The sequence below is a fragment of the Saimiri boliviensis genome, chromosome 9, assembly GCF_048565385.1.
Source record: "Saimiri boliviensis isolate mSaiBol1 chromosome 9, mSaiBol1.pri, whole genome shotgun sequence".
NCBI classification, from domain to species: Eukaryota; Metazoa; Chordata; class Mammalia; order Primates; family Cebidae; genus Saimiri; species Saimiri boliviensis.
Window position 1 is genome coordinate 94,725,803 of NC_133457.1, and position 72,089 is coordinate 94,797,891.

The window sequence follows — 72,089 nt, forward strand, 5'->3', positions numbered from 1 at the left end:
GTCTTATTGGAAATGTACAGAAGTAGACAAATTTAGGTGAAAAAGAATACAAACTGCTCCATCGATTCTAATTTTCCTCCTGTGAAGAGAGGCATAGATCATTAATAAAATGTTATTAGCGACAGTAGAAAGGCCACAGGAGAAGCTGAGTTCCAAAGAGTGAGGCGCGTGGAACTTGCTATCTATTTTCTAACTACATACAAACAACTACTGACCATCTGGTAAAGGAACACCATGTCCACTGTGAGCACAATACATTCTTGGAGTTTCGGTCTCAAGAGACTCATGACTTCACAATGGAGGCTGACAGATGCTCATGACTGAGTAGATGAGTGCAGTGAAAAACATAGCTAACTCAAGAATTGGGGAAGAGACAAGCCAAGGTGAAGGTGTGATGTGGGGGCTGTTGGTACATCATAGAAGTGGTCCGAGTTGGTCTATGGTACTTCAGCACCAAAAGACGATTTAGAACCAGATCGTTATTCTACTTGTGATTCACTGGATGAACAAAGAAATTTCAAACCAAACCAAAGTGATGATGTGAATCTCATTAGATCTGAAAAGGTCACGGGAACTTCCCTAGAGACAGAACCTGCCCTGTATCACATCCTGCCTAGAACCATTCCCAAAAGTCGAACCAACTCCTCTGCAGCTCACCAGCCATCTTCATCCCAAGGAGGTGATTATCAAAGCCATAGACTGCTCCCTAAGGGGGACTGACTCTGGTCTCTGCCTTGTAGGTCAAAATTCTCCTTTTTTAAAAAATGGAAGAGAAAAGCACGATGAGGTACCACTTCGTACTAACCAGGATGGCCATAAGCATGAAGAATAACAAGTGTTGGTGAGGATGTAGAGACACTGAAACCCTTATAAATTACCAGTGGAAATGTAAAATGGTACAGCTGCCATGGAAAACAGCCTGGCAATTTCTCACAAAGTAGAATATAGAGCTACCATGTGAACCACCAATTCCACTCCTTGGTATATATACCCAAATGAACTGAAAACATCTGAAACTCCAACAACTGAAAACTCAAAAACTGGTACACAGATCTTCTTAGCAGCATTATTCATAATCGCCTTTTTGTAGAAACAACCCAACTGTCCATCAACTGACAGAAGGATAAGGAAAACGTGATATATCCATACCATGGACACATGCCACAGCATGAATGAATCTTGAAAACATCACAGGAAATTAAAGAAGCCAGACACAAAAGGCCATATATTGAGTGATCCCATTTATAAGAACTGTCCAGAAAAAAAAAAAAAGTCTTTAGAGGTAGATGTTAGTGGTTGCCTGGGGCTGAGGGCAAGGGAATAGGAGTCATGCTAATGAGTTTGTGGTTTGTTTTTGAGGTGGTGAAAATGTTCAGGAATTAGAAATGGTGATAGATGTACAACACTGTGAACATACTAAACCCTCTGAATTGCATACTTTAAAAGGGTAAACCTTATGGGTATATGAATTATATCTCAATAAAGCTGTTATTAAAAAAAAGGAAGAACAGGTCACTTAGTGCTGATGTTTATTATTAAGGCTCCAATCTTTTGGGTTCTACAAAATATACACCTGAACATTCCACTTTGCTGCTTGATGATTACTCATGAGTGGAAGGAGGGAAGTGGCCCAGGCCAAAATCAGCACCATCAGCTTGACCAGGAAGTTCCTAAAGGCTCCATTTGCTTCCTCCCATAGAACACCTAAGACAATGACTGCGTTTCTCAGTGTCCTTGATGCAAGGAAACTCACACACAAAAATGGCTGATTCTGCAGATGAATCACAATTTTCTGTTTTCAGAAAACAGAATTTTGTATATGACTATCTTTTTGACCTTTGCTACTAAAAAATCTAAGTGGCAAATTTATTGTTTAAATTTCACCTTTTCCTCACATCAAGGACCTAAAAGTTATTTACCTTCCCTGCTTCTGTCTGATGGTCTCTAGTCTGATGTTCTTTTAAATACTTCTTTTTATAATAAAAGATATTTTCATGAGCAAACTGCTCTAAGTCCTTTTGGTTACAAGTATGGTCCAATTCCAAAACAAAAACTAACATTCCTCCCGTTTGTCAGCTCTCAAAGAAGGTTATAAGTAATGATTGAATCTGCATCTCCACTTGATCTCTGGGTCTTTCTCCAAAGCACAGATGTTCTAAAGGTTTCAAGGTGGTTGGCTTCCCTGTCTCTGGGATCTTTTACTAAATCACTGCTTGCCATGAGGACTGACAGAAATACCCAGGGAGCTGCTCAAGCTAGCCTCCCACCCAGGCCCAGTTTCCACCTGAGACTGACCCTGGGCCTAGGCATCAGTTTAGTTTTCTTCTACCTGTTCTCAGGCTAAGCAGAAAGGCAATCTTAGGCTACAGAAAACAGCCTAGCAGATACCTCAGAAAAGGTACAGTAGCCTGCTTACCTACAGGTAAGTAATAGGTCCTAATTTAGGGCAAGGAATCCAAGGAGCTGAGAAGTGAAAGGACCCCACATATGGTTGAAATGCTAGCTGCAGAGCGGAAGTGACTACCACCTTGATCTTGTGTCTCTTAGCCTGGTGCTCTATCGTGCTCTTTCCATTCCAGAACAGGGCTCATCACTGCCCTCGTCTGTCGGGCCTCGGGCTGAAAAGGATCCGGAGAACACCAAAGGTCAGGTGGGCCATGTCACAAGGCACAGGGCTCCCTGCTCCTCCCACAGTTCAACACCACACTCAGATGTAGCCCATGCTCCTGTGCTCTGTCTGGCCCCCGTGGGGTCCAGAAAACACAGAGTTAGGCAAGAACCAGACAAGGTTCAAGGCAGCTCTGTCTGGGCCCCGCAGGGTCCAAAAACCAGAGTTAGGCAAGAACTATACAAGGTTCAAGGCAAGTACCACCTTGAACTGTCATTCGTTGCCTCTGCCCCAGTTTCTAGGGTTACCAAACACAGAATGAGACATCAAAATGCTTTAGAGCAGGAAAGCCACCTCCAATTTCATAGGCTTGGCACAAGGCCCAAGAGGAGAAGGGACTCGCTTAGGGTCATTCACTAAGTTAGTGGCAAACAATAAGATTAGCCTTCAGGTCTGTTCTGTTTATTCCTCAGCTTTTTGACTACTGCTGCCCATGCACAGATGGACCTACAAAACTGGCCCAGACAGGAATAGCTGGAGGATTCTGCCTCATCAGAATGATTCAGTCTTTCCACAATGTTCCTGCCCTTGTGAAAGTCATTCTTGTGGCCTATGGGATTTCCAGTCACTCATTTCCATCCATGCAGCCAGATGGGGACCCATCTTGGTGATGTCAGGAGCAAAGGCAATTAATGAAAGGAAGGCGCCTGAATTAAGCAAGAATGGGCACAGGGTAGGAAAAAGGGTCATTCAGCCCTACAGAAACTCAGACTCTAAAGTCTCGTAAATGGAAGGAGCTATGCGTTAACGTAAAAAGAAAAGTGGGAAACCGGCAACATGAATTCTGTATTGACATTTGGTTCTTAATAATAACATCCAAAATGCGTTCTGTTCTTATAGCGCTGCAACTGGGACTGCATCTGGTCAAGGATATATGTCGCTGGAGGTTGCCGGAGTCTCCCTTGGGAAGTGGGGAGGAACTGGTGGTCAAAGGGGAGGAGCTGGTGGTGAAAGACACACAGATTTCTCTTTGGGACCTATCTGCAGCCAGGTGGAGAGGTGCAGCAGGTGCCTTGGCTCTGATAAGGGGTGGGGAGGCTATCCCAGCTGGCTTGCAAACACATGGGCAGAATCCCTTGCCCCCAGCCCGGAAGAACACAGTTGCTGATGGGGACAGCAGTGGCAGCTCCAGGAGAGTGGAGGGAAGCCTGGGATGCTACATTCTTGAGGCCTTCACAGGTACATGTCATCGAAGCCCGGCGGGGGGAGATGGTCTGGGTTAGGTCTGGAATGGAAAGAGGGGCTGATGAGTTGGAGTGATGGAGAGACCAGGGTGCAGACATGACCCTGCACTGAGGGAGGCTGCCCTTCACAATGATGTGGTGTGAGGAATTTAAAAACATGCACTCAAGAGCCAGACAGCCTGGGTTTGAATCCTGACTCCCTCAGTTGGTATAAGTTACCTAATCCTTCAGGGTCTCATTTTCTACATCTATAAAATGTAGATAGCACCATCTACCCAAGACTACTGAAGAAAGGATCCACTGGGTTTCTGACATACAAACGTTCAAGAATTGTTAGTTCCTCCTCCTACTTTGAGTCCTCCCCAGAGGGGAGCTGGGGGAAGAGAGGCACTGAGGGATAGGGAGCTCCTAGAAGGCTCCAGGGAGGCATCAGGCAGAGCCCTGGAGGAGACTCCACTCTCCTGGAAGCAACAGGCGGAGGCAGCAGTAACTCTGTGCCTGGGGCTAGAAACCTTTGTTGCTGCCACACTGAGCCAAGCTGCCATCAAGTCCTACTTCTCGGCATACCTGAGTGACTACCTACCCAGATGGGCTGGTCCCAATGGGTCCAAAGGGGTCAAAGCGAGCTCCTGGGGGCACAGCGCCTGGAGGAAGCCGGTTCGGGAGGCCTGACGATGGGTCAATAAGCGCTCTTGGGAAGCCAGATCTCAGGGGATCCACAATCATGCCACCTCTCCGACGCCTGAGGCAAGAAGAAAAGTTGGGTAAGTAGATGTGGCAAGGACTGTCCTTGGAGAAAAGGCGAGGGAGGTGAGAATGGACCAAGAATGGCAGGGATATTTACTCTGGATGGCCCAAGCAGACATGTGGATGGCTGCCTGAGAGCCAGCAGGAAGTGGGCAAGGGCAAGAACACAAAGCCTACACGAAGAGCAGACCTCACAGCTGAGTGAGTACTTTCGGCTCTGCAGGGGTTGGTTCTTCTGCACAGTGCTTTTGGTTCTACAGGGCTCCTCAAAATTGAGATCCCTGCCATATCCAAGAGGGACAACTTGATCAAGAGGGACAACTTGATCAAGACCAAGAGCCAGAACTTGCCAAGGTCAACTACAGTGCCCTCTCAACGTTCTGCAGGGTGAAGCTTCAGGTTTAAGGACTAATAATAGCATAGAGATAATTCGTGATGTTGGCTTTTTTTGCTCTTTTTTCTTTAAGGGCCTCAGGGCAATTTCTCACTGCCTGTGGGTTGCCTAAGTCTGGCTCCTGAAAGCATCTGTCCCTTATGGAACTCCATGGACCTGACCTCATGTGCTCAAACTAGGATGAATGAGCTGATGGTTCCCCAAATTTTGAAGTCATAGCTTAAGCTACACTGCAGACCTAAGTGATCTCCCCTCTGTCTAAAAATGAGATGCTGAAGTTGGGGTCACTTTGCAGCAGAGCTTAAAATCTAGTCTGAATCATTTAGAGAAGAGAGTGGATAGCTGAGGCTGTAGTAACTTTTTTGGATGCATGATAAGAACCATCCAGAGTCTAATGGGGTTCAGAGACTCCCTTTATCAAGTGGGGTAACCTCTGAATAGCCCTGAGCTGCCCTAAGGCCCACCATGTGCTCTTCACTCTACATCTGATAAACTAAGGTGGGCAGGGGGGTCGGGAAATGGCAGAAGAGCTGCCTTCTGGGCTTGCTCAGCTCCCTGCCGACACTCAGCGCTCTCCTGCATTGCACTAGGTATGGAGGAGCAGCGTATGTGGCAGTGCTTTCTCAGCCACTCAGCAACAACTGCCTCCTCCTCCCCGAAGAAAGAGACTGACCAAAAACTCTAAAATTAGAAGATGAGCTGGGGCTGAAAAGCCACAAGAGCGAGTTGTGTTGCTGCCACCTCCCCAGCAGTACTCACCCAAAAGGGTCTAAGTCTTCTCCCCCGACAGCAAATGGGCCCAGGGGATCACACCTGAAACAAACAAGAGACAATTATTTCAGGTCCCAGAGCAGCCAGGTACCTGATGCATGTGGGATTGCAAACACTCCCAGGTATGGGGGACAGGGGAAACCCTTGCATGAGACCATAACACAAGGCATATTTCAGGATGGTCCTTGGCTCAGATGAACATTGATAATCTTACAACGGCGATTAAATGAGAAGAGTGAAACACAAACCTAAAAACATGGATTAAGACAAAAAAAACAAACAAAAACCAAGGATTAAAATAGTAAATGTTAATATTAATTGGTAACCTTTTATTGGTAACCTCCAGATAAATTTTATTCACATCTTTCTCAATTTTCTTAACTTTATATAATGAATCAAGAAGTTTTACATCAGAAAAATATTATTCTTAAACCCAAAATCCAAAATCCCAAAGCTAAGATTTAAAAGCTTCGAAAGCAGATGTGTGGAGTCACATACAGTTAGAACAGTGCTTCTCAACTTTTTTGTCAATATCCCCTGTATACAGTTTTAGTACTACAGAGGTACTGTGTATCTGTTTATACACTGTGCCTGCAGGAGGGCCACAAACTATTGTAATCTCCAGGACTGCCCCCGATCCCAATAACCAATTTCTGCCTTCATGGAGAATGCATGAACTAGAAAGCTCAAAAATGACTGCATGCTTTCTGGAGAGTAATTCTGTATCATCTCTGTAACATATATAGATATACACAAAAAAATACATAATCCTTCACAAGTCTTATATGTCTTTTTTTTTTATGGCAGTACTTTTATTTTTTCTTATACAATGATGCGCTGCTGGGGCCTAATGTTCTCACATAACAGTAGAAAACCAAAATTTGTTGTAATCTCTTAAAGATTGAAGAATTGCCTACCAAAAAACCTTACATAAATGAAAAGGATGAATAAATTTACAGGTGTAAATGCAAACCGCTTCCAACTCAAGGCAAGTAACAGCCCACGGTGTTCTGGCAGGAAAACATCAGCTAAGAAAGGAAACTGGGTCCTATAGGCAAGACAGACACGACAACTGGTTCAGGAGCTCTTGCCAGCCACTAGAGAAATCCCAGAACACTCAGCCCTGACACATTAATACCCTGCACCAGTGGGAGACTGCTGGCCACACAGCCCCACCAAGCCTTGGACTTGTCTTCCACAAGCATGTCCTCACCTCAGCCATGAAGTGACTGAATCACATGTACTAAGGGTTGAAATAAAAGATATGTACAAACTATTAAACAAATACCGAGATAACAGTTAGCTTGAATACGAGGTCAAAATCAGCAACAAGTTCTATAACGCAGTGCTGATATCAGACACAAGCTTCAAGGACAAATTTTTTTCCAAAGGCTTATTCCAGTTTGGTGAGGCTAGCATGAGGTATACACATTTGTCAGGGGCAAATTTATACACCTGAATTAACCTATGCAGCAAATGCTACCCATCTGCTTGTAGTCCATTTAGAAGCATTTGCAGTGGACATGGAGGGGCCCAACTTGTCATACTCCTGTTTGCTAATCCACATCTGCTGGAAGGTGGACAGTGAGGCCAGGATGGACCTGCCAATCCACACTGAGTCCTTGTGCTCAGTAGGGGCAATTATCTTGATCTTCCTTGTGCTGGGCGCCAGGACAGTGATTTCCTTCTGCTTCCTGTCAGGGATGCCTGGGTGATTCCATGCCCAGAAAGGAGGGCTGGAACAATGCCTCCAGACACTGAAACCACACATTGCCAATGGCGATCACCTGGCTGTCAGGCAGCTTGTAGCTTTTCTTCAGGGAGGAGGATGATGCGACGGCGGCCATCTCCTGCTCAACGTCCAGGGTGAAGTGGCACTGCTTCTCCTTGATGTCACACATGACCTCCTGCTCGGCTGTGGTAGTGAAGCTGTAGCCATACTCTGTGAGAATCTTCATGAGGCAGTCAGTTAGGTCCTGGCCAGCAAGGTCCAGACACAGAATGGCATGGGGCGAGTACAGCCCTCGTAGATGGGTACTGTGTGGGTGACCCCCGTCTTCAGAGTCCATGACTATGCCAGTGGTGCGCCCAGAGGCACAGAAGGACAGTATGGCTTGGGCTGCCACATACATGTCCAGGGTGTTGAAGATCTCAAATATGATCTGAGTCATCTTCTCTCTGTTGGCCTTGGGGTTCAGGGAGCCCTCAGTCAGCAGCACTGGATGCTCCTCCAGGAATACATGGAGCTCGTTGTAGAAGGTGTGGTACCAGATCTTCTCCATGGTATTCCCAGCTGGTGATGACGCTGTGCTCGATGGGTTATTCAGTGTTAGGATGCTGCGCTTGCTCTGGACCTTGTTGCCCATGTAGAAGTCTTTCTAGTCCATGCCTACCATCATGCCCTGGTGTTGGGGGCACTTGACAGTGAAGGGAAACACGGTTCGAGGGGCGTCGTTCCCAGCAAAACCAGCTTTGCATATGCTGGAGCCATTATCAATGACAAGCTTCCATTGTGATCAGTGGAGGAACAGGGCAGAGCGGTGGGAAGACGTGGCGCACAGACCGGCAGTAGTGAGTTGAGACCCTCTTATATATCTCTATATTCTTTGATCTGATAACTTCGTATCTAGGTATTCATTTAAATAAAGAATACAGAATTTAAATTAAAATATACTCACAAAGACATTAATCAAGGAAACTGGAATCAGCCTAAATGGAGACCAGTTAGGAACATCATGGCAGATCCCTAAATGTAGCCATGAAAACAATAAAAACCATGTTCTTAGAATGTTTTAAAAATGATGTGGAAAAACATTCATGCTCTAGTGTTAAGTATCGAGGGGAAAGGGGGTTATTAATAGCCCAGGGAAATCAACTGTGAAAAATGTGTGCAGGTGTATATGCAGGGTGGTGGTGGTGGTACGTATATTAAAAGTAGAAAAAGCGCACTAGGCCAGGTACAATGGCTCATACCTGTAATCGCAGCACTTTGGGAGGCTGAGGCAGGCGGATCATGAAGTCAGAAGTTCACAACCAGCCTGATCAACATGGTGAAACCCCGTCTCTACTAAAAATACAAAAAAATTAGCTGGGTGTGGTGATGCACACCTGTAATCCCAGCTACTCAGGAGGCTGAGGCAGGAGAATCGCTTGAACCCAGGAGGCCACTGCATTCCAGTCTGGGCAACAAGAGCGAAATTCTGTCTCAAAAAAGTGTACTGAGAGTGTAAACAATGACAGTTACTCCTGGGTGGTGAGATCTTTATACTTTCCTGTTTTTTCTGCACAGGATATGGATATGGATATGGATATGGATATAATACAACAAAAATATTTAGTATTTTGAAAGATGCGCTTTGGAATCTTCACAGAGCCCTGGCAAACAGTACAAACCTGACAGTTCTGGGGCACTGGCAGTTTCCTGCCAGACCTTGGGAAAGCCTTATAAACAGCAGCTAATTTAAGCTTACAGGTAAGAAGCCATTAATTAGAGATCTGGGAAAAAATCCAAAAGTAGGTTCTCCTCCAGTCAGTTCCATCCAATGGGCTGGAACTGTAGAATACTGTGATTTAAATGGACAAGGCCAGGTTTCCTAGGGAAGGAATTTTTCCTGACCTAGATTACTGCTCCCAAGCCACAGTTGATGGAGCTAGCAGTCAGTTTTTGGTGGCCTCCAACATCCTTCCTAACTGGAGGCAGACCAGGTGGTGCCAGAAGGAAGTGAGCATCTTACCTGACTCCATGAAGTGCCCCGCCACACAGAGTGGCAAACATAGGGGACTTCTAGTGGATGTTAAAATGCTTGGGAATGGCGTCTTGATTACTTTGAAATATGCAACCATCTCTATTTTTCTCTCCGGATCACAGAACTGGGGGAGGAGAGAAGAAACAGAACAACGAAGGCCAGAAAGGCAGTTGCAGGATGGGCACAGTGGTGCATGCCTGTAATCCCAGAACTTTGGGAGGCCGAGATGGGCAAATCACTCAAGGCCAGGAGTTCGAGACCAGCCTGGCCAACATGGCAAAACCATGTCTCTACTAAAAATCGAAAAAAAAAAAAAGGCCAAGTTCAGTGGTTCACACCTGTAATCTAAGCACTTTGGGAGGCTGAGGTGGGAGAACTGCTTGAGTCCAGGAGTTCGAGACTAGCCTGAGCAACATAGTGAGACCCTACCTCTATCATTAAGGAAGAATATAAAGATTTTCTTAAAAAGCAGTTGCAAAGCTTGCCCAATAATTTGTGTACTAGAAATTGTAACAACATATTCAGTAGGCTCACATTCAACACAGACTCACTGCAACACATGAACACTTCTGTGACCTCATTACGTACACACTTAGAACCCATTTATTTACTTTTCTTCTTTTCTTTTCGTTTCTTTTTTTTTTTTTTTGAGACTGAGTCTCACTCTGTTGCCCAGGCTGGAGTACAGTGGCACAATCTCGGTTCACTGTAACCTCCACCTCCCAGGTTCAAGCAATTCTCCTGCCTCAACCTCCTGAGTAGCTAGGATTATAGGCATGTGCCACCATGCCTGGCTAATTTTTGTATGAACCCATTTAGAAAAAACAGCATGGGGGAGGGGGATCCATCTTTCTCTAGATAGCCCCCTCTTGGCTGACTCTCAGTCTTAGATATGCTAAACGAAGCTCTGGGGATTTTAAAAATCATTTTTGTACATGGCCTCTGAACTCAAGCCCCTACTACTTCAAATAGTGATCAACTGAAGGAAATGATCCATTCTAACCTTGCAGGAAAAACTGCATGGCTGAGCCCACTGGGTAGTATGTCACTACTGCAAAAGCAACCTCTTTAAGGGATTGGAAGGTGATCCTGAACACTCATGATTTCCTCCTTATGTGCTTCTCTTTTATATAAAGCCACCCACCTCGTTGGGCACACAAATCCAGCTGACACCCTTCTAATAGCTGAGGTGGTCTGGGAACTGGAAAGGCCGTAGGACTGGGAGTCAGAGATGTGCTCTGGACTTTGGGTTGGGGATTTTCCAGCTGGCTGCCAAAAGTCTGCCATGAAACTTCTGCACTTCAGTCTTTAAGATATAAAATCTAGGTAGTAACACCCACAGAGCCTGCCATGATGGTAAAATGTAGCATTGTATGTGAACAGATTTGTTTAAGGAAAGACCTGGAAGAATGAAATAACAGCGGCCACTACTATGTATTGAGAGCTTGCTTTGTGTCAGATGCTGTGCTAAATTTAGTTTTTAAAAGATTAAGATCCACTAGCAAAATTTTTACTTTCTGTTCCCGTAACATTGTGTTCTGCTGGTCAAAGGTCTAAGTTCCAGAGGGAGGAACGCTGCCACCAGGAAACACAGCAATGCTTCCATTAAACTGGAAGTTAAGATTGCCAACTGACACTTTGGGCTCCTCCTACCTTTAAGTCAACAGGCTAAAAAGAGAGTTACAATGTTGGCTGGAATGACTGACCCAACTATTAAGATGAAATCAGTCTACTGCTCCACAATGGAAGTAAGGAAGAGTACACATGGAATACAGGAGATCCATTAGGGAGTCTCTTAGTATTATCATACCCAGTGATTAATATCAATGGGAAACTGTAACAGCCCAATCCAGGCAGGACTACAAATGGCCCAGACCCTTCAGGAATGAAGCTTTGGGTCACGCCATCAGGGGAAAAAAAAAACAACAAAAAACAAAAAACATAAGCTGCAGAGGTGCTTACTGAAGGCAAAGGGAATACAGAATGGGTAGTAGAAGAAGGTTGTCATCAATATCAGCTACAACCACGTGACCAGCTGCAGAAACAGGCTCAAGAGATGTGTATGGGTTCAAGTTGACAAGGGGTAGACTTGTGATGGTTAATACTGAGTGTCAACTTGATTGGACTGAAGTATCGATCCTGGGTGTATCTGTGAGCGTGTTGCCAAAGAGAAGAGTATTTGAGTCAGTGGGCCAGGGAATGCAGATCCACCCTTAATTTTGTGGGCACAACCTAATCAGCTGCCAGCAAATATAAAGCAGATGGAAAATCATGAAAAGGAGATGATTGGCTTAGCCTCCCAGCCTACATCCTTCTCCTGTGCTGGATGCTTCCTGCCCTTGAGCGTTAGACTCCAAGTTCTTTAGTTTTGGGAGTCGGACTGACTATCCTTGCTCTTCAGCTTGCCGACAGCCTATTGTGGGATGCTGCGATTGTGTAATGGCCCAGACCCTTCAGGAACGAAGGTTTGGGTCACTCCATCAGGAAAAAAAAAAAAAAAAACACAACCTGCTGAGGTGCTTATCAAAGGCTTACATACATATGTGTGCATATATATGTGTATATATATGTGTGTATATATATATATATATATATGTGTGTGTGTGTGTATATACACACACGTGTGTATATACATATATGTATATATATATATATTTGTTTATATATACATATATATATATATATATAAACAAATAGGAATATATATATCTCCTATTAGTTTCTGTCCCTCTAAGAAAACCCTAATAAAACTATAAAACATATTTCAAAGAACTGTCCATTATATTTACCCACATATTTACCATGTCTACCACTCTTCTTTTACACCTGATGTTTGAAGTTTCCGTCTGGTATCATTTTCATTCTGTCTGAAGAACTTCCTTTTGCAATTTCTTTTGAGAAGATCTGTTGATTCCAAATTCTCTCAGTTTCTTTTCAAAAGAATATCTTAATATCCTTTAGAAATGAAGGTGAAATATTCACTGGATATAGAATTCTGGGTTGACAATTATTTTTTTCTTCAACTTTGAGAATGCTGTTCTTCTTTCTGGCCTCCATGATTCCTGACGAGAAATTCATAATCATTCAAATTCTTGTTCCTTTATGAGTAAAGAGTTGTTCTCTGCTTTCAAGACTTTAAAAAAATCTTTAGTTTTCAGCAGTTTGATTATATGTTTGGGCATGTACTTCTTTAAGTTTATCCTATTTAGGGTCTGCTAAGCTTTTTGAATCTGTAGGTTTATGCCTGTTGCCAAATCTGAGACGTTTTCAGCCATTACTTTCTTTAGAGTTCTGTACCGTACTTTCTCCTCTTCTAGTACTCCCGTAGCCCCCAAGTTAGACCTCTGATAATTGTCCCACAGGTCCCTTAGACATTATGTTTAAATCTTTTTTCTCTCTGTTGTTCAAACAGAATAATTTGTTTACCTGTCTTCAAGTTCACTGACCCTTCAGTCAAATCCATTCTATTACTGATTTATCCAGTGAGATTTAAATTTTCTTATGGTATTTTTCAATACTAAAATTTCCATTTGGTTCTTAAGGTCTTCTGTTTATTAGCTGACATGTCTATCATTTCATTCATTTCAAGACTGTTTGCCGTCACTTCTTGGAGCATTTTTGTAATAGCCACTTTAAAGTCTGGCAGATAATTCCAACTTAATGTGTCATCTTAATACTGACATCTATTGATTGTCTTTTTGTGAGTTGAAATTTTCTTGGTTCTTTTACGCCCAGTAATTTTGGACTTTATCCTAGATACTTTGAACGTTTTGTTATGAGGCTTTAGAATAATCTTGATATTTTAGCAGGCAATCAGTGCAGTTAAGTTCAGGCTCCAAGTTTTTCTTTCAATGTCAGTTCTGTTTTTACAGGCTTTGCAATGCTACTAAGGTCTCTACCATGCATGTGCTATCTAGTTGTCAGTCTGGGACCTGAACAGTGAGCTCTCCTGTAGTTATGTTCTAGAAGTCTTTGATGTGCTATTTAGAATCAGATCCACTTACATACAGCTACAGGTAAGGCCATAACAGCTTTACGGGGTGCTTTCTCAGCTCTTCCCTCTCTGCAGTCCACTCAGTACTTTCCATTTCCCTGGGCGGCTCCTTTTTGGGTCCTCTGATCAGAAAGCTGGGGCTTTATTTACCTGCTCTGTCATGTAGTTCCTACAACTGTACCTGTGTCCAGAATCAAGCAGAGGGAGGACAAAGGGAAGAAAAAAGCAATAGTGGTTTGTCTCATACTCTTGAGATGACAGGTCCTCTTGTTGGAAAGGAAGGTTCTTCCTCAGTTTTAGGTGTGTGCAGACTGCTGCAGCCTGGGATGTAAATGAATGGAGAAAAGGAAAAAGAAACATGGGAGATTTTCCCCACTCTCTCTGAGCATTAGTAGAATCTTTCCCTGCTCCTTTAACCAGAAGTGCAGGCCTTTCCTGGAACACTCTCTGTCCATGCCAATGTTCATTTCCTTACGCTGGGTGTGCTTGAATTTGGACTGGAAGATATTTGAGGGGAACAATGGTGAATTCACTGCCCATTTAGTGGTACTTCAAACTCTGCTATTCTCCAATCTGCTTTCTCAATGAGGACTTTTCATATTTTCAAATAGCTTCACTCTATGCATTCTGTAAGGTTGCACTGAATGGGAAACTCAGGATGGCATGTGCTTACTCTAGAACCAGAGCATTCTTAACCAGTACAGAATGCCAATATGGCTGCCTTCACAGCTGCTAATCTGTACAGGTGGTTGATCACTGGGTGTGAACACTGCACACCAGACTGCTTTAGGAGTGCCAGCTGTGATTTCATAGAGCACCTAGTATCAACAACCTAAATATTTTCGGACCCTAATCCCTAATTCCACAGCATTATTTGAACTACCTAGGCCAGTGCTGCTCAAACTGTCAGGTGCACACGAGACAAGTGGGAGAATCTTAAAATGTAGATTCCCCACTTGACTCACATGCACTCAGAAGACTAGGAGTGGGACCTCAGATTCTGCATTTTTCACAAGCTCCCAGGTAAGCTGACATTGCTGGTTTGGGGCTCTACTATTTCCCAGTCACAGTACAAATTCAGCCATGGAATTTTGGTGTCTGAGTTTATTAACTTTGTCTAGCCAAGTGTGGAAACTTAGAATTGGGGAAATGAAGATGCTGATAACGGCAAAGAAGTATGTGTATACATATGCAAGAGTAGCACTCACAGTGCCCTGAGCTAACAGGGCAATAAACCTTTCCTTTTCCTTACCCTGAAGGATATCCTGTGAGATCAAAGGTGAACCAAGGACTAAGAAAGGTTAGAAAATAAAATACTACATTTAGGCTAAGTGATCAATGGTTTTTAGGAGAAAGAAAAATATACATAAATTATGTTAAAAATTCTAAAGTATTCAGAAAAGAAAAATGTCACCCATAATCTGACTCTACCACAATGATTACTTATGCATTATTTTCATGTCTTCTTTCATAAGCATGTTTTAACAGGATTACAACAATATTATATCATTTTGGATCCCACTGCTTTCCTCCAAATAAGTGCTGTATTTCCTAAGTTATCTTTGCCATTAACATTTTTAATAGCCAAGTAATACATCCTCAAGTGAAGCAAATTTTAAAAATTTACTTAATTTTCTATCGTAAGCATTGATGATGTTTCTGGGGTTTGCATATGTAACTATAAATAATACTGTAGTTAATAACTTTCATGCACATGTTTTTTTTTCTATGTTAGAAAACAGACATCCTCTGTCACCCCACTGCTGTAAGATGGGAACAAGGAACTTTTTTCTTTGGTCAACTGATTGAAAGGAGCTGTGCTCAGAAGCCTCAACTGTACCTGATTGAGATGATTAGATATTGGTCCTTCAAGCTAATGAGATTTAGATAAGATTGTGGACTGAGTTGATCCAGTAATGGGTTAAGACTCTCGGAAACCTCAGGGAAAGGAAGATGTATTTCACATTTGAGAAGCCAGAGAACAGACTGTGGTAGAAGGAATTTGATCCCCTCTCAAGACTCCACAACTCCTAATCCCCAGTACCTATGAATGTGATGAGAAAGCAATCCTGTGATTGTTTTGTTATATGGCGCAGCTGACCTCAAAAGAGATTATCTTGATGGGTGAATCTAATGAACAGGAACCCTTAAAAGCACAGAACATGGATTGTGGCAGAAGAAGAATGACAAGAAGAGACTCAACACAGCACTGTTGGCTTTGAAGAGGAGGCAGCCACATGAGAAGAAATGCAGAAAGTCTTACGGAGATGAGGGAGAAGGACAGGGACCTTAGTCTTATAACCACAAGGAAATGAATTCTGCCAATAACCTGAATGAGCCAAGGACTTCCATACTCTTGACCTAGAGAATTGTAAGATAATAAGTGGGTGCAGTTTTAAGCCACTAAGTTTGTGGCAATTTATGATGCACATATATGCTGCAAACACTTTCTCCACTTTACTCGCCTTATAGTTTGGCTTCAGTTAGCTTACAGATGTTACGAAGACAATGTTTTTCTGAGTAAATTAGAAGAATAATGAGACTGACTCCAGCACTGGTAAGGATAGGGAAATGACATTGAAATACAGTAAGAATGTCAATTAACACAACTGTTTATAGGGGCAACTGAGCAATATGTATCAAAATCTCTATAAACAGGCTTGATCCTTAATGTAGCAATTCTACAGGAATCTATTCTAAGGGAAACATTCAGATATGTGTTCCAAGTTGCATAAAAAGTATGTCCACTGAAGCATTAGTTATGGTAGCCCCAAATTAGAAATGACATGGTAAAAAAAAGAACTTGCATCGTTCTTGATTTTTCTTTCCTTCATTAAGCCAACCCATCAGCAAGTCCTGTCAGGTATTCTTCCAAATATACCCCAGAGCCACCTGCCTTGTCTACCACCATCTACCATCTACCACCATTATTTCTTGCCTGGCTGCCTGTGTCAGCTCCTTTTCTGGGTCTATTTCTACTCTTGTCCTTCTGTAATCCATCTCTACAAAGGAGCCAGAGGGTTATTTTGTTTTTGTTTTTTTATGTAAACAATATGAAGTCCCTCCCTTGTTAAAACTGCCTAGTGGCTTCCCATTCTTCTGATCTTGGCCCCATGGGTTAAATGCACTGGCTTGTGCTTACCCCATGGTGTCACCTCCTATGTCTCTGCTCCACTGCTCTACTGTGTTCCAACCATACTTTCTCTTTGTTCTTGGAGCAATCCAAGCCAAGCTCCTTTCTTCTGAAACAACTACCAATACATGTGTCAAAAGTTGGAAATAGTAAGGGCTGAATCCTGCTCCAATGCTCATGAGGTGTGTTGCTTTGGGCAAGTCAAGTTCTTGGTGCCTCGGTTTTCTTTTCCATAAAACGGGGATACCAGGAGCATCTACCTCATTCTCTTATGAGGATTAAAAGAGATTATTTTACATATACTTTATACTTAATGTAACTGCTCAGCATACAGTAAATGTTCAATAAATATTAACCATGTAACATGTCCACTGTCAGAATATGACTGTATTCTTCAAAGAAAAAAAAAAATCCATGGTTAACGGAGTCCGAACCACGTAACTTTTCAAAACATTCTGACAGCTCCCATCACCTCATGGATCAAATCCAGCTTCTTAGCACATTTGGCCCTGGGATTTGGTCCTCGCATTCATCTTTTTTCCCTTCACATGCTGACAAGAGTGAAACAAAAACTCCCCGACTTCTGCAAGATGATTTCATAGCTCCACTGGTACCCATCCTTCCCTCTGCCATAAAAGTCAGTTACCCTCAATACCACAGAATTTTTATTGGTCTTTTAAAATTTAGCTTATCAGCCATCATCTCTATGAAGCCTTTTCTTCTACCCTTCATATTAATCGTCCTTCACTGTGCTTCAGCAGATCTCAGATATACTTCTACCATTGTTTTAAAAAGATTTATGATCTGGAATGAAAAGGGCAATTAGCCCCAATCAACTGTGAGCTTTTTAAAGGCTGCGCCCACACTGACATATTCCCAGTAAGTAGCACATGATGGACACTTAGAATGATTTGGGGATAAGACTTGGTCCAAATTCTGGCCTCACCATTTCACAGCTGTGTGACCCAGGGAAAGTTATAAAATCTCCAAGCCCTAGCTTTCTTTTGTGTAAAATAATGGACAATAGTATTTATTTCACAGGGTTGTTATATATATTAAATGAGAATGCTTACAAAAGTGTAGTGCCTGTACATTATAAAGAGTTCAATAAATAGAATTCAATAATTTACTATTATAACACAACCTGCTTCTTACTGTTGTGATGAAGTTACTGACCATATATGAACTTTAGCTTCCTTACCTGCAAAATGGGGATAGCCCTTACCAATCTCATGGAATTGTTGAGGGGACTAAAAGGAGCACATGGATGAAATGCCAGTGATTAAGTTTGTCTGAAATCACTGGCACTTAATAAACAGTAGCTATATAAATGTTATTGAACCTTGCTATCCATAGAAGAAACCCAAAGGGATCAATATTATGTGATCCCCAAGGGGAAAAGAACGAGGGCAAATTTTAAGAATAGAGAATAATAGGTTCACAAGCAATGAAAGATGAAAATTAAATTTTTAAAGTAACATAGGAAGAGGACATTCTTTTCAAAATATGGTGCTGGACCAACTGGATAGCAATATGGAAAAATAGAAATCTCATACCACACATAAAAATGGATTATTGATCTAAATATAAAAGATAAACCATCAAAGCTTCTAGCAGAAAATATATGAGGATTTCTCCATGACTTTGGCGTAGAGCAGACTCTTAAACAAAAATCAAAAGAGCCCCAAACATAAAGAGAAAACACTGATAAGCTAGATTACATACAAATTAAGAATGTTAAAAACACCATTAACGAGGTAAAAAGGCAAGTTACAAAGAGGAGGAAGACATTTTTAATACATATATTTAATGAAGGACTTAAATTCAGAATCTATAAACAATGCCAACAAGTCATAAAAAGACAACCCAATAGAAAAATGAATAAGAGTTTGATGCCTCTTCACAAAGATGAAGTCCAAATGGCTAGTAAACTTCAAGAAAAACTTTAAAATGTGATTCATAAACTCCTGTACCATGACGTCAAAACTATTTCATCTCAGAAGCTATTTGCTTTTTTCACTGTGTTGACATTTATACTGCCAGTGCAAAAGCAACAGTGGGTGGAACTGCTGATGCCATAGTATGACTCAAAGCAGTAGCACTAACCTGGCAGTCACTCCATCCTCCCTTACCACCCACCCACCCACGTCCAGCTTCACTTTAGAATGTACTTGATGAAGATGCATAGATTATCAAGTTTGTAAAATTTCAATCTTTGAATACCTTTTTTTTTTTTTTTCTCTGAGACAGAGTTCTAGCTCTGTACCCTAAGCTGGGGAGTGCAGTGGCATAATCTTAGCTCACTGCAACCTCCTGGGTTCAAGTGATTCTCCCGCCTCAGCCTCCCAAGTAGCTGGGATTACAGGCACCCACCATCATGCCCAGCTAATTTTTTGTATTTTTGGTAGAGATGGGGTTTCACTGTGTTGGCCAGGCTGGTCTGAAACTTTAGGCTAAAGCAATTCACTTGCCTCGGCCTCCCAAAGTGCTGGGATTACAGGCATGGGCCACTGCACCTGGCCTTGCATACAGTGCTTCTACTGCAGGCAGAAGCACAGTAATTGTCATAACGAAAAGTACTTGTGCAATTGTTCAAGTTGCTAGTTGAAGCTGTCATTTTTTCAAAGAAATTTTTTTTTTTTTTTTTTTTTTTTTTTTTTTTTTTGCTTGAAAGAATAACAAACCATGCTTATTCAGACTTGGCTACATAGCAGACATTTTCTCCAAAAGGATGTAAGCCCATTACTTCAAGGAAAACAATGAATGGTATTTATTGCCAATGACAAAATTCAAGTTTTCAAGCAAAAATTAGCAATGATATTGTATAATAAAATGCGTCAACTTTGAGCAGATCTGCATACCTCAGTGAATCAGTATTTTCCAAATGACCAAAATATACAGTATTCTATAACAGTTTCATACATAGGTAAAAGCTCCATTCAAAGGCATGATAGACCAGTGGATTTTAATGTAACCGATATATAAAAAGTTCACTTATATGGATTCAGATTCCATATTACAACTAACCCTTACAAAAACAACTACTTGTCAAGTTGGTTTAAGAGTAAAGCATATCTACGATTATTTGAAAAGGTTATTAAACTAGTCCTCTTTTTTTCAACAACTGACATGTGAAAGGCTTCAACGAAAACAACACATCCCCTACAGACCGAATGCAGAAGCAGAAATGAGAGTCTAGTTGTCTTCAATTAAGCTAGACATTAAAGAGATTTGCAAAAATGTAAAACAATGTTACTCTTCTCACTAAATTTTTTGTTTTGAAAAGATATTTTAGAAATTTGTTATTTATATTAACGTATAATGGGCTTATTTTTAAATGAATAAATAAATGTATATTTTGAAATTTTCATTTGTAACTTCTAATGCAGTAAATATTGACATATATAACCCACGTAAGAGCTCTCTGGGGTCCTCAATCATTTTTGAGAGTGCTACAGGGTTCCTGAGAAGATAAAGTTTTAGGGTCTCCAGCATAAGTAATATAACTCAAGGAAGTGAAATTTTAAAAACCTAATAAACAGGGATGTTCATAGCTGTACCATTTACAATGAAAAATTAGAAATACTTGATATACCCCATAGAAGTTATATAAACCATAGCACACTAGCAAAATAAAATACCAGATATTAAAAGAGTTATGTTTAGCACATTAGTAAATGGATTATGAAATTTAAAAAGAAAATGCAAAATGAAAACTATTTGGAACATTTAAAAATATGTAAAGATACAGATTGGTTGGGATTAAAAATGAATTCAGAATGACATAAATAAGAGCTTTATATCTAAAGATTTATTTTTAGATAAGCTGGTTAAGCATAGAAAAAACTGTTTTTTCAAAACAGGGAGCAGATTTGACTATCAGAGGACAGATGATGCAAAAGGAAACAGGTTAGACTTATAATGACAATAAAAAGTTAGGCTGGATAAAAAAACTTTCCCTTACAGATGGGTTGTTTTCATTAATTCTTTCCTAGACAGTTCAGAAGTAAGGAAAGACCTGCCCACCTCCAATCTTCCACTAAAATGGAATGTCCTCTCTAGCTATACTCCTAGCCTAGAAGCACCCAGTATCATCACAGCAGACCCAGAATCCTTTGACAAGCTGCAGCCATACATCACTACACACTTAGGGAAACAAGTCTCTTTATGCTCTAAGGCAGACAATCCCAACTTTAGTTTGTATTTGGAAATTTCCAGGTATGAGATAGGCAAAAGAGTGTTTAAGGTGAGTGGCGAGACACAGGACTGTGCCCTATGGGAAGAAGCAGAGGCTGCCATTTCTGCTCAGAGTACCAGCCAAGGGTGTTCAGTGATGGCTACTCAGTGATGAGGTAATTAACACTCTGCAGCAGCCAGAGAGGCCACTGCTGTGCTGCTTTTTACCTCCTTCCTGCCCTGCGGCTTCATCCCAAAACTGGGCATTTCAGGAGGAAAGGAAAAGGTGGCAGTGTGAGCGCCTGGCTGCTGAGCAACATGGTGGTGATGGGAGCTGTAGTAAAGGAACCAGCATCAACACAGCTATTTGAGCTCATGGACAAAGGGAGCTGGCCAAGGCATAAGCGGGGGGTGGGGGGGCAGATGCAGGTGAGGTGATTACAGAGGGGAGATCTGATAGGCTGTCTATTTTCTAGAGGTTAAGAAAAACCTCTTAAACATTCTGCCTCCTCTTCCAACCACCTCTCCAGTTCAGTGCCTGTGAAATAGGTCTGCTGAGAAAGACTTAGCTGAGTAGGGGAAAGGGGATGGGCTTTTCTCCATAATCAGTCTACACTACATTGAATTTATATACACATTGCTTATTACATGAGCTAACGCTGTCAGGTGCAGTGGGAAAAGCATAGCTGCTGTGTTAGACCCACTTAGGGGTAAATCCCAGTGCTCACCCTCCCAGCGAGATAATGCTGAGAAGCTATACTACCGCCCTCAGCTACTGTCTCCTCCGCTGTAAAGTGAGGAGGCCACTGATCTTTTTGTAGGGCTGTCCAGAAGATGAGCAACCATAAATCAACGCACTTGGTTCATAGGCCAACGCATAGTGAACAACCAAGAAATGGCAATTACTTCTGTCCTCAACACAGGGTGATGATAGTGATAACAGAAACAATGTCCATAATGGACCTGGGCCTGAGCCTAGATACAGTTGCCCAACACTTGCTCTGGGCTGACACTCTCATACCTACTGGTTGCACTTCATCAAATCCATTTTGCGGGGAAGATGGTGGGTATTAAAAAAATAATAAAACAAGGTTATCTTTTGAGAGACCTTCTACTCATTAAACCTTGCACTGAATTTTTTTTTCCCAGCGGCCAGTTACTAGACCACTGAATATTTATTGAATGTAAACATGTGACATCCATCATCACATTCAATCCTACAAAACCTCTAAGACAGCTGTAATTATTCTCAAGGTGCAGATCAGAAAACAGAGGCTCCAAGAGGCTAAATGTGCTAAGACAGGGGAAGGTACAAGCACAGGGTTTGAACCCAGCTGATGAATCTCCAAAGCCCATGCTCCTAAATGCCCTAAATACTCTCTCCTTGACATTGGGGGAGAGGTGAGGCAGGGAAGGAATGGGACCAAGTCCTTCCTTCAGCGTGGTATGGAGGACGGCCAAGCTTGATCTTCTGCCTGATCCCCTCCAACGCACCAGGCTCTTTAGCCAAAGGTACTGCTGCCATCAGAATCCTTCAGTGGTTTCCAACTGTCCACAGGGTGGTTCATGTATGTCACATCAAGGGCCTCCCAAAATCTGGTCCCATCCTCCATAGCTGGTATATGCTAGGATTCCAGACAAATTATCTTTGTCCAGCCAAAGTTCAGGAATGGCCCCATGCTTTTAGACCTTGATGCCTCTAACCTGTTTCCTCGGCCTGAACAACCTTCTCACTAAAAAAAATCTGTTATATAGTAATTCAGACATATGAAAAGGCAGAAAGAGAGTTTAAGAAATAATTCCCTTTCCCGTGAAGACACAGCTCAGGCAGCACTTCCAAATAGCTGTTCCCAGGATTATCAAGAAGGATCTCTGTGCTAATCTCTGTAACAGCAATTATCTCTTTAACTCATCTATCTCCCATGCCACAGAGGGAATGCATGCCTCTGAAATAGGGGCCAGGCCTAGGAATCCCTGAACCCACAGAGATACAAATATTTGCTGAATAGAGGGCTCACCAAAAATGTACAATGCACAGGTCCAAGCAATGGACGAAAACACAAAGCAAAGAAAATATGTGTCTGAAAAAAGCCAGTAATCTTGGGATCGGACAAAAATAAACGAGTGGTGGTGCTGTCAAAAGTGGGATGAGCTCCAGAGACAGAGAACCAGAGGTTTTTTGCCAACCAAAACCCGATTGGGGCAGGGCTTGCTAGACCTGTAGCAGCCCAGTGCTTGGCTGGTACCCTCCTCCCCGTTTTCTAGGCCTAGTAGAATATCCACATCTTCCCCAAAGCCTCCTCAGACCAAAAACTCAGAGCCTTCACTTGGTAAAGATTCACTGAACTGAGGCCCACATCACTTTTTGGAAATTTTCTACCCTGATAAGGAGTATTGTATTCTTTCCCTTCCCCTACGTGGGGAAGCTTGACCTGGGCTCAGCGACTTAATGACACCCTCCTGGCTCCGGCTACACTGCCTGTCCTTCCAGGGCTCTGCACAGGACAGGCCTTTAGGCTAAGATGCCCTTTCCGCCCTACTCTCTGTCTGGCTAACATCTCTTCCTTATTCTTTAGGAGCCAGTTTAGTGGTGCTAAAGAATACTTTCCTGGGGGAAGCCTTCAGGTATGGCTCAGGTTCCTTTCCCTATGTGTACCTCGCCCACTGCTCATCCCTGACTAGATGAGGTGGGCGAGCAGTAGGGAAGAAGGCCTCACTGGCCCTTGTGAAACACTCAGGGTTAGATCCACTGTCCCCTGACACAGTGAGCTCAATTAATACCACGGACTTAAGAACCTAAGTGGCTCTTCAGCGTCTAAATTTTAAAAACCCTTTTGTTTTTAAATAATTAAAGATTCACAGGGGCCTGGGCACGGTGGCTCATGCCTGTAATCCCAGGCCTTTGTTTGGGAGGCTGAGGCAATCACTTGAGGGCAGGAGTTCGAGACCAGCCTAGCCAACCAATATGGTGAAATCCCATCTCTACTAAAAAATACAAAAATGAGCCGGGTATGGTGGCAGGCATCTGTAATCCCAGCTACTTGGGAGGCTGAGACAGAAGAGTCACTTGAACCCGGGAGGCGGAGGCTGCAGTGAACCAAGATTGCATCACTGTACTCCAGTCTGGGTGACAGAGGGAGACTCTGTCTCAAAAAAAAAAAAAAAAAAAAAAAAAAAAAAAAAAAAATTCATAGGGGTTGGAAAATGGTACAAGAAGTTCTAATACACTTCACTCAGTTTTCTCTAATAGTTAAACCACCACAAAGATCTCTCTCATGCTATTCCCCTTAATAACCACACCTACAGCCCTGCCCTCATCTGTAACCCCTGGCAACCATTAATCTGTTTAGCACCTTTATAATTATGTCATTTTGAAAATGTTATGTAAGTAGAATCACATAATATGTAACCTTTTGGGTTTGGCTCAGCATAATGCTTTCACTCAGCATAATGACTTTGATTAACCAAATTGCTGTGTTTCAACAGTTCATTCCTTTATACTGCCAAGTAGTATTCCACAGTATAGATATGCCACAGTTCCTTTAACCATTCATCACAGAGGAGGGACATCCGGATTATATCCAGCTTTTGACTATTACAAATAAAACTCCTCAACATCTGTGTATAGGTTTTCCCACAGGTACAATTTTCATTTTTCTGAGATAAATGCCCAGGAGTGATTCCTGGATCTAATTATTAAGTACATGTTTAGTTTTTTAAGAACCTGCCAAATGATTTTCCAGAGTAGCTGTAAAACTTTACATGCCCTTCAGCAGTGTACATGATCCAGTTTTTCTGCGCTCTCTCTAGAATTTAGTACCATCACTATTTTCAATTTTAGCTATTCTAATAAGTACGAAGCACCCCACTGTGGCTTCATTTGCATTTCCCTTAGCTTAACGGCTAGCAATGCTGAGCATCTTTTCATTGCTTATTTGCCACCTGTACATTCTTCTCAGTGTATTACCTCTTCATATCATTTTTCCATTTTCTTTCTTTCTTTCTTTCTTTTTTTTGAGACAGAGTCTCACTCTGTTGCCCAGGCTGGAATGAAGTGGTGTGATCTTGGCTCACTGCAACCTCCACCTCCTGGGTTCAAGTGATCCTCCTGCCTCAGCCCCCTGAGTAGCTGAGACTATTGGCATGCACCACCACACCCGGCTAATTTTTGAATTTTTGTAGAGACAGTTTCAACCTGTTGGCCAGGGTGATCTCAAACTCCTGACCTCAGGTGATCCACCTGCCTCAGCCTCCCAAAATGCTGGGATTACAGGCATGAGACACCATGCCTGGCCTTCATTTTTCCATTTTCTAACTGGATTGTTCCTTAAGCTGTTGATTTTGAAATTTCTTTATCTAGATATGAATCCTTTGTTGAATATGTGGTTTTCGAGCATTTCCTCCCAACCTATAGGTTATGCTTCTATCCTCTTAACGGCGTCTTTCACAGAGCCAAAGTTTTAAATTTTGATAAAGCTCTTTTTCATCTTTTTTTAATATTGCGCTTTTAGTGCTGTATCTAAGAACTCTTCACCAAGCCCTAGATACTGAAGATTTCCTCTCGCGTTTTCTTCTAGGAATGTTGCAGTATTATGTGTTACACTGAAATCAGTGATCCAACTTGAGGTCATTTTTATATAAGGTTTAGGTCAAGGCTCATATTTTTGCTTGTGATTATCCAATTGCTCCAGCACCACCTGCTGAAAAGATGTGCCTTCCTCCGTTGACTTGCATTTGCACCCTTGTCAGAAGCTGGCTGGTCTCACTTCCGTGGGTTTATTTCTGGGTTCACTATTCTGCTCTGTTGATCTATATGTCTGTCCCTCTGCCAATTCCACCATCTTGATTAGCTATACAATAAGCCTTAATATTAGGTAGAATGACTCCTTTTATTTTATTCTTTTAAAAAATTGTTACAGCTATTCTAGATTCTTTGCCTTTCCATATAAATACTAGAATCATCTGCTATATCTGTAGAAATTCTTGGTGGGATTTTGATAGGAACTGAATTAAAATAGTATATCAATTTGTGGAGTATCTAACATCTTTATTATGAGTCCATGAATATGTTATATCTCTCCATTTATTTAGAACTTGAGTTCTTTCATTGGCATTTTGCAGTTTTCAGTATAAAAGTCTGAAACAAGTTTTGTTAAAATTATACCTGAGTATTTATTTTCATTTTTTTGAGAAGGAGTCTTGCTCTGTCTCCTATTTAATTTTTCTTTCTTTCTTTCTTTCTTTTTTTTTTTTTTTTTTGAGACGAGTCTTGTTCTGTCTCCCAGGCTGGCACGCAATGGCGCGATCTTGGCTCACTACAACCTCTGCCTCCCGGGTTCAAGTGATTCTCCTGCCTCAGCCTCCTGAGTAGCTGGGATTACAGGTGTGTGCCACCACACGCAGGGAAGAATAGCATAAGGAGAAATACCTAATGCAGATGACAGGACGATGTATGCAGCAAACCACCACCATGCCACGTGTATACCTACATAATAAACCTGCATGATCCACACATGTACCCCAGAACTTAAAGTATAATAAATTTTTATAAAATAAAATAAATATCACCCATAATTCTAGAAAAAAATTTTTCTCTATTTTTAGTAGAGACAGGATTTCACCATGTTGGTTGGTCAGGCTGGTCTCAAACTCCTGACCTCAGGTAATCCACCCTCTTCAGACTCCCAAAGTGCTGGGATTACAGGCGTGAGCCACTGTGCCCAGCCTACCTGAGTAGTTTTTGAACCACTTATAAATAGTACTGTATTTTAAACTTAGTTCCACATATTAATTGCTAGTATATAGAAATACAATTCACTTTTGTACGTTAGTCTGGTATCCGGCAACCTTGTTAAACTTATTTAATATTTTTTTTTTTGGTAGATTGCTTGGGATTTTCTATGTAGATCATTATGTCATCTGCATATATAAACTGGTTTATTTCTTCCTTCCTTATCTGTATGCTAATTCTTTTTCTTGTTTTAATGTGCGGGCCAAAAGTTCTAGTATTAATGCTGAGTAAGAGTGGTCATAGCGGTTATCCTTGCCTTGTTCTTAAGGGGAAGGCATTCAGTAGCTAATTTTAAATAAATCATTTTTACTGGTATGATCATGACCCCTTAAAATATTGTTTAGGTACTAACAAACTACTCTCTAGCTAAAGGCAAAATATTTAAAACAGCAACAAAAGAAGCCCCAGTCATGGGCAGTTATTGATTCTCTTGGACTATGGTTTGATCTCAAGGAAATCATTTCTATCATTATATATTCATGTTTCCAATTAAGCCAAGGCTAGGACTTTTGTACAGTACTCATTTTTTACAGCTTTATTGAGATATATTTCACTTAAAAAATTCAACCAGCTAACATGTATAGTACAGTGATTTTTAAATGTTCACAGAATGTGCAAATGTTCTAATTTTAGAACATTTTCTTCACCCCAAAAAGAAACCTTGTACCCATTAGCAGTCTCTCCTCATTCCTGCTTTCTCATCCTCCACCTCTACTCCTGGAAACCACTAATCTGCTTTCTATCTCCATTTTAAAGTTGCCTATTCTGGATATTTCACATAAAGGAATCATACAATATATAGTCTTTTATGACTGGCTTCTTTCACTTAACATGATGTTTTCAAGGCTCATCCATGTTATAACATGTATAAGTACTTCATTTTTATTCCTATAAGATACATATTCAGTTGTAAGCATATATATCATATTTGCTATTCATCAACTGATAGACATTTAGGTTGTTTCTACTTTTTGAGTATTACATATAATGCTATTTCTTGGTTTGGATTTCCATTTCCCTAATGACCAATGATGTTGCACATCTTTTCATGTGCTTATGGACTATCTGTACATCTTCCTTGGAGAAGTATCTATTCAAATCCTTTGAACATTTTAAAATTGGGTTTTCTTTTTTATTGTTCAGTTATAAGAGCCCTTTATATATTCTGAATACAAGCTTCTTGTCAGATATATGATTTGCAAATATTCTCTCCCATCCTGTGGGTTATGAGCCATCGTATCTGGCCTCCTTTGCTCTATTGACACGGTGTATTACACTGATTTATTTTCAGATATTAAATCAATCATTCCTGGAATCAATTTCACTTGGTCATGGTATATAATCCTTTGTACACACTGCTGGATTTGGTTGGTTAGCATTTTGTTATGGGTTTTTATATCTGTATTCATAAGGGATACTGGTTTGTAGTTTTCTTGTGATGTCTTTGGTACTGGTATCAGGACAATACTAGCCTCACAGAAGAAGCTGGGAAGTATTCCCACCTCTTCTATTGTTTGGAAGACTTTGTGAAGAACTGGTATTAATAAAAAATCCTTATTAAGGATATTTTTTAACATATCGAAAAATAGTAAAAATGGTATCATGAGTTGCTGTGTGTATTCTCACCTAACTTCGATAATTATCAATAGTCTACCACTCTTATTTTACTTACACTTCGCCTCCCTAACACTTTACTCTTTTGGGGGGGCTGAAATTATTTTAAAGTAAATACCACACATATCATTTCACCTTTAAATACTTCAGTGTATCTCTCTAACAGATAAAAGACTTCTTTTTTTAACATAAGCAGAATTATTTCACCTAACAAAATTAGCAGTAATTCCTAATGTTATCTAATACCTAGTCCATGCTCAAATGTTTAAAATGTCTAATACCCAGTCCCCAAATGTTTTAAAAAATATTTTTTAAAAATTAGTTTGACTCAAGATCCTAACAAGGTCCAATACTGCATTTCAGTTGGCATGACTGTTTTCATAACAGCCTCCTTCTCCCTTTTCTCCCTATGTGATTATTTGGTGAAAAAACAAGGTTAATTTATCCTATAAAATTTTTCCATATTTCAGTTTTGGCTGCTATATCCTCATGTGTCTGTTTAACTCATTCTTCTGGTTCTTCACACTTTTAGACTAGGAGTTTGATTTAGATTGAGGTTGCTGTGAACTTACTATTGCATAATATTAGAAAACAATGTCTCACTATCCTACTTTAAGCATTAAAATTAATCAATGGGTTCAGGTGCTACTGGCCAAATCCACCTGTTATAAAGTCCCATATCAATCTTTACTTAATAGTTTTATCAACTGTTTACAATTTGTGACTAGGTACATTATTTCTGCAGAAGTTGCAACATAGTGAATTTCTAATTCTTTCAGTTCTTCCAAGGCTAGGATTTTTACTTTCACAATTCTATATTCTAGGTCTATCATTCCCAAATAGGCTGACACAGCCTCCAGGTGCCATAGTGCAAGCCCTGTGGACATTTTTGCTTGCCATAGTAGTTGGAGGGCCTTATTGGCATTTACAGGCAGAGACCAAAGATGTTAGATGTTCTACAACTCATGGTAGAGTTTCGCAGAATGACGAATGACCTGCATCCCACACAATTTTCAAATGTCTTGTTAGATGTTCATGGAGGTGTAAAGCTTAAATAAATTACCTGAATATAAGGCCATTTTATATATGAACACAAAGTATTTTTTTTTTCCCTACTACTTTAAAACAAGCACATTTTTCCAGGAATGTTACTATGGTTTACCTGAAGAAATAGTATCCAATCACTATTTTGTTTGCAATTCTCCTAACAGCTGTTTACCATTTCAAAAAGTCATGTTAGTAATAGCAACAGAGTTTAGTGGTATTTGAGTTGTTGACATAATACATCTTTATACAACAGCTTTTGTCATTGTTGAATTCAAGATAATTCCACATACAGGTGTAAACATCTATGTTCTCCCATGTACTCAGGCACCTACACATGGACTATATACATCATCATCTTATTACTCTCTTTTTCTAATTATGTTATAGTTAGGACTTTATACTGATTTCCTCTGAAATGTGCATGAGGTAAGTTAGATTACCTATGAATTCCATTTCAATATAGTAAAGGATATTTCACAGAATATTTGTTTTGAAATGGGCATTGGGTCTAACAAAGCTGAGAATTACTATTTACTTCAGGTCTAAAATTTTTTCCCAACTTGGCTTCTGACCAGGGCTGCTTATTAAATCTTTCCTTCACAGAAAGGTGGTTAGAGCACATCTGGTTACATCACAGCCAGAGCACTATGCAAAGGTGAGGACACCTAGACTACAGTCCTAGCTCTGCCTCTTTATTAGTGGCTGGTGACCTTACGCAGGTCATCTGATCTCTACTCCTTTGATAAAATAAGATAGATCAGACAAGCCATTTCCAACCTTTCAACCACTTTTTATTATCTCCATTCTCTCCACAAGACTCAATATTTTTGGTAAAGATTTTGACAAAGAGATATGCCAATCATTAATTGTAATAATTAAACTCATTTCCAATTTTTAGCTAACGAAAGGCATGTAATTGCAAACCAGAATAAAATAATGATGGTAGTCTACATGTATTAAGTGCTTATTTATGTCCCTCACAGTAAACTGTCCTTTATCCCTACCAACAGTATGGTATCACAGTATGGGCTCCAAATTGGTAAGTGCTATCTCAGCTAGAGACTAGGGTCCCCTGGTTCTTGTCTCCTCCCTCAGAGCAGAAGTCTCCAGTCGTAATGGTACCATCCTGGTCTGCAAAAACCTTGGATGTGACTCACTCACACCCCATGCTACTTTGGAAAACTTCTGAAGTTGATAGAGAGGTTGGAGGACTGAAATGAAATGAAATGAAATGAAATGAAATGAAATGAGCAAGACACTGGGACTGCATCTCCTCTGGGCTAGTACCTCTGCATCTTTGCATTTTCTCAAAAAGACTGGCCCAGGGCCCTAACTAGACAAAGAACTCTGGAATGAATTAGCTGTGAATTACCTGGGCAGTGACCCTATACTACTGCACATTAGCACCAGAGGCACCGATCCTTAGGTAGACTCAGGGGCTCTGTGTGCCCTCTAGAAAGGTGTCAGGCAGCCTTAAGATGTTGGGTAATTAGGGTGACTAGTAGCAGTGCAAGAACTCATATTCCACTTATGTCTCTGCTTTCTAACTCCATGCACCCCAAGACATTGATCATTTTGTTGAAAACACACACGGGCCAGGGATGGGGTCAAGTGGCAGATAGGGATAGCTGGCTGGAATCCCTCTGCAGAAGCATAGGCTTCCCGCTGGGTGCTCTGTACTTACCAGGGAGGCTGCCGGCTGGTGTGTGGGTGATGTGGAGGAATCCGGAGTGGGTCCACCTCTCTGGCGGTAGCAGGGGGGAACTCTCGGTGGGGACTGCTTACACTAGCCTTCTCCCACTGCTCATGGATAGGTGTGATGATTCCAGACACAATACGAGACCGAAGCTCCTCACTGTTCTTGTAGGTCCTGCAAGAAGAAGATGAAGAGTCAACTGCTTGCAGTTGGCTGGCAACCCTGGAAGTGGTATTCTGGCTGCAACGACGGCGGCGGCCACCCTGATAGCTCCTGGCGTTGCGCTTGGCCTGTTTACAAGTGGGGGAACAGGCCGCCCGGCGGACCTGGGTGAGGGGGGCAACAGCCCCACGCTGTCTCTGAGATTTGGGCCTAAGCTTCTTAGGCATCTGAGTTGCCCCTCCTCGTTTACCACCCCATTAGAAAGAGGTGAGGGTGTAGGGGCACAGGGCCTGAACTGGCTACTCCTCTGTCCTCACCTGCCTCACCCCTCCCTCAGCTTCATTGTGTGTTCATCCTGTGTCATCGGAAGGGTCATGGAAGGGAAAGGCTCCATGGGGAGGATGAACCAAGTTCCTGGGCTAGGCAGGCAGAGCTCTGGGGGTCCAAGGTCCATTTATGTCACTAACTCCGGGGTCCTTGGAAGGTTTCCCCTAACACCTGTCCCATCCTGCCTGGCCCTCTTTTTCTCTGCCTGTAAGAGACAAGTGACGTGAGCCACAGCTGAGGTGTGGAGGCAGGCTGAGGTAACAAGAGTGGGCAGGACTCCAGGCTTCCTAAAACACTGGTATTTTTAAATGAACCACATGCTGGCCCATAACGCAAAGCTCACAAATGTAAAATCACGGAAATCATACAGTATGTTCTCCAACCATATGGTGGAATCACAACAGAAATCAAAACAAAAAGTTAACTCTAAATACATGGAAATTAAGCAACATACTTCTAGATAATCCTTGGATCAAAGCCCTAAAAAAGAAACAGAGCACTGAATTAAAATGAAAATAAAAACATATGAAAATATGTAGGATATAACTAAATCATTGCTGAGAGGAAACTTCATAGTACTAAATGCTTACATCAAAAAAGAAGGAACTTAAATCAATAACCAAAATTCTGACCTCAAGAACCTAGAAAAAGAAGAGCAAATGAAACCCCAAGCAAGCGGAAGTAATAAAGGTAAAAGCAGAAGTCAATAAAATAGAAAATAAAAACAATAGAAAAAATTAATGAAACAAAGATAAATTCTTCAAAAAAAAAAATGAACAAAATTGACCAACTTCTAGTAAGACTGACAAACATAAAAGGAGAGAAGACACAAGTCACCAGTAACAAGAATGAAACAGGAGATATTACAATAGATCTGTCTCTGTAGCCACTGAGAGGAAAACAGAATAATAAGAACAACTTAATCCAACAACTCAGAATAGACCAATTCTTAAAAATCACAAACCACAACTCAGCCAAAATGAAATAGTCTGAATAGTTTCATTAAAGAAACTTAATTACATTAACATTCCCTCCCAAAAAAAAAAAAATTCTCCAGGCTCAAATGATTTCAGTGGAGAATCCTACTAAATATTTAAAGAAGAATTAACATAAATTTTACAGTCACTTCTAGAAAATACATGAGGAGGGAATACTTTCCAATTCATTTCATGAAACCAGTATTACTCTGGTATCCAAACCAGGCAAAGACCATACCAAAAAAAATAAAAAATAAAAATACAAACTATATCCTAGAACTTACACACAAAAAAAATTCTCAACAAAATATTAGCAAATTGAATTTAAAAATGTATAAAAAGAATTATATACCATGACCAAATATGGTTTGTTCTAGGCATACAAAGCTGGTTAATACTCACAAATCAATCAATGTAATCTACCATATCAATAAGCTATGGAAGAAAAATCATATGGTCATATCAATTGATACAGAAAAAGCATTTGACAAAATCCCACATGATAAATCCATTTGAGATTTAAAACCCTCCACAGATGAAGAATAATGGGCAACTTCTTTAACCTGATAAAGAAAAACCTACCCCTAACAATATACTTTATGGTAAAAGTCTGAATACTTTGCCCCTAAGATTGGGAACCAGGGAATAATATTCTTTCTCGTTACTCTTATTTAATATTGGACATTGTGACCACTGCAATAAAGGAAGAAAAAGAAAAAGCATATGTATTAGCAAGTAAGTAATGAAACTGTCCCTACTTGCAAATGACATGATAGTCTGCCCTGAAATTCCCAAGGAATCTACAAAAAAAAAAAAAAAAAAAAAAAAAAAAAAAAAAAAACAACAACAACAAAAACAATCCTAGAACACCTTGAATTCAGCAAGGTGACAAGATACAAGTTCAACACAGGAATATCAACTGCATTTCTATATACTAACAACACACATTTGAAAACCTTTGTTTTCAAAGGACAGAATGCCACTGAGAATCATCTCCCTTTCTGCTTTAAACAAATAACAAAATATGTACAGAATCTATATGTTGAAAATTATAAATGACACTGATGGAAATCAAACATAAATATTAATAAATGGAGAGATAAGACATACCATGTTCATAGCAAGAATGTCAATTCTCCCCAAACTAATCTATAGGTTTAATGCAACTCCTATCAAAACCCTAGCAAGGTTTTTCATGAATATAGACAAGCTTACTCTAAAGTTTATATGAAAAGGCACGGAACCTAGCATAGCTAAAACTATTTCGATGAAGAAAAAGTGGGAGGAATTATTCTACTCAATATTAAGGCCTACAATAATCAATACTGGTAGATTAATATTGACAGAGGAAGAGACATAGAGATCAATGGAAAAGAACAGAAAATCCAGAGATAGAACCACAGATGTACAGACAACTGGTTTTTGACAAAGTTTCAAAAGTAATTCAATGAAGGAATAGCAAATGATGCTGGAGCAAATGGACATCCACGGGTAAAAAAATGAGTCTTGACCTAAATCCTACACAGATCATGTTCCTACTAAGAACACAGAACCTTAGGGAGCCTGCTGCTCGCCTGCCCAAGCTGGGTCAATCCAACTCCTCTTTCCTTTTAATCGGACCAGAGGGAGACCTCTGATCTCCCTAGGCATGTGTAAAATTCAGGCCTGATTAAAAAACCACCATGTCCTGAAGGAGAAGTTCTCACACCATTTCTAAGCCTTGGCAGAACAACCACCATTTTGGTTGTGGCAAAAAGACGGCCTATCATCTCATCTGACAAAGAAAGGGTTCAGCAGAATGGAACACAATAGGTGTATTATTTCTTAGCAAATCAGTTTGCTCACTGAGGAGCACAAATTCCTGGAAGAGGCAAGACATGCCATGACGACCTCACAAAGAGGGCTAGGTGGAGGAAGCTATGGCTGAAAGGCACAGGAGGGAGAGAGGGCCTCTGATCAGGAGGCAGAGCCATACCTCAGCTTTCACTGCCTCAGCTTCCATGGAGATGATTCCTGATCAGATTTTTTCTCCTTTGTGTATTTTACTAAGAGCTGGATTATGTGCTGACATCTCATTTCATTCTCAGAAAAACACTGAGGTAGTACTATTGTGTCCCTCATTTCATAGTAATCAAAAAACAAAACACAACACACATCCTCTCCCTCACACACAAATCTCTCAAACAAATGTACTTAAAAAACAAATAGAGACAGGATCACATTTATCTGTCAGTATTGCTGAGCAGACTGAATGCTCTAATGAGCATGAATGGTCAATATAATTCCTAGATTCTTCTACGGGTTTTGTCAATTTCTCTCCCAATGGAATACTAGAGTGAAGAAGTCAAGAGAGAACACTCCAAATGTTCCTCCCTTACCCACTGAGAGGGGCCAGGGTGCCAGGGTATGTGCAATACTCAGAGGAACAGCATTCTGCTGGCCAGGCCTGACTCATTTCCCCCTTTCCTCCCTTTGTCTTCTGTATGCAAAAGAGACCCAAGCCCTGCCCTCAAGGAGATCATGGGCAAGGTGAGAAGACCAACTCTAAGTAGGTAATCATAAAATATCCAGATTGATTAAATGCTTAAAAAATGACGTTTTGAGCCAGGGCAACACAGCAAGACCACATCTATACCAAAAATAAAAACTTGTCTGGGCATGGTGGCACATGTCTGTAGATCCAAGTATTTGGGAGGCTCAGGTGGGAGGATCACTTGAGCCCAGCAGGCGGAGGCTGCAATGAGCTGATCGTGCCGCTATACTCCAGCCTGCCTGGGCAACAGAGGGAAAGCTGTCTCCAAAGAAAATAGTAAAAGGTTTCGAAGCTTCAAGCATGGGGGCCAGAGGAAGCTTATCTGAGGAATTGACATTCAAATTGGTAATCAAAAGATAAATAGGAGTTGGCTACGTGGGACCAGGGAGGCCACTCTGGGCAGAAGAAAAAGGTCTGAAGAGGGCAGAAGAATGACACTGGCTGAAGCACAGCGATGGGGGGAAGGCAGTACTAGGTGAGAACGAAGGGGTGCTAGGCTTTCGAGCCCCATCAAGGATTGTGCTCTTTATCCTAGGAGCAGTAAACGTTCCCTGAAGACTTTTAACTGTGATAAAATATGCATAAAATTTACCATCTTAACCATTTTTAAGTGTTTAGTAGTGTTAAGTACATTAACGCTGTTATGTAATCACCTACCATCCATCTCCAGATCTCTTTTCATTTTGCAAAACAAATTCTGTACCCAATAATCACTAACTCCTCTCCTCATTCCCCTCTTGCCCCAGTATCTGGCAACCACCATCTACTTTCTGTCTCTATAAGACTAATCTAGGTACCTCTTATAAAATGATACAGAATTTGCCCTTTTGTGAATGGCTGATTTCATTTAGCATAATGTCCTCAAGGTTCGTCCATGTTGTAGCATGGGCCAGAATTTCTTTCCTTTTAAAAGCTGAATATTTTGCTGTATTTACATATCACATTTTGTTTATCCATTCATCTGTCAATGGACAGCTAGATTGCTTTCACCTTTTGGCTATTGTGAACAATGCGTCTATGAACACAGGTGTACAACTATCTCTTGAAGACCTACTTTCAGTTCTTCTGGGGATATTCCCCAAAGTGGACATGCAGTATTATATAATAATTTTTTGAGGAATTGTTACATTGTTTTCCACAGTGGCTGCACCATTTTACATTCCCAATGTGCACAAGGGTTCCAATTTCTCCACATCCTTGCCAATGCGTGTTTATTTTCTGGTTATTTTGATAGCACTCATTCTAATGGGTGTGAAGTGGTATCACTGAAGGGATCAGATCTATGTTTTAAAAAGATTGGCCTGACTGCTATGTGGGAAATGCACTAGAGAGTCGCAAGCAGGAGGGGAATATGTAAAAGATCTCCTCACAGAGAAGCTGCATGGAAGAGGTGAAGAAAAAAGAGGAGTGGCCAGAATATGGAGGCTGGTGGTTTCAAAGTCTGTGAGGACTGGAATAGGTTCAAAGAGGGTAGTGCTGATTAGATGCTATTATATGCAACAGGGTTCCTGGGTAGTTCTGAGGTTTGGTTAAGGTTTGATAACTGTGCATTTATAGTGATGTCAAGCTTACTCTAAAACCCTGAGGATGGCCAGGCGTGGTGGCTCATGCCAACACTTTGGCAGGACCACTTGAGTGGGTGGATCACTTGAGGTCAGGAGTTCGAGACCAACCTGGCCAACAGCAAAACCTCACCTCTGTTAGAAATGCAAAAACTAGCCAGGTGTGGTGGCACATGCTTGTAATCTCAGCAACTCAGGAAGCTGAGGCAGGAGAATTGCTTGAATCGCCACACTGCACTCCAGCCTTGGTGACACAGCTAGACTCTGTCTCAAAAAAATAAAATAAAAAATAAAACCCTGAGGTCAATGAAGATAGGGGGAAAGTCCCTAAAATGGAATAAAGCAGACACAAATCAGCTTCGCTACATATAAAACAGGTAATTTCATTATACTGATTTAAAAAACAAGCACAAATCTAAGTACCTTTGGAAGACAATCTTTAGTGGAACACAGTTCCATCCACCTACATCTTTAGTGGAACATAGTTAAAAGACAAAAAGAACTGGAAAGAAATCATTTGGAACTTTACTTAGTAGATTTGTTCTTGGTAGGGACTGATATAGCAGTTCAGAAAATATTTGTGTGTATTCTAGGATCACGTAAATGAGTAAATACATTGATGCTGTTGGGAATCAGGGTTCTCACCACAGGAGAAGGGAGATTTAAGTATGGAATAAGAGAAAAAGAATCCTGTAGTGTTATATTAAAAATGGAGGTGGTGGTTTAAACTCACAAGGCAAAGAAAAAAGTTTCCTAGCTATCTGCTGAAAAGGACTAGGATCATAATACTACATGCCAAATATATGACGCTCTAGAAAAGGCAAAACTGTAGAGACAGCAAAAAGATCAGGGGTTGCCAGGAGTTAGGGAAAAAAGACTGGTGAATAGGAGGAGCACAGATTTTTAGGGTAGTCTAATTTCTGTCTGATATTATAATGGTAGATACACACTCTCATATATTTGTCAAAACCCACAGACTGCACAAAACCAAGCTTAAGCCCTAATGTAGATGATAGACTTTGGGTGATAATGATGTGTCAATGTACACTCATCAGTTGTAATAAATGTGTCATTACAGTATGGGATATTGACACAGGGAAGCTGTGAGTATATGGGAGCAGGAGGTAATATGGGAATGCTCTGCACTTTCTGCTTAATTTTGCTCGTACCTAAAATGGACCTAAAGAAAATAATGGTTTTTTTTTTATTATTATTTTTTAGTTTTGAGATGGAATCTTGCTCTGTCACCAGGCCGGAGTGCAGTGGCATGATCTCAGCTCACTGCAACCTCTGCCTCCCGGGTTCAAGTGATTCCCCTGCCTCAGCCTCCTGAGTAGTTAGGACTACAGGTGGAAGCCACCATACCTGGCTAATTTTCTGTATTTTAGTAGAGAAAGGGTTTCACTATGTTGGCCAGGATGGTCTTGATCTGACCTCATGAGCTGCCTGCTTCGGCCTCCCCATGTTCATTTTTTTTTTAAAAAAAGTTGGAGATTGGGGTGGGGGACCTGATGAGGCACACTTCCTCCCAGGAGCTGCTCTGACTGAACTAGTTGGCCTGGGTCCATCTCTACTCTGCAGTTACTACAGCACTTGTAGACTCTTGATTCCATCATTTTATTTCGTGTGGCATTTCCTATGTGAGTCTCCTCTTCAAATACATTAAAAACAGAAAAGAAAATTAAGAAGTTGTGCCTAGAAGTAAAAGGTTCTTCCATTCACCTTCCTTAATTTTCTGGGCACATCCACCCTATTCATTATATCCTGCCATTGGTTCTTTCTTCTTTTTCCCAGGGAAGAGACATCATTCAGAAGTAAGTACCTGTGGAAGTCACCTAGGTGCTCTGCATCGATATAATCATCCAACTTCAGGGTCAAGTCTGCCACTTGCTGTGAGCCATATTCCTAGATGAGTGAAAATAGAAAATGAGAGACTGGAATATTTCTAGGCTAAGAGTGGGGGGGGGTGCGGTGGAGGGAAAGTAACAAAATCTTCAACCTAAAGAAATATTCACATATGTCCACAGAGACATATATAAGGACTGTTTATATGAAATACCTTCCTAAGGCTTGGAGACATCTCTGATTTAGGAATATTGCCTTTCCAAGGCAGAGGCTACTTCTCAGGCTGTTTTGCAAAAGGGCTAAGGCATGGCAATCGAGATGTCGAACTGATGCATCAACTTTGAGTTGCAGGTGAGCAACATGGAGAAGCAGACCCAGCAAGGGGCAGGTATCTTGCAGCAGAGTCCAGGGGGTCACATCAGCAGCTTAAGAGAAGGGTGCACCAGGGCAGACAGAATCAGCCAGTACCTAATACTTGACAGTGGTGGTGGCAGCAGTGGTTTATGTGGCATGATTTGGAACACTGCTTCTGGAAATCCAGCCTTAAACCCATTTTAATGAGCTACACTGGTTCTTTTTGTTTTGTTTTGTTTTGACACAGAGGCTTGCTCTATCACCCAGGATGGAGTTCAGTGGTGCAATCTCAGCTCACAGCAACCTCTGTCTCCTGGATTCAAGAGATTCTCCTACCTCAGCCTCCCAAGTAGCTGGGATTACAGGCACCCACCACCATACCTGACTAATTTTTTTTGGTATTTTTAGTAGAGGTGGGGTTTCACCATGTTGGCCAGGCTGGTCTCTAGTGATCCACCTGCCTTGGCCTCCCAAAGTGTTGGGATTACAGGTATGAGCCACTGCACCTGGGTGATCCTGGTTCTTGTAATAAACCCTTTTTGCTTAAACTAACCCAAGAGGTTTCTGTTGTTTGAAACCAACAACCCTATCTGACACAAGATCTAAATGTTCATCAATAGGAAAAGGAATAAAGAAATTATGGTGCTATGGGATACTGCATAGTAGTTAAAACAAATAAGGTGTATCTACATGTAGTTCCATGTCAAGACCTCCAAAACATCGAGTTAAAAAAAGCAAAGTGCACCATAATACACAGAGCAAGATACTTTTACATGGTCACACACAAACCACTAAGACAAAAGTTAACAAAAAGAAAGTCACTACCCTTGTGATACTTACAGTCTCATGCAGAATAAAAGCAAAGCACAAATAAGTACACAATCACAAACTGCAGTGAGTTTCAGGCGGGAAAATAAACTGATGGAGTAAAGAGGCATAATTTATCTATTTTTTGCAGTAGGAGTGGGCAGTCAGGACTGAACTTCTTGAGGAAGTGAAAAATGAAAGAGAATTGTCCAGGTTGAAGGAATGGTGGAGGGCTGTGTGAGGGAGCAGGTGGTGGAGGGGAAGAGCCTTCCAGCACAGGAAATGTGAAGTGCAAGGGCTCCAAGGCAGCAAAAACTCAACTTATTTAAGGAACTGAAGTAGCCCAATAGGGTTGCCTAAGTTTTTTCTTTCCACCTTGTCACTGAATAGATTTACCTTATTTAACCACTCCCCTGTTGACAGAAAGCCCCTCCTTCTTAATACCAGGTGGCAAACACCTTTGTGCACAAAGGTTTTCTATACTTAGGGTTCTCACCTTCAGATAAAGTTCCAGAAGTGGGATCACCGGGTAAAGGCTACACGAACATTGAAGCTCTGGATCTCTACTGTTAAATGGGTATCAAAAGAGCCATTCCTATTCCCATCTCATCAGCACTCACATGTCGCAGAGACTCACCAGCACATTGAGGATCATGCTGCTCTCCACGGTGACAGCTTTCACAAGGAGCTTCCTGGACCCATCCTTAGACTCATACCGGAGAACATACAGGTCCTTATTGTTGTTCCACCCAGCTGGCAGCAGTTCTGACTTCTTATCATTGGGACCCGGCTGAGAAGACACCACAGTTGTTGGGAGGAGAAAGATCAAGACCTCAAAACACAGAGCTATAAAGAACCTCATAAGATAAGCTAATTTTACCTTCTTGCTTCACAGAAGCAAATGTGGAGGTCAAGAGAAATGACTTGCCCAAGATCCTACAGCAAGTGACAGGCCTAGGGTCTAGGTCTCTTGGTTCCTGTTCTACTATTCTGTCCCTCACATTGAGCTACCTTTCTGACATAGCACTGAAACCTGTCAAGAATCTGCAGCATTGGTTTAATAATGATCTCTTCCCCATCTCTCTGCTAAGAATAAAACCAGTCATCTCAAGGAACACTGTGAAGTTCTAAGTAGTGCTTTTCAAAGTTTGGACCTTAGGCTAACTGCTATAGGATCACCAAAAGTGTTGCCTAAAAACACAGATCCTAATACACCCCAACTGACTGCAGTCATGCACAAAAATTATAAATAATTTCATAACACACAAAATATAGTACATGTACAAGATAACAAATAATTATAAAATGTCACTACAACCAGCTTAAGAAATAGAACATCAGCAATACTGCTAAAGCCTTGGGTAGTATACTCCAATAAATCTCCCTCCTTCCCCTTCAAGGGTAACCGCCACTCTTAAAAACTTTCTTTTCCTTAGAGTTGTATTACTATACATGCAACGATAAAAATATATTATTTCAAATGTTTTTGAATTTTAAATAAATAGCATCACTTCTGTCATTTGCATTTTTTATTCAGTATTGTTTTTGGAAATTTATCCATGTCAATGCATTTAACTACAGCTGATTCACATTCACCGCTACACAGCATTCTGTATGACTATGCTGCAATTTATACATTTACTTGTTGATGGTGATTTGGAGTATTTCCAGTTTATTTGTTTTGCTATTATAAACAATGCTGCTATGAACATTCTTGTACACATCTGGTACACATTTTGAGCCCAGGCAACACAGCAAGACCTCATCTATACAAAAAATAAAAACCTGTCTGGGCATGGTGGCACACGCCTGTAGATCCAAGTATTTGGGAGGCTCAGGTGGGAGATCACTTGAGCCCAGCAGGCGATTTGGAGGATCACTTAAGCCCAGCAGCCGATTTCTATAGAGTATGCATGGAGAAAAAGCTTTCAATTTATAAGATAAAGTCGAATTGTTTTCTAAAGAGTTACTAATTTATACTCCCACTAACAATGTATGAGCTCCTGTTGCTCCGTGTAGTTGGCAACATTGCTATTGTTGCTTGCCAACCTAGTGGGGGTAAAATGCTTGCCATTTTCATGCTTGTCAGCCTGTGGGTGTGAAATGCATCTTTTATTGTGAGTTGTGATGTTTTCCCTTCTTTGCTTTTTAAAAATCCTAAGACTTTCCTTTCACACTAAAGTTTGAGAAATAGTTCTCAAATTATTTCTACAGGAAAAATAATATAGTGATTTCTAGGTGGGGAAGATTTCTTAAACAAGATACATAAAAGAAAAAAAATGCTGCCTTTGAGATTGTTCATAATTTAAAGCTTCTGTTCCACAGACACTATGAAGTTAACAGGCAGCCATAGGCTAGGAAGAGATATTTGCCATAGCTGTAAAGAAAATAAATTAATAACCTTCACATAAAGAGATTGCCTGAAAAATGAACAATAACAATTGGAACTCCAAAAAGTGGCAAAAGATGTGAACAAGAAAAACAGCAGCTAACAGTGTCTAAAGAGTTATTCAATTTTACTAGCAATCAGAGGAGCAGAACTGAAATAATGAGATACTAAGTTATACAATTCCGACTGTTATTACCCAGTTTTCTATTTTTTGCCAGATGTCTGTGTAGGTGTGGGGAGAACGGGAACCTCCAGTCCCTGCTGGTGGGCATTTAAACTTGTGCATTCCCTTTGGGGAGCAATCTGGAAGCTTTTAGTGCAATTAGGTGAGCCAATATCCTATGATCCAAAATCCTTGCTCCCGGAAGAAACCCTGTGCACAGGGTACGTAACAAAGGATCTTCATTACAGTCTTGCCTAGGGTAGTCAAAGTGGAGATAAAATGCAAAATGTGCTTACAGTGGAATAAGAAAAGTTCCCCCAAAATGAGGTTTATACTCCTGTACCATTTATGTAAAAAATTTAAAAAGCACAAGAAAAATGCTATAATCTTTGTTTATGGATGTATATTTGTATTGCTCACCATGGGGCAGGTGGACTGGGAATATCTGTAGTTGTGAGAATACAGCAGGAGGGAGTGGGACCAGAGATGAAGAAAACGGAAAAGACAAAGGTCTAGCAAAGCAAAACTTCACATACCCAGGACAAGGGGAGACCACAATATTGAGAACTGCTGGCCTCTCCTCTTTGGTCACCTCTGATGCTCAGAAATCCTTAGCAGAAAGAGATCCCAAATAAAATTCGGGATGTCACAACTGACATGGTTTAAAACCTGGCTGAATGACAATGAAATTCACAGGCCTGAAGCACAGAAATGAAAGTGAGGAAAAACCAAAGTGAAACTAATCAAACCATTCTTCTGAGAAAGAGAAACTATCCCCTCACCCCAAACTGGGTAAATTTTCTGAGAATGTTTAGTGTTTAGTGCTGTGGATTTGTTTACTTTGGAAGACAGGAATTTGATGACAGCCTCATCTTTGCTCTGTCAAAGGCCTTTAAATTTATATTATCCTCCATGTACAGTATTCAATCCACGAGAGTTCTCTCTTGGAATATAAACAATTTGGTCTGCTCACCACCACCCCATCACCTTTGGCTTTCAGAGTAACAGAGAGTCCCTGAAGTGAAGTGAGGCTGATGTCTCTAACTGCAGTGGAACTGATGTTCCCCAGTAAACATAGGACAGAGCCTGGTGATATCAGGCCAAACATGGCATGCAACTGCCCTGTGAACCCTGACATCAAATATCAAGAGTCCCAGAAAGCCACAGCTGGAAAGCAGCCTAAGTACACAGTCACATGGTTTAACTTCCTCTGATGGAAAATTGAAGGCCTGAGGCCGAGCATGGTGGCTCACGCCTGTAATCCCAGTTCTTTGGGAGGCTGAGGCAGGCAGATCACTTGAGATCAGAAGTTCAAGACCAACCTGGCCAACACGGTAAAACCCTGTCTCTACTAAAAATACAAAAGAAATTAGCTGGGCGTGGTGGCGGGCACCTGTAATCCCAGCTACTGGGGAGGCTGAGGCAGGAGAATTGCTCAAACCCAGGAGGTGGAGGTTGCAGTGAGCCAAGATCTCACCACTGTACTCTAGCCTGAGTGACAGTGAGACTCCATCTCAAAAAAAAAGAAAAGAAAAGTCTAAGGCCTGAAAGGGGCTGAGAGTTGCCCAAAGTCTCAGCAAGTCAGATGCAGGGCTGTGCCTAGAATTCAGAGCTCCTGGTCGCCTAGGCTATGGCTAGAGAAGACTTTTCCCAGCCAGGTCCACAAGACTGGCCCTGCGAGAATTGTCTTCTTAGGGAAAATCCTGGCACTGGAAACATTCTTTAATGGCCATGAGTTTGCCCCAATGCCTCTCAGATAAAACACACCCAGAGAAATTTAAACAGATCATTTTGGGCATTTGCTTTCTTTCATAACAATCCTTAGATTTCCCACAACAGAAAACAAAATTCTCTAACTTAATGTTGATAACCACCTAAGTTATCCCTTACCTATTCCCTTGCCACCTAAATCACCTGTAAAGCTGTAAAGCTCTTAGGAGGAGTGGTGCTAACTTCAAGAAATCCAAATTCAAATATTGGATTTTTGTTGAAGTCAGTGGCTGCACTGCTCTTCTAATGAAGTTTTATGTACACAATTCCCCTGTAACGGAGGAGGCAAAACCTAAGAGAAAGTAGGCAATCTAGCTTTGCATTTAACTGTCAACTTGTATCGTTAAGTATACATTCTTGGGACCTTCCTTTCCCTCTTATCACCCACAGAAGGGTGGGAACAGGAGTTGGCTGGAGAGGCAACACAAATATCCTCTGAGCTTGGAAAACACAATTGAGGCAGCTGAGTTGGCTGGCCCCGGGTGAAAAATTAAACTTCCTTTTAAATAAACTACCAGAAAAGATGCCTCTCTAGCTTCCACTCTGAATAAAAGTAGACTCAGCAGAAGTGACAGGAGGACAAGTGCAACCTGAGCCCCGATGGCAATCAAGGAGAAAAGGCAGAGAGAAGCAAAAACATACCACACTCTAGTTTGCAATCCAAACGCACATTCCTTTGGGGGTATGCAACATTTAGTGCTGGGACAGATAGAGGAAAGGTGGCAATGCCTTACAAAAACCCCATTCCCCAGGCTCCGGGGCCTCCCCAAAGAAGTCTGAAGCCAGCATCTTTCTCCGGCCTGCAGAAGCTCAACAAATAGCACCATGAACAGAGAAAAATTAGATGGACCTTTGGGAATTGGTCAAGGACCTTTGTTTTTTAAAAAAGCAGTGTTAAAATGAGATCGTATTTTTCCTGTACATTTCATCTGAAAATGTTGACGCCTTGAGTGTATGGCAAGGGGATACGGCAAGCCTTGAGTGTATGGCAAGCCAGCTAGAAGAAAGTAGCGACTTATGTGAACTGATGTTCCTGAACTGTCAAAGTGACTCAGACAGGATGAGTGAGGGTAAGAATGGCGGGAGCAGAGCCCCAGTGATTGACATTTATTTGTGGAATGGCAAGAAGAGAAGGGCATCAGGCATACCCTCGCAGTCTCAGAACCAAATCCAGTTCTGAGACTGTCAGAACCCTGTCCACCTCTGCTTGGAAAGACAAGGAACCTGTTTTGAGAAGCAGAACCAGTTCCTTGTCTTTCCAAGCAGAGGTGGACAGGGTTCTGACAGTGTTGCAGAGTAGAAGTAGCTAGCTAGGCGTATGTAAGGGGCGTGAGGTACACGAGAGGGGCGAGAGTGCAGAGCAGAGCTGTTCCATCTGAAGGGCAGAGCAAAGGGCAGGGGGAGCTAAGGGCCAATGGAGGAGCTCTCAGGTCAAAATCAAATCTTACTCCTCTTCTCAGCCTGGCTGTTCCCTGCACCATCCTGGCTGTTTCTGCCCTTGGTTTACAAGCTTATTCGAAGAATATAGAAAAAATTGAAATAAAATGACTGGGGCAAGTGAAGAGCTGCTAAAGATTAAAAAGCAGGGTGAGGCAAGTGGGGAGACAAGATTTCTGTTAGGGGAACTATGCATTGAAAGAGGGGCTGCTGTCTCTACCTGGTGCCAAGGTCTGAAATGCTGAAAGGTAAAGTATGTGGAATGAAGAGAAGCACAGAGAAAGGCCAAGGACAAATGCATTTGGGAAGATGAAATGGTTCCTGCTTCCAGGTGTGTGTGTGTGTGTGTGTGTGTGTGTGTGTGTGTGAGAAAGGCTGGCTGTTCTTTTCCATCCTCATCTCCAGCCTTAGAGCCCATTTGAGAGATGAAGTATGTGAGTGTGGAGGTGGGAATGGGGATCCTGAGTGTGTACCTGGGGTCCCAGTGAGATACTTGAGGTCTGGGGAAAAAAAGAGCCAGAAACTCCTGGCAGTTCTTATGCTCCGATTCTTGCTGAAGGGGGTAAAGTGTGAGAGGGGTATTGTGGTCTTGGTCTTTAGTTCTAAGAGACAGAGAGGAATAGGGACAGCAGTGAGGGATGGGGGAAAGGGGGATACCTGTCTGAGTGTTCAGAATGTATGAAGCAAGTTTGAAGAGAGGTCCCTTAAGCTATGTCAGGAGAGGAGAATTCAGACTCTTGTCTATTTGAGAAGCAAAAAAAATGAAGAGAGAACTGAAGCAGTGAAAAAGGCGAGGAATGGTAAAATCTCATTACAAGGTGCAATAGGTGGGGATGTCTGTTTCCCATGGCGGGTTTTGGTTCTGAGACTGAGAGGATAGTGACAGTAAGGGGCGTGCATGGAGGCAGGCCCTGGTCTCCCAGGAAGCAGATGTCTAGGATGATGTGGATGTGGGGGATAAGGGTCACAGGGAAGAGACAGGAAGGATAGAAGAATGCTAGAGCAAAGAATTAGTGAGTTGGTTGGGCCCAGCAGCCCTGGAACTCTGTGGGGACAACAGTGTCCCTAGATGTAAGAGGTAGAGCCTGGGGATACGAGTGCAGGAGGGGCTGGCCCTGTGGTGACAGCTATGGGGAGAAAAATCTTATATGACCCTCACACCCAGGGTGTATGTGTGTACGACCCTGGGGGTGCCTGTTTCCCAGAGCTAGAGTTGCGGATGGCAGTAGCAAGTGGATTACGCTGGGCCCTTCAGTAAAGGGTGAAGGGTGTGTGAGCGCTCTGGGCCCATACTAAGGGGCCCTGCCCTGGGGTTGAGTAGGTCAAAACTCACTCCTGTGCTTGGATCCAGATGTTTGCTGGAGCCTCATACCAGTGTGGTATGAGGGCGGCACTGAGTCAGTCTCCTCACCCCGAGGCTCGGTGGTAAGTTGTTCAGAGGGGATCAGGTGAGTTAGGAGTGCTCTAAGGAGCTAAACCCCTATCTTGATTATTTTCCATTCTATGGAACGCCTGGTACACACAGTCCTGGCCTGAGAGGTTGCGAGGCTGTATTGAAGCGAGTTTCTGCCCTTGGTTTACAAACCACGTTGTACCAGTTGTGCTGTGAGGGACTCTGGGCTGGGATGAGGCAGTGGAACACCTCCGACCCGCAGGTTTTATCAACGTTGTCGTGAGCCCCGGGCCCCGCACTGGGTTAGGCGGAGAAATCGAGCGCTCTGGACCAGGCCTCCGGTCCTCTGAGTTTGGGCAGAAGACGGTTCCCTCCTCCACCCTGGCCGGCACCGTGGCGTACCTGGTCACCGACACCCACGCCGTAGTAGCCGTGTGTCACCACTTCCCAATGCAAGAAGCAGATGAGCGCGTCCTGCTTGCAGGTGATGACCGGCGCAGCCGTTTCGTACAGCACCTCCAGGCCCGCCATGATCGTCCGCGACTTCGGCGTCTGGAGGAAAGAAGGGGGCAGGGGTGGTGCAGTGAGCTGACTCGGCGGCCGTGGTAGCTATAACTCGGCTCTTTTCTTGGGCTGGTTCTGGGAGGATCTACACCTGAGACCAAAATGGAGACGCCCGGGGGCGGGGCGGGGCGGGGCCGCCGGAAGTAGCCCCAAGAACGGGCGCGTCTGCGTGAGGCGCGCCGGGCTGGCAACGGGAGCGCGTCGCTGAAAGGTTCCGCCAGGGAGCGCGCGCGGGGCGCGGAGCCTCAAACGGGAACCGATAGGCACTGCGGGCACAGCGTTCTCCGAGGGGCCGCCTTGCTGTGAGCCAGACTTCCCATCCGCAAAATGGGGTAAGCTAGGCCCGGGAAGGGGCCGGGAAATATGGCCAAAATACATTCTTAATAATCGTTAACACGTACGCAGTGCTTGCTACCGGCCACATTATTCTAAATGCTTAACTTGTATTCATGTGTTTAATCTGCACAACCCAACTCTATGCAGTCGATATCAACGATTAATGTGCTTTATTGCACAGATGAGGAAACTGAGGCACAGAGGGTTAATTTGACCAAGATGACACAGCCAACAGTGAATGGCTGAGATGGTTATGGGAACCTAGCATTCTGGCTTCTAAGATAACATTTATTAAGTGTTTATTGTGTGCTACATCCTGTATCAAAACCTTTACATCACATTCTCTTTTTTGTTTTTTTAAATCATCCAGCCCAAAATGTCGAATATCAACTTGTCAACAACTCTGTGAAGTATGTACCATTATTATTATTATTATTATTATTATTTGAGACAGAATCTCGCTCTGTCACCAGGCTGGAGTGCAGTGGTGCAGTTTCGGCTCACTGCAACCTCCGCCTCCTGGGTTCAAGGGATTCTCCTGCCTCAGCCTCCCGAGTAGCTCGGACTACAAGTGCACGTGACCACGCCCAGCTAATTTTTTGTATTTTTAGTAAAGACGGGGTTTCACCATGTTAGGATAGTCTCCATCTCTTAATCTCCTGATCCACCCACCTGGGCCTCCCAAAGTGCTGGAATTACAGTCAAGAGCCACTGGACCCAGCCAGTGTGTACAATTATTATCCCCATTTTGCAGATGGCAAAACGGCCCTGAGTTGAAGCCACTTCTCCAAGAGGACACAACTGCTGCCTGCAGAGCAGAAGCTCCTGACCCACTACCAAATTTCAATCATTTATTTGCCTGCCCCCTTTATGATTTTTACCAGCCATTACTTCTTCAACAGGTTTTATGTAATCCACTTACTGCTTTTACCCAAATGTTAGAAATAAGTTTTGGTGTTGCAAAAGAAATAGCACTCGAACATAAATGTTCTTTGCGGGTCAGATTTACTTCTATAGAAGGGTGCTTCTGGATGGAGCAATGGCGAGAGCACAGTGGGCAAGTGAAGGGAAGGGGGTCTTATCCCTGACACAGCTAGTCCCTACTGCTGTGTCTTTCCCCTGTTGGCTAGGGTTGGACTGCACAGTCTAAGCTAATTCTGATTGGCTGTTTTAAAGAGAGCAAGAGTATGATCCGGAGTGGCGGGGTGAGTTGTTTCCCCTGGGAAGGACGGTTACAGAGCAGGTGACTAAGGATGACTAAGGACAGAGCAGATGATAGAGGCTAGGAGGGGGTCGTTTACTGAAACCAGGAGCAAAGAGACAAAGAATGAGGAAGTTAAACTTTAAAATGGAGAGCAAAGAACAGGGAGACTGAACATACTGACATATTGGTTATTTGAAGAGGACTTTACTGTATCCTACACAAATTTAGTTTCCCCATCCCAGTCACTAAGCTGCTTCAAGCTTCTGCCATCTTTCACCTGGATTCCTGGCATCAGCCTTGGAACTGCCCCATTCTGTTTCTGTCTCCCTCTAGTCTGTACTGTACTCCACAACCAGAGAGATTCTGTTAGAAAACAAATCAGATCAGCTGGGTGCAGAGGCTCACGCCTGTAATCCCAGCACTTTGGGAGGCCAAGGCAGGCAGACCACTTGAGGTCATGTGTTTGAGAGCAGCCTGGCCAACATGATGAAATCCCGTCTCTACTAAAAATACAAAGATTAGCCGGTCATGGTGGTGAAAGCCTGTAGTCCCAGCTACTCAGGAGGCTGAAGCAGGAGAATCGCTCGAACTCAGGAGGTAGAGGTTGCAGTGAGCCAAGATTGCACCACTGCACCCCAGCCTGGGTGACAGAGCAAGACTGTCTCAAAACAAAACAAAACAAAACAAAACAAAACAAAAGGAGTAAATTAAGGAACAAAAGGCGCTCCAGTAAAAGGAGACAATAAGTGGAAAGGGATGGTGGAATGCAGCTAGCTCTGTGCGATCAGATCAGTGTTGCCTCCTGAGTGAGGCTTCCCTCATCTCTTTTGCCCATGATTAATTGCTGTTTCCTCAGTGTGCTTGGCATCAGTGGAGTGCCAAGGGGTGGGCATGGGACAGTGAGAGTTATCAGCCTCAGTCAGGTGGAGAATTTTATCATTGATGTTGGTTGAAATTGCTGGTTCATGATGATAGTAAAAAGTGGTCTGGCTTTTGGTCTGTTTTATTACTGCTTTTAAGTTTTTCACAAGAAATGTACCCACTCCTTTTCTCCACCAGGGAAGACGGCTCCCTCACCCCCACCCCTTGGTTCAACACTGCTTTGCATACAGTTGGTTTTAGCTGGCATCTCACAGAATGCTGGTTCCCTCTTCTACACCATCATCTCTGTCATAGCATGCGTTCCCTCAGAAGCCCATGGTGAGACAGCAATTTGAGTGGTTTATTTGGGAGCTGATTCCAGGCAATAGCAGTGGGACAGTGAAGGAGTAGGGAAGTTAGACAGGAAGGAAAGGCAGTCAATAGAGGGAGTGTGATGAAGCCAGTTACCTCTATGGGCAACTGGACCGCACTCCTGCCTGGGAACTCTGGGGGGCAGTGTGGGGCATGTCTCAGAACTGCTCCATGTGAGGGTATCTGCCACATGCTGAGAGCTGCTTCTGGGGTCCTGAAAGGCCCTCAGGCAGAGAGTTGCATCATTTAGAGAAAGCAGTCTTTGCGCTTAGAGGTGACTGCTAAAGGGTGACGAGGGTGTTGTAGTGCTCTCTGCTATGTCTCCCACACCCCTGACTAAAGGTGAGCCATGCCTTAGAAAGTCTGTAACCCAGAAGCCAGCATGGAATAGGCACTGGCATCCGTGTGTTTAAAGAATGAGGTGAGGGCCGGGCGCGGTGGCTCATGCCTGTAATCCCAGCACTTTGGGAGGTGGAGGCAGGTGGATCTTGAGGTCAGAAGTTCAAGACCAGCCTGGTCAAGAAGGTGAAACCCCACCTCTACTAAAAATACAAAAAAAATTAGCCAGGCGTGGTGGTGTGCACCTGTAATCCAAGCTACTCAGGAGGCTGAGGCAGGAGAATCGCTTGAACCCGGGAGGCATAGGTTGTAGTGAGCCAAGATCGTGCCACTGCACTCCAGCCTGGGTGACAGAGTGAGACTCCGTCTCAAAACAAACAAACAAACAAAGAAACAAACAACAACAACAAAAAATGAGGTGAGCTCTATCTCCTACACTAGGCTGTGAATCCCCCGAAAGCTAGGACTATGTTCCACCTGCCCTGAACCCCAGGGTCCCCTAGGGATGGGAACAAATGGGAGGACCTCCTGGGTCTGGAGTGTGTATGTGTGTGTGCGTTTCCCTTGATCCATTCAGCACTTTCTGTGGACTTACCTACATCAGTGAGAGTCCCATTCTGCCCTGTCAGGCCTAGGGAAGCAAGTGGCGGGTGCCTCCCTGGCTGGGCCCCCACTACCTAGGAAGAACAGAGCCCATGCCAGAGGTGAGGGCCCAGGATGATGGAAAGAACTTGGCTGGTAGCTGCAGCCACCAGTTCCTGGTTGCCAAGTGACAGCAATCTAGGTATTCCAAGTTCCCTGACTCCTTGGAAACCATGAAGAACTGAACCAAGGGGCAGTGCCTAGATGGGCACTGGGGTGAAATCATTCACCACTGTAATTCTTTGGCTGGGCATCAGTCCAATCATAGCACCTCCTCCAGGAAGCCCTCCATGATTAATATTGTTCTTTGCTTCCACCAAGTGACTGATACCCAAGACTTCCCAACTTCCATTCCCCTTGCTAGTGGGGTATCCAACATATTTGATACCCATAGCGGGTATCTCTTTTTTAAAAAAATTATAATTTTTATATAACTCTATTGGTTTTTTAAAGTTTTTTTTATTGTGGTAAAATACACATAGCATAAAATTAATCATCTTAATCATTATAGGTATACAGTTTAGTGATATTAACCATACTGTTTTCCACAGAGGCCGCCCCATTTTATGTTCCCACCAATGGTGCACACGCTTTCTAATTTTTCCACCTTCACAGCAACACTTGATTTATGTTTTATTTATTTATTTAATTAATAGAGAATAGAGATGGGGTTTCACCATGTTGCCAAGGCTGGTCTTAAACTCCTGAGCTCAAGCAATCTACCCATCTCAACCTCCCAAAGTGCTGGTATTAGAGGCATGAGCTACCATGCCCAGCCAGTGGTATCTTCTTATAATCTTAATTTGTATTTCCCTAGTGGTTAGGGATGCTGAGCGTCTTCTGATATACTTATTGGCCATTTGTATGACTTAGGAGAATGTTCAAGTCATTTGCCCATTTTTAAAGTGGATTGTTTGGTTTTTGTTGTTCAATTTTAGGTGTTCTCTGTATATTCTGGATATTATTTGCTTATCAGTTATACAATGTGTAAATATTTTCCCCCTTTCTTTGAATTGCCTTTTATTCTGTTGATAGGGTCTATTGATGCACAAAAGCTTTTAATTTTTCATAAAGTCCAATTTGCCTGTTTTTTCTTTTGTTGCCTGTGCCTTTGATGTCATATCCAAGAAATTACTGCCAAATCCAATGTTGTGAAGAGTTTGCACTACATTTTCTTCCAAGAGTTTTATATTTTTAGGTCTTACATTCAGGTCTTTGATTCATCTTGAGTTAATTTTTATGTGCGGTGTGAGGGAGAGGTCCAGCTTCATTCTTTTTATATGAATATCCACTTTTCTCAGCATCATTGTTTGAAAAAGCTGTTCTTTCCCTATTGAATGGTCTTGTGATCCTTGTGGAAAATCATCTGACCATACATGTGAAGGTTCATTTCTGGGCTCTCTATTCTGTTCTATTGGTCTGTGTCTGTCTTTATGCCAGTACCATGCTGTTTTGATTATGTAGCTTTGCAGTTAAGTTTTGAAATCAGGAAGTATGAGGCCTTCAATGGAGCAGATTACTTTTTAACACCTTCCTTATCATCTATAAAATTATTTTCAGCAATAACCACATGATAATCAGTAAAAATTATTTCCCTGATTCATTCTTATTGCATGAAAAAATATACATGTGTATATTTTTTGAAACAGTCTTCCTCCATCACCCAGGCTGGAGTATAGTTGCATGATTTCGGCTCACTGCAGCCTCTGTCTCCTGCATTCAAGTGATTCTCCTGCCTCAGCCTCCCGAGTAACTGGGATTACAGGCATGCACCATCAATCGCAGCAGGATTTTTATATTTTTAGTAGAGATGGGGTTTTACCGTGTTGGCCAGGCTGGTCTTGAACTCCTGGCCTCAAGTGATTCACCTGCCTTGGCCTCCCAAAGTGTTGGGATTATAGGCATGAGCCACCATGCCTGGCCAAAAAATATAATTTATAGATTGTACAACTCTCCCTTTTTAGCATATAATTCTGAGTTTTGACACATGCACATAGTTCTATAACCAACATATTCTCTAAGTATTTCCAGAAAGCAGTTTTAAAAATTCATCTTTGTTGAGGTATAATTTATATACAATAAAATCACCCATTTTAGTTTTTAACATGAGTTTTTAACAAATGTATAGATCAGTGTAACCACCATGCCCAAGATATAGCATGTTTACATGATTCCAAACAATTTCCTCATGTGCCTTAGAAGTTAAATTCTCCAGCCTCTAGCTGAGGTGTGTTAGTCCGTTTTGCATTGCTATAAGGGAATACCTGGGACTGGCTAATTTGTAAAGAAAGGCTCTGCAGGCTGCCTAGGATGGCAGGAGTATTTGCTTGGCTTTTGGTGAGGCCTAGGAAGCTTTCAATCATGGCGGAAGGCAAAGGGGAAGCATGCATGCCATACGGAGAGAGAGATGGGGAGAGAGCAAGAAAGAGGTGCCAGGATCCTTTAAATAACCAGCTCTCACATGAACTAATAGAGTGAGAACTCACTCATTATCATGGGGAGGACGCCAAGCCATTCATGAGGGATCCACCCCCATGACCCAAACACTTCCCACTAGAACCACTTCCAGCATTGGAGGTCACCTTTCAGCAGGAGATTTGGAGGGGACACAACATCCAAACCATATCACCAGGCCACCGCTGATCTGCGTTTTTTGAATTTATGTTATTTTGTGTGTCTAATTCTGCCTCTTAAAATTTCATATAGATGAAATGTATATGTTGCCCCAGGAGCAGATGCCAAGATGGAGTTAGCAGTATTAGAGGTTTATTGGGGAAAAGTCTCACAAAAGAAAAAGGTGGTGGGTGGGAACAGGAATATGTGGGGAGAACCTTCAGGCCCTTCTGCAGATTTGGCAGCTACAGAAGAGAAGGAAGGAATAAGGATTAGAGAGTCAGTCTCAGCCAGCTCGACACGGAACTCCAGCACCAAGAAATAATGGAGAGTTCCCTGTTGCACTGAAATGGCCAGGTCTTAGGGCTTCCTCTGTGCTCGGTGGGCTGCCCGCGAAGAGCATGGCTTCAGCACTGTCCCAGTGGTCCTACAGCTGGGGGCTGTTAGCAAACTGCACTCCTCACAGCTGCATGGCCATTATTTTCTTGAAGAAGGATGGGCAACCCTCCACAGCTGACACTTCAAATATGTACCCCTTCATGCCTGGCTTTTTTCACTCATCATCACGTCCAAGCTTCCTCCATGTTGTGTGTATCAGCCCCTTCCTTTTTATTAATAGTCTATTGTATGGATGTGCCGCTTTGTCCAGTCCCTTATGGATGGGCATATGGGTTGTTTCCAGCTTGGAATGCTGGTGAGTAATGCTGCTATATAGACATACATGTACAGGTCTTCATATGGCCTTATGATTTCACTGGTGTTGGATAAAGTCCTAGGAGTAGAATTGCTGAATCTTATGGTGGAGTATGTGTTTACAGGAAACTGCCAAATGGACTCCCAAAGTGGCTACACTACCGTTTTCCACGCTTGCCAAGGAAAAATGTGGTGCTTACTGAACCAGTGCATGGGTTGGAATGTAAAGATTAGGGAAAGCTGCCACCAGCTTTCAGAAAGTCTGAACATTGCAAGAGCTTCAGGAAACCACCAGCAGTGATCACAGCTGCCTCCATCCTGGAACAGTATGTGTGTATGTAGGGTGGTGGGGCACCCAGCAGGGACTGCTGCCAAATGGAACCCTGAAACTCCAGATTCTGCCACTGCTGTTGAAGAAGCAGTAATGTGCCCCTGCTTCTGCCTCCCAGTGCCTGGATCTCACTCGGAACCCTGCCGGCAAGTCATTTTGAAAAATGCAGCTGTTAGGCTTTAGACCCCTGAAATACTAGAGAAAGGCATAAAACGTGTATGTGTTGGGTGCAGGGGGGCAGTGGGGTGGGGGGGGGGCAGGTTAGTACTGAGGCTTTGACAGACAAATTGCCCAAGGTATATTACCTCATTTAATTCCCAGAAAAACACTTTAAGGTAGAAACTATTATGCTCTTCATTTTAAAAATGAGAAAAGTAAGGGAGATCTTGTGCAGTTGTCCTAAGCAGCAGGGCAGCAGGGTCAGGACTGGAGCCAGGCGGTCTGCCTGCTTGCTCCTCACCACAGTGCCGAGCCTCTGACATCATCAGTAAGCACTTGCGGGATCTTGAGCTCCGAGTTTCAAGATCTACACAGGAAAAGGTGAGAGTCATGGCGGAGGACCATTTTTCAGACCTCAGGGGCAGAAAAGGCTGGGAATAGAAAGAAGGGTCAGGGGAACAGGCTGGGAACAGAGAAATGGTCTAGGCATGGGAAACTCCAACCACAGGGACACATGAAGAGTCCCTGCAGAGACAAGGTAAGCCACAAGAGGGCACCCGGGCCCACCTAAATGCTGGCAGAGGGCAAAACGCAGGGAGAGGCACATTCTCCATCCTGACTTCATTCCACCAGGAGGTTCAGGGGAGCCATAGACCAGAGCCCCTATCCACACTGCAAGCTCTATCCACACTGCAGTCAGCCTTCACACATGGAAATACCTGATTTTAGCTCTGGGCATCATTGCCCTCAGGAAGAGACGGTCCTCAAAGAAACCAAGTCCTTGGAGGCAAGAGGGTCGGTTTCTGAGGCCGCTCTCTTTGTTGTACCTCCTGCTTCTCCAGTAGACATCTTCATCTCCATTCTTTCGCAGACTTGGGCCTGACCCTTGCCCCTGCCCCCACGCCACCCATGTCCAGCTCCTGCCCCAAAGTTCCTTCAGGCATTTGCCCACCTTGGTCAGGCAGGTGGGAGGGGAATGCTTAGTTTGCAAAGGAAGAAAAACAAACTGGTTTGGGCAAAAAAGCAATTTATTGTCCTCAGGGGGAAACTGAAGTGGGGAGAAGAAAGGGAAGTTAGAAGTGAGGCATTTTAACCAGGGAGTCCAGGGAAGGCCTCACTGAGAAGGGATGTTTGAGCAAAGACCTAAAGAGGTGACAGAGTGAGCCCTCAGATGTCCCAGGCAGATAGAACAGCAAGTGCAAAGGCCCCGAGGTGGGAGGGTGCCTGGCATGTGTCCAGAGCCAAGGGAGGGAGGTGAGTGGTAGGAGATGAGGTCATAGGGGTAACTTGGAAGCCTGATATTAGTAGGGCCTTATAAGGTCAAAGAAAAGACTTGGCAAAAAAATATTTTTAACAGATGCCCTTTATTCAATGGACTGAAAGCAGAGTCAGCTTCTTGCAGGCTTTGGTGGGAGGGGAATTAGGATAGGGAGTAGAGGTGAGAGGAGTGGAGAACGAAGGAAAGACTTGCCCGTCTCAGCCTGGCCTTCGTTGGTGTTGGGTGGTACTGCCTAAGAACCAGAGTGAGAATTAGTGCTCTGGGCTCCACAGCACAAGTGAAAGGACCCCATTTCCAGTGACAGCCCTGGCAGGCAAAAGTCTCCTCTGGCATCACCTAAAGCACCCAAGTGACTTGGCTGGCAGAGCAGTTTGTGGTGGCTGCTGCTGCCACTAAGGAGGAACCCAAGGAGGACAGGGTACTCTTTGTGGCAGCAGTGCCCAGGCCCGGCCCCCATCAAAGGGTCATAATTTGATGTCTGGTGGGCGGTTCTCACTCTGGGGAAACCCAACCTCTTGGAGAGAATAAAAGATATCAGTTAACGACTTCATTTTGCATATGGGGAAATTGAGGCAGGAGAGAGTAGTGCATTGAGGCTCACATAATTGGACAACGGAAAAGCTGGAACTTGAATTCAGACTTTCCGACTCCCAAAGCCAGTGCTCCTTTCCCACTTCTAGGGAGATAGAAGATCCCAGAGAGCTTTCCAGGCCTAGAGTTAAACTCCGTGTTTGAATTCTTGCTCTGCCGCTTGTTGGCTGTGTGATCTGGGGCAAGTCACTTCACCTTTCTGTGCCTCAGATTCCTCATCTGTAAAATAGACATAATGATTAAAAAAAAATCAATCCCTGCCTCACAGAGTTGTGAAAATTATATAAGGCAATATCTGGCCTTAGAACAGAAGTGACATCAGTAAAAATGGTGGAAGAAGACTTTGGAAAATTATTTTCTCCATAAAAGAAGTAAGAAAACTGGAAAAAAAAATGATCAGAATCAGCTTTTTCAGAATCTTGAAATTAACCAAAGGCTTGCAGCAATTGAGGGAGCACTTACTCATGAAAAAAAGGCTAAATCTTGATAAGAACTGTCACCTCTGTGATGTTCTTACTTGCCCTATTCTCAACCCCCTCTTTTCAGCTCTTTGGTAGGCTTGGAAACCAGTAGCCCACATTTATGGTAAAAACTATCAAACTGGTAGCCACCAGAGGGGACAGAGTAGGTTGAAGCTCCTTCAAAGCCACATTCCTTGGAATTGTCCTTTTTGGCCCATCTGGTGATTCCCTGCAAGACCCTACTTGCGAGATTGTCTTTATTTTAGCTGACTCAGAGCTTACCCAATGCAAAAAGTCGTTTTCTTGCCTTTTTACTGGTGGTATGTGTCAAACACATTTAGATGGAATTATTTAACTTTGGGATTGCTTTGGTTGTTGGGGCAAGCAATAGGCTAACCAAAAAGCTTTAAAGGAAAAGCTGGAGAAGAAGATGTCCCACAGGAACTTTGAAAAGCTCTGACATTTTCCTGGGAATCTAGAAGGCCATGAGCATGTGTGGGTTTGTGCATGTGCCAAGGGCTGTGCATGTGCACAGGAAAGACTTGGGAAGGCCCTAAGCTATCACCTCTGGATGACCTTGAGACTCTGTACAAGCAGAACGTAAAGGCTAAGGCAGAGTTATCAATTGCCTAGCTGAGTTTTGAATATGCTTCAACATACAGACAGACCTTCAACAAAAACTGGAAGACATATTAGTTGCAGGCATTTAAGTAAATTTCTGCCCAATATTTCAATATCATACAGACAAAAGGATCCAACCTTTAGAGAAGCAGCTCAGGAAAGTCACTTAAAAAAATCAAACACCACAACATCAACATGTGGGGAGGGGCTAGAATGCAATATCCACTGCATCCATAATATATTATGTAAAATATTCATGTTTAAACAATAAAAATGAGACACGAAAGGAAGTAAGAAACCATGGCTGGGTACAGTGGCTCATGGCCATGTGGCCAGATACAGTTGTAATTCTAGCACGTTAGGAGGCTGTGGAGGGAGGTTTCTTTGAGGCCAGGAGTTCAAGACCAGTCTGAGCCACAGAGTAACACCCTATCTCTAAAAATAATTTTAAAAATTTGCCTTTGGTGGTGTGCACCTGTAGTCCTAGCTACTTGGGAAGCTGAGGCAGGAGGACTGCTTGAGTCCAGGAGTTTAAGGCTGCAGTGAACTATGATCACATCACTACATTCCAGTGTGGGTTACAGAGTGAGACTCTGTCTCAAAAAAAAAAAAAAAAAAAAAAAAGAAGAAGGAGAAGATAGGAGAAAGAGGAGGAGGAAGAGGAAGAGAAGAAGAAGGAGAAGGAGAAACTGGTCCCTGTACAAAAGAAAAAGGTATCAATAAAAATTGTCCCTCAGGAAGCCCAGACTTTGAACTTACCAGACAAACACTTTAAATAATTTGTTTTAAATACATACTAAAGGAAATAATGTATAAAGAACTAAAGGAAAGTAGAATGATGTCTCACCAAATAATAATAAAGAGATTAAAATTATATTTACAAAAGGACCAAATGGAAATTTTGGAGTTGGAAATCGTAATAACTAAGTTAAAAAATTCACTAGAGGGGCATAACAGCAAATTGGAGTAGGCAACAAGAAAATCGGCAGACTTAAAGTTGGATTCATTGAAATTATTCAGTCTGAAGGACACAAAGATAAATGAATGAAGAAAAATAAACAGAGCCTCAAAGACCTGTGGGATATCATCATCATCAAGCATAAAGCCATATGCATAACAGGAGTTCCAGAAGTGAAGTAGAGAAAGATTTAGAATATTTGAAGAAATAATTTGATGGAAAAGCATTAATCTACACACCTAAGCAGTGTAACAAACTCTAAGATAAACTCAGAGACCTAGACCTAGAAATATCATAAACTACTGTAAGTGAAAAGATTTGTGTAGACATTTTTTCAAGGGAGATAACACAAATGGGCAATATACACATGAAAAGATGATCAACATTATTAGTCTTTAGGGAAATACAAATCAAAATTACAATGAGATACCACTTTTCATCCACCAAGATGGTATAATAAAAAAGAGGGACAATAACATGCTGACGAGAATGTGGAGAAACTGGAACTCTCATATGTTGCTGGAAGAAATGTAAAATGGTGCATCCCTTTTGGAAAGTGATTTGGTGGTTCCTCAAAGAGTTAAACCCAGGATTACCATATAACCTGTAAATTCCAATCCTAGGTATATACTCAAGAGAAATGAAAATACATACTCACACAAAAGCTAGTACATGTGTGTTCATAGCAGCATTACTCATATAACCAAAAGATGGAAACTATCTAAGTGTCCATCAACTCATAAATAGGTAAGAAAATGTGATACAGCCATGCAATGGAATATTATTTGGGCATCAAAAAGAATGAAATACTGATACAGTACTTTGTTAACTTTGTTTTAACGATGTTACAACATGTATGAACCTTGAAAATGCTATGCTAAGTGAAAGAAGCCAGACTGAAAAGGCCACATATTGTAGTGGACTCTTCTGGACTCTTCATATGAGTCCAGAATAGGCATATCCTTAGAAGCATAAGGTAGTTGGGGGCTAGTTGCTGGGGGCTTATGGGATGGGAAATTGGAAGTAACTGCTAATGGGTATGAGATATATTTCTTTATTTTTTTTAAATATACTTTTTAAAGAGCAGTTTTCAATTCACAGCAAAATTGAGTGGAAGGTACTGAGATTTCTCACATACCCTTTCTCTCCATATATGCATGGCCTCTTCCACTATCAAAATCCCACACCAGAGTGGTACATTTGCTACAGTCATTGACACATCGTTATCACTTAAAGGCCATAGTTTACATTAGGGTTCACTCTGGTGGGAGGTTTCCTTTTAGGGTGACACAAATATTTTGGGAATAGATAGTGGCAATTGTTGTACAAACCACTTAATTGGACGCTTTTAAAAGGGTGAATTTTTACAGTATGTGAATTATCTCTTAATTTTAAAGTTTTAGAACATTTTTAATGAGCTTTTATTGTTTTTTAACTTTAAAATAAGGCTTAGGGGAACGGGGGAACAAATTAATTTGTCCTGTATCAACCTCCACTTGTTAAAGAAGAAAAAGCAGGGAAGAAAGAAGCAGAATAAAAATTATTCTCAAGTATGTGTGGCTCTTTTAGTTTACAAACCATTCTCAAATCTTTTTCTAAAGAAACTGCCCTACCCACCACAAGGCAGTTATGACCCTTAATCATTACTGTGATTATTTATTCATTCCATCATTATTTTGTCTATTTTCCTTTTCAGAATATTAGCAGATACTTTGTCCAATTCATCTGGCCTCTTTGGCACACAGTAGGTGCATCTATTGGTTGTGTAAATGGATGAATGAATGAATGAACACCCCCATTATCTCACTTGAACTTCAAACCTACATTGGAAGGTTATATTGGCTTCATTGCCTCCAGAGTTAGAGAAATGAGGCTCAGTGAAGACGGATGATGGGCTCGAGGCACTCTTGATCTGTGCAGGGGTAGGAACATGTTAAGCCCATCTACCTCTGTCATCTGAGGTGCTTCCTCTGGCCAAGGCTGTTTCTCTTCTCACGCTGATTGAGTGTAGGACTACTCTTGCCAAGCTCCCAGCTCCTCCAGCAATCTCCAAGGAGTTAATCTTGGCAGTGTGACTTATCAGGGCTTGTGATCATCCTGTTTCAGAGATAATTGGGTCACACTTCTTCATTACTGATCCCATATTTAATGTTTTTATCTCTAAAATGTGTATAATCTATGTTCATGTTTGTTCAATTTGCAGTGATGTCAGCTTTTCCTGATTGGACGTACAAATGTAATGCAATCTTGATCCAATCCCAGGAAATTTGTATTTCTTTCTTTCTTTGAAAAAAAAAAAAAAAAAAAGTCAATCTTATTCCAAAATTTACATGAGAACCCAGAGCCAAGAGTAGCCAAATAAAATCTTGAAGAAGAAATTAGGAGCCTTTACTCTAGCAGAGATGTAGATTACAGAATCAGTAATTAAGATAAGGTAGTGTTGGCACAAAGAGACCAGTGGAATGCACAGAATCTGGAAACAGCCCTACCCATATGTGATGATTTAGGACAAACACAATCATGTAGCACAGTAAGGAAAAGGCAGACTTCTCAATAAATGGTAGTAGGGCAATAGGATATTCATTTGGGAAAAAAAATAAATTCTTGATTCCTATTAGGGGCTGAATGTTTTTGTCTATTTCACACCTCACCCCACCCACTGCCAAATTCATATGTTGAAGCACTAACCCCAAACGTGATGGTATTTAGAGATGAGATTTGGGGAAGTAATGAGGTTTAGATTAGATCATGAGAGTGAGGTACTCCTGATGGGATTAGTGCCCTTTTAAGAAGAGGAAGTCAGAGAGATATGTATCTCTCCATGCTCTCACACAGAGGAAAGGCCACATGAGCACAGCAAGAAGGTGGCCATCTGCAAATTTGTAGGGGGACCCTGGCCAGAAACTGAATGTTTTGATCTTGGACCTCTCAGCCTCCAGAACTGTGAGAAACAAATGTCTGTTATTCAAGACACTCATTGTATGGTATTTCAATATAGCAGCCTAAGCTAAGACACTTCCTTATCTCACACCGTTAAATAAATAAATAAATTCCAGGTGATTTGTCAATTTAAATGTAAAAATCAAAACAATAGGTAAATATATTCATGTCCTCCGGTTAGGCAAAGATTCCTTAAACAGTTCAGAGAAACACTAATCATAAAGGAAGACTGATAAACTGAACTTTATTCAAATTAGGAATGTCTGTTCATCCAAAGACATTATCAAGAAAGAGAAAGGTAAGCTACAGAGTAAGAGAACACATTTGCTATATGAACAGCCAACAAAGAACTTGTTGAATAGAACATATAAAAAGTGCCAGCTGAGTACAGTGGCTCACGCCTGTAATCCCAGCACTTGGGGAGGCTGAGGTAGGTGGATCACGAGGTCAGGAGATCAAGACCATCCTGTCCAACATGGTGAGATCCTGTCTCTACTAAAAATACAAAAGTTAGCTGGGCATGGTGGCGCATGCCTGTAATCCCAGCTACTCGGGAGGCTGAGGCAGGAGAATAGCTTGAACCAGGGAATCAGAGATTGTGGTGAGCTGAGATTGTGCCACTGCACTCCAGCCTGGCACCTGGCGGCAGAGTGAGACTGTGCCTCAAAACAAACAAACAAACAAACAAACAAATAAATAAAAAGGCAACTCAATTTAAAAAGGGATAACACACAGAGACAAGCTCTCCACAAAAGAGAATATCAAATGGTTAATAAACAAATGAAAATGTGCTCAGCTTCACTGGTTGTCAGGGAAAGGAAAATGTAAGCCTCAATGAGATATCTCTGCACATTCACCAGAATGGCTAAAAAGGAAAAGTCTGACAATACCAAGTGTAGCCAAGAACGTACGGCAATGTAAAGCATCTTGCTTTACATTGGCACAGCAACTTTGGAAAATTGATAGCATCTAATAAAGCCCAATATATGCAAACCCTGTGCCCTAGCAGTTCTACTCCTAGGTTTATAGTTAACATAAATGAGTACCTATGTGCACCAGAAGACAAATACAAAGTGTTCACAGAATTTTACCAAAGCCCCAAACTGGGAATAATGTTAAAGTACATTGCCGGTAAAATAAATAAATAACTTGTGGTTTACTCATATAATAGAAAACTAAAGAGCAATGAAAATAAATGAGCTTCTACTTCGTGCAACAACATGGATGAATTTCACAATTACAATTTTCAATGAAAGAAGCCAGACACAATAGATACGTACTGTATAATTCCATGACGTAAAGTGCAAAAACAGGCAAAATGAGTCCCTGGCGTTAGAAGTCATGATAGAGGTTGCTATTTGAGGCAGGGAAGGGGAGGGAACATGAGGACAGAGGGAAAATGAAGAGCGGCAGTCACTTAAATGTGTTCCCTTAATATCACTTTGATATTAAACTGTACACATAGGGTTTGTGCACTTTTCTGTATATGAATTATACCTGAATTAAATGGCTTATTTTTGAAGTTTATATACAATGATAATACCTTCTGTTGTGGGGAATACATGAGAAAAATAGTAATTCCTGAGATCATTGATTTCTACTTAAGTGCCAGGCACTGAGTAAATGCTTCCCAGAAGTGGAATAAAGACTAAGATTCTGAAATATTTCACTGGGCTTCTCTTCTTTCCCTTTCATTGTCCCTTAGCTTTCCCCCAGACAGCCAGAGGTGTCAGTGGGGATCAAGATTGTTACGGCAGGAGCTCAAGAGAAAAAAGTTTATGTTGAAACTTGGACCTGTCATATAGGAATTCTGGGTTCCTCACAAAGAAATAGTCTTGAAAGCCAGTGTTATTTAAAGAGAAGCTAATTTTCCCAACTCTTTAGGGTCCTATCAGTACACGAAACGCCTGGCCTCCTGGACAGCAAGATCCACTTTTCTACCTATTTTTTTCATAGTTAGAAAAAATCTAAGATAAGTTGTTAGGAATGTCCTGTGTGTCTGGGAAGGAAGATCAGGGAAGAGAAAGAGACAAGTCGAGGAAAGAGAAGTAGAGAGAAGGAAGTAGGGAAGAAGTAGAGAGAAGAAGCAAGATCCCCAGGAGCTTCTTACACACAGGCACACACACACACACACACACACACACACACGAGTGTGTGTGTGCACATGCAGAGATCCATTAGTGAAAGTAAAGCCTGCATCAGTTGTGCACATGTATGCATCATGGTAAATCCTAGCTCTATACACACATGCTTTCATATCATCTCTTAACAATCTTGTTACTCCTATTACTAGTCCCATTTTTCACAAGTGGAAAGAGGCTTAGAAAGTGATGTGCTTGCTCAAGGTCATAGCCGGACTCCATCACATTGCTCTCCTCTGTGATGCTGCACTGTTTATAAAACACACAGTGTAGCACCCAGCATGTTAGAAGATACTATTGTTATCTTCTCAGTCCTTCCTCCCAAGTAAATTGTAGGGCACACTACAATTAGAAATCAGAGGACTCAGTTCTAGAAAACCTAATTCTCCCAATTAACTAGAAACCCTTGGATGGAGACAATAGCTAATGCTTGCCTAGGTTCCTTACTGATCACGAGGCTCTATCCTGTGTGCCCCTTGAGGGGGTCCCTTAAAGGTGATGTGGGGAGAGGTCAGCACCATCCTGACTTGCAGATAAGAAGCCCTGGAGACTGGAGCTGTTTGGCTTAAGAAGGTTTGTGATATAGCAAGTCACTGCTCCTCCCTGGGCCTCAGTGTCCCCATCTGTAAAATGGGGAGAAGAGTACATGGGATGGACAGTTTCTAAATTCTTTCCCCTCATTTGAAGTTTCTGGAGTGCAAAAGAAAGAGAAAAGAAAGAGGAAGAAAGGGAGAGAGACAGTGTTAAAGGGGTGGTTTGAATTTCAGCTTTAATTTTTTTAGGCCATAATGAGAAAAGATTCAAACCAGATGTTGTCTTAGTGACTTTCAGTAGCTGAGAGTGGAACTGTGCTGTGATAATACCACATTAGCATGAAGCAATATATCTATCAACAGCCCCAGTCAGAATAAAGCAGTTGGCATTTGCAAGGACTGAGTCCCCACCCTTGAGTTCAGCGTTTGAAAGGACCTCAGACCCCAAACGGGTTTCCAAATTCTTCCAGGAAAGGCCCATTCTTCAGAGAATATCCAACCCCCAGCTCTCACTGCACCCCAATCATAGGGCAAGGCAGGGACCCCAGCCGCTTACTTGGCGACACATTTGAGACAGGCTGGGGAGGCAGGAAGAACAGCAGCCCAGAAGAGCCAGGCTCAGTGGGGGCCAGTGGAGCGTGGCCCAAACAGCCCACAGGGCCACAGGCCACATTGTTATTACTTTTTAATTAAAATGGCGTCTTTCCCCCTTATTACAAAAGCCATGTTTGTTTATTTTAGCAAAATTAGACTGGGAAGACCAGGAAAAAGAAAAAATTAAAAACGACTCATGACCCAGAGAGAACCATAGTTAATGCCAGGGTATATTCAGAGTCATGAACTAAATGGTTATGGGGCCAGGCAGTTAATGTAAATGTGAATTGGGTAGTAGTAAAATTAACATAAATGTGTGCATAGGATGAACTAATTTATATAAATATTAATACAAATATGTGAACTTTGACAGCAAAAAAATCAGGAGTGTCTGAATTTGTGAAGTAATGGAGAGTACAAAGTCAAGTGTAAACAAATCTAAAAATCAGAGATTTTAAATACTGATTTTTGCTCCAGGGGCCACAGTTTGAAATCCCTTCTATGTATCCTTCTGTATTTTTATATATGTAGTATGTATATATAAATATACACATATATACATATACACACATATATACAGATAAACATACGTACATACATATACGTATATAATAATCCCAGCTTATCCTCAGTTTCTGTTACCTAAGGTCAACCAAAGCCCAATGGAAAATTACAGAAATAAACAAAATTCATAAGTTTTAAATTGCATGCCTTTCTGAACAGTGTGATGAAATTATTCCCTTGTCTGGCATACCCATGCTGTACAAACTCCCTAACTGTTAGTTATGCAGTAGCTGGCTCAGTTCTCAGATTGAATGTCCTGGTGTTGCAGTGCTCGTGTTCAAGTCACCCTTATTTTACTTAACAATGACCCCAAAGTGCAAGAGTAGTGATGTTGGCAATTTGGATAAGCCAAAGAAGCTGTAAAGTGCTTACTTTATTTTTTTATTTTTTTATTTATTTTTTTTTACTATTTTATTTTATTATCTTTTTTTTATTGCATTTTAGGTTTTGGGGTACATGTGATGAACATGCAAGATTGTTGCATAGGTACATACTTGGCAGTGTGGTTTGCTGCCTTCCGTCCCCTCACCTGTATCTGTCATTTCTCCCCATGCTATCTCTTCCCACCTCCCCACCCCCCTGCCCCTCCCCCATTTCCCCCCAACGGACCCCAGTGTGTAGTGCTCCCCTCCCTGTGTCTGTTTGTTCTCATTGTTCAACACCCACCTATGAGTGAGAATATACGGTGTTTGATTTTCTGCTCTTGTGTCAGTTTGCTGAGAATGATGGTTTCCAGGTTCATCCATGTCCCTACGAAGGACGTGAACTCATCGTTTTTGATGGCTGCGTAATATTCCATGGTGTATATGTACCACATTTTCCCTATCCAGTGCAAGAGTAGTGATGTTGGCAATTTGGATAAGCCAAAGAAGCTGTAAGGTGCTTACTTTAAGTGAAAAGATGAAAGTTCTTGACTTAATAAGGAAAGAAAAAAGTCATATACTGAGGTTGCTATGATCTATCGTAAGAATGACTCTTCCGTCTATGAAACTGTGAAAAAGGAAAATGAAATTTATGCTAATTTTGCTGTCACACTTCAAACTGTAAAAGTTATGGCCATAGTGCTTTGTTAAAATGGAAAAGGCATTACAGTTGTCTGTAATGCCTTTTCCATTACAGTGGAAGACATGAACAGAAATAAGTTCTGACTGATGGAAATCAGGATGTTTGGCACTAATGACAGTTTCAGGCATCCACAGGGGGTCTTAGAAATTATCCCTTGAGCTGGATGTAGTGGCTCACACCTGTAATCCGAGCACTTTGGGAGTCCAAGGTGGATAGATCATGAGGTCAAGAGATCGAGTCCATCCTGGCCAACATGGTGAAATCCCATCCCTACTAAAAATATAAAAATTAACTGGGCATGGTGGAGTGTGCCTGTAATCCCAGCTATTTGTGAGGCAGAGGCAGGAGAATCACTTTGAACCTGGGAGGCAGAGTTTGCAGTGCACCACTGCACTCTAGCTTGGTGACAGAGTGAGACTGAAGAAAGAAAGAGAGAAAGAAGAGAAAGAGAGAGAAAGAAAAGAATGAAAGGAAGGAAGGAAAGGGGGGGGGGAAGAGAGAGAGAGAAAAGAAAGAAAGAAGAAAAGGGAAAGAAAGAAAGAAAAGAGAAATAAATTATCCCTTGAGGACCAGCGGGCAGTACTGTCCAGCAAGTATAATTTCATGCATATGCTCAATATAATACTCCAATAAAAGTGGCAGGAAGTTGGGAACCAGTATCTCCACCCCTTCCTCTCACCTTTCTGCCCTAATAGCAGCTTCTAAATAACTCCAGGCAACACAGGAATCTGGTTTGAAAATCAGTCTTCTATTCTAGTGATTCCTAGTGTTTATTATCATTTCATGGAGCAATAAATTCCACCTTTGAAAATTTGGGGTTGTTGGAGGGCTGACCTAGGGTTGCCAACTTTCTTCTCATTAGGTGTGGCAGACATGCCTAGCTGCTCGCTCAGTAACCATTTCCTACCCCTTTATCTCTTTCTTAGTTTTGTTTGAGGGGGTCATGTGCCCTTTCCTGGGCAATTGATCATCATTAGTAAACCTGACATGGTAATCCCGTTCCCTTTGACAGATTCTTGATTTCCTAGACTCCCTTACAGCTAAGGGTGTCCTTGTGACCCAGTTTAGCCAGTGAGACATATGCAGAAGGGAAAGAATCATTGGCCCCATTTCATCCTCCCTCTTCCCATCTTGAACATGAGCACTATGCTAAGAACAGTGACAGCCGTGGTGGGACCATGAAAGAAAGGGCTGTAGAATCACAGAGACCCCTACCTACCTGGCATTGGTGAACACTGACATTTCCCCAGGGGTATCTACCTCCAGACTTCTTTTCATGTTAAAAACAAAAACAAAAACAAAAAAACCCTGTTTGTGCCATTGTTAATTTTTGTTGTTGTTATTTGCATCTTGAAAAGATGAAATGAGTTAACATTTATTATCATTACCAAGCCAAAGAAGTTGAGCAGAGATAATGTTATAGAAAAAAAAGTTTTACAAGCATCTTGGTGTTGGCTCTGTTTTTCCGATTTTACTATAGAATAGCCAAAACACTTTTCATAGAGCAGCCTTAGCCCATGGACAACAATGCCTGGGAATTACCAATCCTTACCACAGCAGCAGATGGAATGACTGAAGAGCCATCCACCATCAGACTCATTACACAAGCTGGGCTTCTACTGAAGGACATTCAGATTGTTTCCTACTATTTCCTGTATACACGGTGATGCAGTGGGCATTCGTGAAACTGAATCTTTGCCCTCATCTTTACTTTTTCTTTGGATGAATTCCTAGAAGTGGAATCTAGCTCATTTTGCCCAACTGCTTTCCAGAAAGAAGACACTGAATTATATTGTCACCTCCCCATGGCTGCTTCACACAACTCATTTGGATCGATAACTTTTGTTGCCCCAAGATCCCTTCCTAAACTGCACTTGGGCCAGTGGTTGGAGTTGGCTGGCTTCTACTCTCTGCAGTCAGAAGTCCTGAGTCACACATCTGCATCAGCCTTCAGCCCTCCAAGATAAAAACCATTTGCATATTTACAAATGATCACTCTCCTTCCTGAAGTCTTCCCCTGCCTTTCCCAGTTTCCACAGGGGTGGAGAAGAACATCAAGGCTTCGCTCAGCTTCAGCTGTAGAACTGAAAACTGTGTCACCAGGGCCTGCCAACCCCCTCAGCTCCATCACCCACTCTTCACTGCCACATCGAGGCACATGGTGCCATTTACTGTTCTACAACCACATCGTGAGCTTTTGTAATGCTGTTCTCATCCCTGGGAAAGCCTTTTCCCTCTTTCCAGCTAACTGGTGCTCATCTTTTAAAATCCCACTCAAACATCACTGCTTGGAGACCATAATGCTGAAGTGTTGATCCCAAGCCAGTCAGAGTTAGGTATTCCCTGGACCACAGTGACTGGTTCAGGTATGTGGACCTGTGATGTGAGAGCCAGTCAGAATTAGGTATTTCCTCAACTGCCATGATTGGTTCAGGCATATGGCACATGAACTGAGAGCCAATTAGAGTGAATCTCAAAACTGCTGGAAGATTGACACTGCTTTGTGTGGATTTGGAATCCAGAAGCTGTAGACACCTAGATTGCTGGAGAATGAGGTTCACACTGATGGATCAAGACAGGGGCCAGATTCTGCCTGGGGTTCAAGTCATAGGGTTTGAATTGAACCCAGTGGATTCATTGTTTGAACCCTTGTGTCCAGCCTCTCCTGGACCATTTGGTTCTCTATTCTCTCCCCTTTCCTCCTTTTTCTCCTCCCTTTTATTTCTCCATCTTCTGTCTCTATTTCTTCCCCCACCCCTACTTCCCTACCCATCATATTGCAGATGTTTCTGGCTCTGGTCTGTCCATGTGCACTGGCCCCACTGCTCCCCTGACTCACAGGAGTGGGAATGGGGTCTTTAGAGGGGATAGAGGAACAGGCAGCAGAGGGTGCATGGAAGGGGCAGCAATCAGTGTTCCTGGAACCTTCCACAGTGTGTTTCTTTATTCTGGGCTCATGGCTCAGTTGGTGTCAACCGTCTTGTTACCAACTGAGGAGCCTACACTCATTGTGCTGGCTCTGTGAGTTTTCTGCAGCATTGTTGGGGGAAAGGCTTCCTCCCTGTCTGCTCCCCTTGCTCCTTACCAGGACTGTTCAAGGGCAACACCAGACATTGAAGGGAGAATTAAAGGCAATGGCCTCCATTATGGTTTTAAACATCTTCCTTGTCATGTTGATTGGCAGGGAGCATAGAAGACAGTTATTCCTCACCTGGATTTATACATCTCCTCACCCAAGCCTGGGCCCATTGTCTCTTCTGAGAACTGTTGCCCTTCCAGGCTTACCCTGCCATCAGCTTCTTCTAATTTGACCTCTAAATTACTAACAATGTGCTTTGTCTGAAACATGATCTATTCAGGCCACTTCACAAATTTAGGGAGTGGATTCATTATAAATGATCACACGACAAATTGCAAAACGTAGTGGCTTAAAATCGAAATTGAAAAACTATAATCCTTAGGCCAAATTTGGCCTGCTGCTTGTTTTTGTAAATAAAGTTTTGTTGGTACATGGCCACACCTGTTCATTTATGTATCGTCTATGGCTGCTTTTGCAGAGTTGAATTATTGTGACAGAGAGGCCATATGGTTCATAAAGACAAAAATATATCTGTTTGGCCCTTTAGAGATAGTTCATTAACCACTGGCTTTATACAACAATAGTCATTTACCAATCTTTCATGGTTTTTGAGTCAAGAATTTGAGAGCAGGTTGGCTAGGTTGTTCTGGCTCAGAATCTTTGAGGAGGTTGCAGTTAGGTATTGGCTGGGGCTGTGCTCATCTGAAGGTTTGACTGGGGTTAAAAGATCCACATCCAAGGATACTCACTTACATAGCTAGCTGGCCAGTTGATGCTGGCTATAGGCTGGGGCCTGTGTTCCTTTTTATATGGGCCTCAACACAAGTCAGTTTAAATGTCCTCATGGCATGGTGACTGCTGTCCTCAGAATGAGTGATTTAAGAGAACAAGGTGGAAGCTCAATGCCTTTAAGAGCTAATTCAGAAGTCACACACTGTTACTTCTGCTATATTCTACTGATCACACAGGCCAGTCCTAATTCAATGTAGGAAAAGATGACACAAAGGAATAAATATCAGGATGTGGGATCATTTGGGGCCATCTTAGAGCTGGTCACCATATGGAAGATGCAAATTGATGCTCCCATGAGCATTTTGGTCCACAGATGTGTTTTATTAGGCTTGTGCCATGCTTTAAGTAATATTTTAAAATTGGAACATTTCACAAAATATCAAAAATATTCAAATTATTCCACATTTCCACATGTGACAATAAAATGGAAGTGAAAAACAACTTCCTTCTTTGCAAGAGACATGATTCTTTCTAGCTTACTACAGATCCCACCATTCCTTACTGTATCCTTCAAGGGGAAAATGAATTTCAGTGATCATTAACAATTATCCTTGGGTTGTTTCCTTTCTACTAAAAAATGCTGCCCTGCAATCTCTTCTATATCAAAAGATGGCAAAGAAAAGATACAGTAAGAGAATCTCCCATTTAAAAAATAGTCGGGGGGACCACATTTCTTCCCTTTTTTTTTTTTTTTTTTTTGAGGTGGAGTCTCACTATGTCTCCAGGCTGGAGTGCAGTGGTACAATATCGCTCACTGCAACCTCTGCCTCCTGGGTTCAAGCAATTCTCCTGCCTCAGCCTCCCGAGTAGCTGGGACTGCAGGCATGCACCATCATTTCCAGCTAATTTTTGTATTTTTAGTAGAGATGGGGTTTCAACATGTTGGACAAGATGGTCTGGATCTCTTGACCTCGTGATCTGCCCACCTCGGCCTCCCAAAGTGCTGTGATTACAGGCATGGGCCACTGTGCCTGGCCCACGTTTCTTGTTAGGAAAGAAGAGTGTGTCTATATATTTAATATGCATAAAAAGTATACGTATTTTAAACAACCACCACGAGGACTTGTAAATATGACTGCTTAGCCTGTGGAGACCAACCTTTTTAGCTTGGCATTAAAGATCGTCTGTATTGTGGTCCCTCCATGCCTTAAAGACAACATACCACAAGGATTGAAAGTTTAGATGCTAGAATCAGACTACATCAGTTCAAATATCAGTTCAACCATTCACTAGTTGTGTTCTCAATTTTCTCATCTCAGAAATGGAGATCATAATAGTACCCATCTCATGGGGTTTTATGGCTACCTTTGCAGCTCTATTCCAAGCCCTGCCAGTGCTCTAGCTACCGGAACACTCCAAACTATCTTATCCCTCTGTGTCTGTGCACATTCTATTTCCTCTGCCTGCAATTCACATGTCCTGCTTCTCTGCTGCAAAACTTAGTCCACAGTGAGGTGGCTGTTCACCAAACATGTCTGTATCTTCCAGGCACGATGTAGGATACTGCTTATTGGTCCCCCTGTGGTTGGATTTAGGTTATGTGATAAGATCTGGTCAATGAATTGTAGATACAAGTAACACATGTCTCTTCCAGGCTGGAGCATTGAACAGCAGGTTTGAAACCCTTGAGAATTCTTTCTTCTCTAGGCCTCAGCAACTGGGCCCTGGAGTAAGGAT

At 42.2% G+C, this 72,089-nt stretch overlaps 1 protein-coding gene across 2 annotated transcripts; it reads right to left on the minus strand.

The window, feature by feature from the left end:
* Window positions 1-1,224: 1,224 nt before the first annotated feature.
* PSMF1 (proteasome inhibitor subunit 1) lies at window positions 1,225-47,375 on the minus strand. Of its 2 annotated transcripts, none has more exons than XM_074406353.1 (7): window positions 47,083-47,375; window positions 40,166-40,318; window positions 38,345-38,427; window positions 30,950-31,135; window positions 5,753-5,806; window positions 4,436-4,594; window positions 1,225-2,618 (listed from the first exon to the last, which is right to left on the minus strand). In XM_074406353.1, exons 1-7 carry the CDS (start codon window positions 47,209-47,211, stop codon window positions 2,591-2,593), a joined length of 792 nt encoding a protein of 263 aa, XP_074262454.1. In that variant the 5' UTR covers window positions 47,212-47,375; the 3' UTR covers window positions 1,225-2,590. The 2 variants fall into 2 exon arrangements, with proteins under 2 accessions (XP_074262454.1, XP_010350058.1); XM_010351756.3 differs by having other exon boundaries at window positions 1,225-3,893.
* Between the last annotated feature and the right edge of the window lie 24,714 nt (window positions 47,376-72,089).

Coding starts and splice junctions, on each gene's coding strand:
- PSMF1 (XM_010351756.3), bottom strand. CDS start 47,211: ATGGCGGGCCTGGAGGTGCTGTACGAAACGGCTGCGCCGGTCATCACC. Junction 40,319..47,082: donor GCGTGGGTGTCGGTGACCAG/GTACGCCACGGT, acceptor GTGTCTTCTCAG/CCGGGTCCCAATGATAAGAA. Junction 31,136..38,344: donor CACCTAGGTGACTTCCACAG/GTACTTACTTCT, acceptor TTCTTCTTGCAG/GACCTACAAGAACAGTGAGG.